Here is a 72,089-nt window from a genome sequence, read left to right as displayed (position 1 = left end):
ATCAATGAAGTAGTTAAAAGGTCTGGGGTTGATTCCAGGTGTGTGGTTTTGCATTTGGAAGCTGTTGCTGTGACCAGACAACATGCGGTCAAAGGAACTCTCAATTGAGGTGAAGCAGAACATCCTGAGACTGAAAAAAAAGAAAGAATCCATCAGAGAGACAGCAGACATGCTTGGAGTAGCAAAATCAACAGTCAGGTACATTCTGAGAAAAAAGGAATTGACTGGTGAGCTTGGGAACTCAAAAAGGCCTGGGCGTCCACGGATGACAACAGTGGTGGATGATCGCCGCATACTTTCTTTGGTGAAGAAGAACCCGTTCACAACATCAACTGAAGTCCAGAACACTCAGGGAAGTAGGTGTATCTGTCTCTAAGTCAACAGTAAAGAGAAGACTCCATGAAAGTAAATACAAAGGGTTCACATCTAGATGCAAACCATTCATCAATTCCAAAAATAGACAGGCCAGAGTTAAATTTGCCGAAAAACACCTCAAGAAGCCAGCTCAGTTCTGGAAAAGTATTCTATGGACAGATGAGACAAAGATCAACCTGTACCAGAATGATGGGAAGAAAAAAGTTTGGAGAAGAAAGGGAACGGCACATGATCCAAGGCACACCACATCCTCTGTAAAACATGGTGGAGGCAACGTGATGGCATGGGCATGCATGGCTTTCAATGGCACTGGGTCACTTGTGTTTATTGATGACATAACAGCAGACAAGAGTAGCCGGATGAATTCTGAAGTGTACCGGGATATACTTTCAGCCCAGATTCAGCCAAATGCTGCAAAGTTGATCGGACGGCGCTTCATAGTACAGATGGACAATGACCCCAAGCATACAGCCAAAGCTACCCAGGAGTTCATGAGTGCAAAAAAGTGGAACATTCTGCAATGGCCAAGTCAATCACCAGATCTTAACCCAATTGAGCATGCATTTCACTTGCTCAAATCCAGACTTAAGACGGAAAGACCCACAAACAAGCAAGACCTGAAGGCTGCAGCTGTAAAGGCCTGGCAAAGCATTGGAGGAAACCCAGCGTTTGGTGATGTCCATGGGTTCCAGACTTAAGGCAGTGATTGCCTCCAAAGGATTCGCAACAAAATATTGAAAATAAAAATCTTTTGTTTGGGTTATGTTTATTTGTCCAACTACTTTTGAGCTCCTAAAATGTGGAGTGTTTGTAAAGAAATGTGTACAACTCCTACATTTTCTATCAGATATTTTTGTTCAACCCTTCAAATTAAACGTTACAATCTGCATTTCATTTCAAATCCAATGTGGTGGCATGGCAATCGCAACACGCATGCGCACATTTTCTCACGCAAGCTCGGTACGGATCGGGCAGAGTGTACGGATCAGGGACCACAGGGTTGTGGCGTTGTCCAATCAACAACTTCCCAGGCTTTCCCACTGGGACCTACCTTTTCCGGTTTGTTAATGTCGTGTTTTTGTTAATGTTGTGTTTTTGTAATTTGTAACTGGGCTTAGTTAATGTCGCTGTGTTTTTGTACTTTGTAATTGTGCTTAGTTAATGTTGTGATTTTGTTAATGTCGTTGGGTTTTTGTAATTTGTAATTGTGTTTAGTTAATATCGTTGTGTTTTTGTTAATGACATTGTGTTTTTGTCATTTGTAATTGTGCTTAGTAAGTATCGTTGTGGTTGGCACTTCACGGCCACCGTAGTGTACAGACCGGTACACACCGTAAGAAAATGAAGGGAGAATTGAACCCAAATGCCGTTAGAAGCCAATAAGGATGAATGCTTATCACTGGGACTGTGTGTATGAAATAAAACACACGCGAACAAACAGAAAGCACAGCATAAAACCACTATGCATACACACAGTGGCAAAACGCAACTCAAAAGGATGCGGAAAACTCAACGCGTAAAAATAAAGCACAACCGTAGAATGGAAAACAACATGAAATACTCAACATGTGAAAAGGCAAAACTAAACCGTATAGACACGGGAGGAAAATAACAAAGGCAACTGAAAGAACGCGGAAGAAACTCAACGCGTAAAACGAAACCAAGGACGCCAGGGGAAGTGACCGGCAACAGGCGAACGCCGCAACAAAACAAAACCCTTCCCAAAATAAAAGAGTAACTGACAGGAAGAGATAAGACTGGAGGAAAACTTGAGATGGGCCAGAAGTGGCGCAGGAGGTAGATACTCGAATAAGTAAAAGTAAAAGGTAGAGAGAGAGAACAAGAGAAAGAGAGTAAGGTGGAGAGAAACATTCACACGGGAATGCACTAGGACTGACTCAGTGCCTCTTATGGAGGTAGAAGGTGTGGCATCCAAGCCAGCCCTGACACAGCCAGCAAGGCATCATTAGGGCAGCTAGTGTGTTTGGTACACCTTTACTGCCTCCATCTGCTGCCCTCAAAACTGAATCTATGGAATAGGGGGGAAAAATCAATTTAGAACTCAGAATAAATAGAGGAACAGTACAGATAGAACAATCCTAAATTGCATTTTTGATTAATAAAGTAGTACATATAAGCATATACCACTTAGAGCATTCAATTGTTATATAGTACACTATGCCTGACCCAGATTTTTCTGGTCCATAAGCAACAACTTGATAAGCTCATCCAATATTACATTGCACCTTGCTTATTACTCAATATCAGTGGCCCAGACTATGTAATTTGGTGGCTGTCCTCTAGTCTCATGCCCAGTTCCATTTACTAACCTGACTTAGTTCTGAAGGCCTTCTGAAAACCACTGATGTGCCAGAACATCCTCGAGCACAGGACGTTTTTCAGGGTCCTTTTGCAGACACCATGTTAGCAGATGGCGGCAGTCTGTGTGTGTAGCAACGGGATTAGTTGAGAAAGAAAATCAGTTACCATCTGAAACCTCTGATCTGACTGTTCTAATGGCTTATTCAAAGTTTTTAAATGACAGAACTGTACAGAAACCTCCATCACTAACAAAAACTAAAAAGACTGAAGAAGTCTTTTTTTATAATTTTAAGACGGTTACAAAATGTTGTATTGCCAATTCTCCATTCTTCATTAGTACATTTTATCAATCTGTGGTTGTGTATTACATTACCAGATGAAATAATTACATAAATGATCATTTTGCAATTTAGAATTTCTAGTTATCTTGAAGATGCTTCTGCCTTTTCACCTCTGGATGGGTTTCCCTTGAAGCAGAGGTGTGCCTCAACAATGTCCTCCTCCTTCTCAAAGGGCACATCTCCACAGATAATGCTGTAGAGGAGCACACCCAGACTCCAGATGGTGGCTTGACGGCCCTCATACGTCCTGTCAATCAGCCATTCAGGTGGGCGGTATACCTTGGTGCCTAAGACAACGAGAGAGAATCATCAGTAACAAAATAACAAGTTTATAATAGTCTCTAATTTGATCCCATTTTTTAACTTGAGGTGCACATTTCATTCCTATGGTGAATAACCTTCAAAGCGCCTGTAGGGTTCGGTCTTAAGCAGATCGCCACAACCAAAGTCGATCAACTTGACGTCAAGGGTGTCGGTGTTGACCAGAAGGTTTTCTTCCTTGACGTCTCTATGCAGAACTCCACGGTCACGGCAGTGAAGGACAGCCTGAACCACCTGACGCATGATCAATCGTGCCAGTGGCTCAGGTAGTTGGTATTGGTGCAAGTCCAAGAAATCAAACAGGTCCATGCAGGGGATGGGTCGCTCCAGAATCAAGATGAAGCAGTCGCAATCAAACCATTCTAGCAGCTCCACAATATGCTGACAACGAGGTGGCTTGCACACCATCTCCATTAAAGCCACCTCTAGGGGGAGACTGCGAGTTTCGCCGGGCTAAAATTAGGGAACACATGGTTAGTATGGGTTTGAAGTTTTATAGTGGAATTATGGTTAGCAGGTCAACATGAAAGGGATCTGGATTGGTACCAATCATTAGATGAAACCTGAATCTAAAAAGTGAACTGTTTTCCATTCGTGTTGGGAGGAGTCACTGAATGGGATATTAACAGCTTTGCGTTTATAGTCCCTTTGCAGTTTTACCCATCTAAAAATTCCAGACATTGTTCCAATATTACATAAGTAAAGATATTGAACTTACAACAGTGATGAACCGTTCTGTGTGATGCTTCGGCACAAATTTAATGGCGATCTGGTCACATAAAAAACACAGCAAGTGAAGTTGTTTACACAAAACAGTCAGTACATTTAACATATATCTAAGGGCTTGCAGATGGTAGCCACAGCTTCTCATGTAACTCATAAATCTGGAGTCTGATAAATACTCATCCACAGATTGTCAAGCTTATCACATTGTATAATCAGGATCTTTGTGTTCAAAAAGTGGAAAAAGGTCAAGGCACATTAGATTTGACCACTTGATTGCCATGTGAATAAGAAAGGCTCTCTAGGGAAAACTCATAGCTCCTTTCAAAGTTCTAATCACAATCTAAAACAGAAATTAAGTCCCACAATCATTCTTGTATTGTGTGCTTATGCTCACCTGTTTTCCATCAGCCTTGCGGACTCCTGCATACACTGAGCCATATCCTCCTGTGCCCAGGAGATCTCCCACAGTGTAGCGTGAATTGAAGCTCACTACATGAAACAAAAACAAGTTACATCATTGTACAACATAAGATTCAGTCAAAATAAATTTCAGCAGGTGTAAAATGCTGGTAGTGTTGAGGGTGCTATTCTAGACAGACCTTTGCACTCCTCCTCTCTCTTCTCTCTCTTCTTCTTCTTTGCCCGCGTCTCCATGGGGTGGGGTGTCAAGTCTTGAGGAGCATCCCCTTTCCTCTTCCTACTCCGCCTCAGAGGTTCCTCTTCTCACCCTCGCTTTGCAGACAACTTGCAGCTTCTGCTCACCTTGCGCTCAGCTAAAATGAAGAGAACACAATGTTTATGTAACCTTTAAGTAACATTAGAATTATTTTAACATTAGCCAATGGTTGACACAGCTGAATTATACAAGTAAAAAAAAAAAACATATTCCACATTTCAAACAGAATATAATCAAATACAAATAAATTTAATTGAAATAGAAATGCTAGTTGAAATATTAATCACTGCTGTTTCCCCATGTTTTTCTGCATCCTCTCTTTCTCATCCTCAATCATTTCTAAATCATTTCTTTGAAGAAAATGTAACTCGTGTGCTTGAAGAAAATGTATATGTACTATATGCACTGTAAATACAATTTTATCTTTCTTTGTTTAGACATTAGACTGCAGAAGCCTATGCCAATCTCGCCAGTAAACCACAGAGGGAGTAAATGTAGGCACTCCTTCAATGCTTGCTTTAAAACCATAGGATACATAGGCAACTTGCAGCTTCTGCTCCTCTTGCGCTCAGCTAAAATGAAGAGAACACAATGTTTATGTAACCTTTAAGTAACATAAGGATTATTTTAACATTAGCCAATGGTTGACACAGCTGAATTATACAAGTAAAAAAAAACATATTCCACATTTCAAACAGAATATAATCAAATACAAATAAATTTAGATATATAATAGAAATGCTAGTTGAAATATTAATCACTGCTGTTTCCCCATGCTTTTCTGCAATTATAATTTTAAATGTGAGCATCCTCTCTTTCTCATCCTCAATCATTTCTAAATCATTTCTTTGAAGAAAATGTAACTCGTGTGCTTGAAGAAAATGTATATGTACTATATGCACTGTAAATACAATTTCATCTTTCTTTTAGTTATTTTAGTTGTAATTTTAGAGACCATTTTGTGTTAATGCATCATTTATATTGGGGGTCTTTTATTTTGACATTTGGGGGGTTTGTGTTTTGTGGAGTGGCGAGATTACAGCTCGCGTTGTGTTCGGTGGATTGCTCCTACTTGTGAGGTGGATTAAAAAAAGTTAATAGTCCCATCCGTTGGCTCTAGTGTGGAATTTTGTTGAATAAGGCCTTTGTTCGGAAGCTAGAGTTTATTTTAAACTCCCACGCCTTTCATTACTAACACACCCGATAATTATATCTGAGAATTATATATATGAGCAAATATAGTGTGTGTATCGTTATTTGTAGTAGTAATTCCGATCGCAAGATACATGCAAGGTAGGATGTGTTAGCTCAGTGGAAGTGGAAATTACCCAACACAATTTAGTTTGTATAGGCCATACACGGGCAAACTACGGCCCCTTAGGCTTTTTAATCCGACCCGCCAAACCTGTCTAAATGATAGTAAGAACGTCATTTTCCCCTTTTCACGCTTTCATCTGCAATACCATCGTCTCCCCAATAGATGGCGCATTAATCCAGACACATTGACCTCCGTTGGAGTGTAACTTTCCTGCTGCCGTTTTGCCCTTCGGTAAAAATGAGAGGAGCAAAGAAAAGAAAAGAAAAGTGGACACGGAGTGCCGAGTGTCTAAAAAAGAGTGGAAAACAAAATATTTTTTCACGGAGGTCCGGCACAATCAACTGATTGCAATAAAACATTCAAGTCTAGTCTTGCTTGTAAGCTCACATTGTCCTTGCCCACAGAAGTGGGTACAAAGCACAAACTCCTTATATCACACAGACTGCTGCTGCATTGTTTAAAACTGGCCAAGTGATACCCAATACTTAAATAAGCCATGTTACATAGATTACAAAGATTAATAGATATATGCTTTGGCAGCAGTCCAGATGAGGTATCAGAAGCCAGCAAAGCAGCATGACAATGTTTTGTTTAGATTGTTTGGGGGTGTACTAAAATAGTGAAAAATGACATCTGTAATCCATATTATCAGTATTACCCGTATTATCAGTATTATACTATGCTGGTATAACAATGATTCGAAGCATTATCACCTTAGACTAAACACACCCACCTAGCAGATAACGAGTGTCACAGTACACCCACACTGTATGTGGGTCGTCAAGGTGCCCACTCTAAAGTGCTCTACTCTACACCAAACATATCACAACAAAGTAATGAATGGAAAATGAAATACATTCAAATTCATTTGTCTTCCTCTGGTCCATCTGGTTCGTTCATTTGTCTTCCCCTGTTTCTAATAAATACTGTCCACATGTTTCATAATACAAATATGTAGTCATGGTCACTTGGCAGTCATGGCTGAGTTGTTGTTATTCACATTTCCTTATAATACAGCTGACTGTCGAATGTTTAGGAGCAAGGAAATTTCATGACTGGATTTGTTGCACAGGTGGCATATTGTCACAGTTCCACGCTGGAAAGCACTGAGCTCCTGAGAGTGACCCATTCACAAATGTTTGTAAAAACAGTACGCGTGCCTAGTAAAAATATCTTATCAATGTCTATATGAAAGAAGAGGATCTGCCTCAGAACCTCGCCTTGAACATGGGGTTGAGCAAGGTGTCTCTGCCTCTCCATGTCAGGGCCTAAATGCAAAACACCAACCCAGGGCACAGAGGATGCATGAACGTGTACTGTTAAGATCATCAGGTCTATAAGAAGGGCTACAGTGCCATGTGAATTCATTACAATGTTGAAGACTATGTGATGTCTCATTTTCTGATAAAACTGATGTTTTACTGGTCAGGTCATGTGCAGAAAGCTGATGGTTCTGCACCTCTGCCAGACCTTACAAACAAATAAATGTTTTTTTTATACTTTATCATGCATGGTTGTTTGGTTTGTTGAATATGCATGTAATCTTCAGTGTTACACAGTACCAGTGTGGAGTGGACCTGTGGGCTGGTGGATGTCCCATATAGATGGTCCTTCTACAGGCATGCTAACATGGCTGACATTTGAGGGTCCGGCCGTACTTCCGCCGTGGATCACTGGCTCTTGGGGGTTGTAGGACACACCTGAAAATCCCACAGCAGGTAAAGTGAACCCCAGCACGCCTCACAGTGAGGCTCAAATGCCTTGTAAGTGTTTCCCAATGAACAAGTAATTATAAGAAGGGCTATGGTGCCATGTGATGTCATTAGAATGTGGGGAGAATGCTTAAGAATTTGTGATGTTAGAAATCTGTTTCTTTTTAAAAATGTTTATTTTTATTTGCTTTATTCATGGCCACATGGACAATGTTAACACATGGTGGGATTTATGAAAATTGAGTCAAAGAAATCAAAGAAATAACCCATGCTCCATTAATTATATTATCCTGTACACATGAAATAAAGAGCTTGACAGTCATCAATAGAATAAATATACATGTTATTTTTCTGAACCTTAGAAACCTACTACATAAATGTGTATATTTAATTTTTTATTATTATGAATAAGCCTATGGAAATCCATACTCATAAGAACTAAATATACTGTCTTACATAGAAGTATAAAATTATGTACAGTATATGAAAATGTATTTTTCTCACCATGAGTGGTACAACCTGGTGTGTCTATGAAGTTGTTTTGTTCCTGCCCAGGCCTTGGCTGGTCAATTCTGCAGGGGTAAAAACTCATTCTCAAGGTGAAAAATAGAAAGGATAGAAAGATAGAAAGATCTACAAAAAATAGAAAGTAAATCAGATCTTATTTGTAAGATTTGTAAGATTTGTAAGGGTTGTAAGTCACAGAGCAAAATCTCATACAACCAATTCTGAGCTTTTCAGCATCAAAATTGAAATCAAAACATTCCACCTTCCCAACCAAACATTCTAAACCAAACATTCCAAAGTTGAGTAGCACATGTAATATCACAACTTCCAATTTTTTAACCAAAACACCAAATCAGCCAGGCTGCTACAATAACCTGATGCAGCCTGGCTTGTATACACCTTTCATACACCTTTTCCCTGGTCAAAGTCAGGCACTTTCAATGTCTATTTTCTTTCAATTTCTATTTTCAATATTTTCCAGTACCTTACAGCTTAGGTGTAATTACAAATCAGTGATTCTTGAGACAAGGGACAAAACGGGGTTACAAATATACACTGCTCAAAAAAATAAAGGGAACCCTTAAACAACACAATATAATTCCAAGTCAACCACACTTCTGTGAAACCAACCTGTTCAGTTAGGAAGCAACACTGATTGTGAATCAATTTAACCTGCTGTTGTGCAAATGGAATAGACAAAAGGTAGAAATGAGAGGCAATTAGCAAGACCCCCCCATAAAGGAGTGGTTCTGCAGGTGGGGACCACAGACCACTTCTCAGTACCTATGCTTTCTGGCTGATGTTTTGGTCACTTTTGAATGTTGGTGGTCCTTTCACACTCGTGGTAGCATGAGACGGACTCTACAACCCACACGAGTGGCTCAGGTAGTGCAGCTCATCCAGGATGCCACATCAATGCGAGCTGTGGCAAGAAGGTTTGCTATGTCTGTCAGCGCAGTGTCCAGAGGCTGGAGGCGCTACCAGGAGACAGGCCAGTACACCAGGAGACGTGGAGGAGGCCGTAGGAGGGCAACAACCCAGCAGCAGGACCGCTACCTCTGCCTTTGTGCAAGCAGGAACAGGAGGAGCACTGCCAGAGCCCTGCAAAATGACTTCCAGCAGGCCACAAATGTGCATGTGTCTGCACAAGCGGTTAGAAACCGACTCCATGAGGATGGTATGAGGGACCGACGTCCACAGATGGGGGGTTGTGCTCACAGCCCAACACCGTGCAGCACGCTTGGCATTTGCCAGAGAACACCAGGATTGGCAAATTCGCCACTGGCACCTTGTGCTCTTCACAGATGAAAACAGGTTCACACTGAGCACGTGACAGACATAACAGAGTCTGGAGACGCCGTGGAGAGCGATCTGCTGCCTGCAACATCCTTCAGCATGACCGGTTTGGCAGTGGGTCAGTAATGGTGTGGGGTGGCATTTCATTGGAGGGCCACACAGCCCTCCATGTGCTCACCAGAGGTAGCCTGACTGCCATTAGGTACCGAGATGAGATCCTCAGACCCCTTGTGAGACCATATGCTGGTGCGGTTGGCCCTGGGTTCCTCCTAATGCAGGACAATGTTAGACCTCATGTGGCTGGAGTGTGTCAGCAGTTCCTGCAATGTGAAGGCATTGAAGCTATGGACTGGCCCGCCCGTTCCCCAGACCTGATTGAGCACATCTGGGACATCATGTCTCACTCCATCCACCAACGTCACGTTGCACCACAGACTGTCCAGGAGTTGGCGGATGCTTTAGTCCAGGTCTGGGAGGTGATCCCTCAGGAGACCATCCGCCACTTCATCAGGAGCATGCCCAGGCGTTGTAGGGAGGTCATACAGGCATGTGGAGGCCACACACAATACTGAGCCTCATTTTGACTTGTTTTAAGGACATTACATCAAAGTTGGATCAGCCTGTAGTGTGTTTTTCCACTTTAATTTTGTGTGTGGCTCCAAATCCCGGCCTCCATTGGTTAATAAATGTGATTTCCATTGATGATTTTTGTGTGATTTTGTTGTCAGCACATTCAACTTTGTACAGAACAAAGTATTCAATGAGAATATTTCATTCATTCAGATCTAGGATGTGTTATTTGAGTGTTCCCTTTATTTTTTTGAGCAGTGTATAATAAGTATGAACTCCTAATAATTATATTATTTCTTTAAGTGATAGAATATTTAAAAGGTAATCACAGTAAATAGTATATGTCTTTTATATCCAGCAGTTTCAAAAACTTGAGGAAATAAGGGATGAGGATACAGAGAGAAGGGAAAGTGAGATTGAACAAAGAGAGAACATGGCTAGTGAGGAGAGACAGGGAGAGCTAATACAACCCAGTGAGCCAGCAGCCAGTCAGCATAACCATCAGCCAGAAGCCAGCCAATCAGAGCTATTGAAAAAATTAAAGAGACTAGAAAGAATCATGAGGAAAACAAAGGCAGCACTACAAAAAATAAGGAAGGAAAATGCCACTCTCAAGAGACACTGAAAGTTAGGGACACAAAACTTAAGAAAACGTTTTCAAAAGATCAAATGAAAGCATTAGGCAGACTAACCACAAAAGGGATGAAATGGAGCAATGAGACAATTAAGAAGGCGTTGAAAATTGGCTTTACTGCTGGTGGGACAGGTTACAAGACCCTGCAGGAACTGCAATTTCCCCTGCCAGGAATAAGAACCCTACAGAGAAGGATGCAATGCGTTAGATTTGAGCCTGGTGTGCTGACAGAGGTGTTTGATTTCCTTAAACTGAAGGTAGATGGGTTGACAGAGATTGAACGGGAATGTCTGTTGACCTTGGATGAAATGGCAATCACACCAAGTGTGGAGTTGTATATGCTTACCGGCAAACTCTACGGTGATGTGACTTTGCCAGGTCACACAGGAGTAGCAACACATGCTTGTGTCTTTATGCTGGCTGGAAGCACAAACATGGTGGAAGCAAGTAGTGGCATATCAAGTAGTGGCATATCATTTCACTGGCAATACTACCAACAGAGCACAGTACAGGCCAATAATTATTGAATTAATACAAAGGGCAGCATCCATAGGGCTACATGTGTTCAACGTCACCACTGACATGGGCAGCCCTAAGCAGGCCATGTGGAGATCCTTTGGGGTCAACCTCAATAAAACATCTGGGCCACATCCATCAACACCAGACAGACAACTTTATTTCATGCCTGATGTCCAGAGCCGGCCCTGACCAATGTGGTGCCCTAGGCGAGATTTTGGTTGGTGCCCCCTGCATCATCAATCATTGTGTTGATTGTGTCACTATTAAAGAAACAAATAAAAAGCGAATGACTTAAATATTACCATATAACAAGCAATAAATATAAAGGTGTTGCACAAAAAATATTTTAAAACTATTTTACATAACGTAGTGCAGAGAACAACTTTTAAATATTAATAATAAATTTAAAATAAAAATAAAAAAAACTACCACCAGTGCAAATCAGGGCAATTTGCCTACTGCAACATTATTATTTCAAAAGTGCATTCGCAATGAACAGAGGGTTAGTATGTATTTATTTTAAGCTAAGCTAATCATAGCACCTCCTAGGATTGGGCAGTATGATGACTCTTTTCACTAAGATCATACAGAGGGGAAAAAGCCACAATGACGATTGAGTGTTGTGAGTCAAGCAAGCTGGTTTCAAAGAAAAACACAACAGCTACAGATTGGCAACATTTTGGATTTGTTTCAAATAAAAAGGAGACCATTGGAGCACGCCCCCACGATTTTAATTCGATAATATGATTGGTTGATAAAACTGCCAATCTATAATAAAAGCTCTCAATGTAAAAGGGCCTTTCTCTCTTTTACCTAGAAACAACGGTGTGAAATATTCTGATTGGTAGATTTTTTATTTCACTGCTGAGGTTTTTTTCCAGCACAAGTACGAAAAGTGGATTTGAAAGCCGATTTATAGGAAAAATACAAATTATTGATGAAGTGTTATTAACATATATTACATATAATAGATAAAGCATCCTTTTTAAGATCAATTAACCTTCAGAGAAGGCGTTGAAGTCCCTGACGATTCGCCAATGGTATAGTGTTAATTCACCACATATTACCATTATATTACCTGTTTTTCTGCCTTTTTGAGGTCTTTACAGGGAGATGTCACTCATTCTGTGGTGTATAGAGAAACAGTAACGAGGTGCGCAGAGCGCGCGGGGGAGGGCGGGTTGGCGTGCGGGTGATAGGTGTCGTGTGTTGTTATTATAAGAATTATTAATTTGACTAATATTATTAAACAATGAAATTATGATTATGTGGACTTTGCTTGTTTTCACATTTATTAATTGTTCATTTGTTAAAAATAAAAATAAAAACCACATGCACGTGAGCGTCTCCCTGGACAGCCGGCGCCCCTAGCATTTGCCTATGTCGCCTAATGGAAGGGCCGGCCCTGCTGATGTCCCACATCTGGTAAAGAGCTTGAAAAGTGCCCTTGTCCGTGGACATGTGTTCAAAATTCCTGAGGACATTGTAAACAAAGAGAACCTCCTCTCTAATGAGGTTTCAGTGGTCCCTATTAAAGACCTAGTGGCCTTTCAGGAAGGGATGGCATTAAAAATAGCTCCACATCCGTCAGCTGCAGCCATCGAGCCAAGTCACTTTGACAAGATGAAGGTTGGTCCTGCTCTAAATGTATTCAGTAAGGCAACAAGTGCTGGGCTGAAACACATGGTGCAGCAAGAAAAACGCCCTCTGTCCTACACAACTACAGCGTGGCTCCTGGAGCAAGTTGATCATTGGTTCAATCTAATGTCATCTCGTCATCCAATTAGGGCCTTGAGCAGACTGAAGATGGAGGAGTAGCAAAAGGCCATCACCTTCCTCCAGGACATTGTCCATCTGTTCCGTGGGATGAAGATTGGTCAGAAGGGACACTGGAAGCCTGTTCAGACTGGGGTGATAATGGCAACAACATCAATTTTAGCCATACGAGAAGAGATGCTGACTAGAGGACACAGGTTTGTGTTAACATCAAGATTCACACAAGACTGCCTTGAAAATACCTTCAGCTGTGTGAGGTCTAAAAATCCTGTCCCAACTCCAGTGGAATTCCATCGTGCACTGAGGATCATATCTGTGGGACAGTTCCTCACAGCCATCAGGTTTGGGAGCTACCTGGAAGACAACAGTAGCTTTTTGGCAGACTTCTTGGACACAGTGGAGCAAAATGTCATACCATCAGTCAGAGTGGAACAGCTAATGGCGGTCAACAGAGCTGCACCTGACCTCACAAAGAGCGGGAAATGCATTCTCTTCCATCTTGCTGGCTACATCGTCCACAAGGTCATTAGGTTTGCCAGCATCTGTGAAAAATGCAAAATTGCAGCACAGCACAGTGATGACAGTCCTGCTGGAGAAAACAGCATCTTATTGAACTTAAAAGAGCAAGGCAGGTGCTCTTTGTCATCCTTCCCAAGACGCATATGATTTCATTCACCAAATTGAGGAACTATTTAGGACCAAGACTGGTTCCTGCCTCATGGAACTCCCTGATGCAGTGAGGGGTCTTGGAGAAACAAGCTCAGGCACTTTATAATAATAATAATAATAATAATAATCTTTATTTATATAGCACCTTTCATACATACATGCAACTCAAAGTGCTTTACAGTATAAATAAAATAAACATAAAAAGAAGACAAAAAGAAAATGTTAAAGAAATTAAAGTAAAATAACATAAAATGTAAAAAAGTAAAGTAAACAATATAATAAAAAAGTAAAGTAAATAAAACTAATTAAGATAAGTAAATATAAGAAGATAAAAATAAAATATTAAAATTAAAGATAAAAAGAAATAATTAAATAAAGTGACAAATTATAAAATAATAGACTAGAATTTCTTAACTAAAAGCAGATCTAAACAGGAAAGTTTTGAGACTGTTCTTGAAACTATTCAGGGATGAAATGCATCTGAGCTCTTCAGGAAGAGAATTCCAGAGCTTTGGGCCATAGTGGCTAAAAGCACCCTCGCCAATCTTTAATCGGCATCTAGGAATCACCAGTAGATTTACTGTTTGAAGACCTCAGAGACCTGACTGGAACATATCTAACCATCATTTCACTGAGGTAAAGAGGGGCAAGACCATGAAGACATTTAAAAACCATGACTAGAACCTTAAAATCTATCCTAAAGCTGACAGGTAACCAGTGCAGTGAGTGGAGTGCAGGTGTAATATGATCTCTCTTTCTCCTGCGGGTCAGAACCCTTGCAGCCGCGTTCTGAACTCGCTGTAGGTGCGAAATAGAGCTCTTTGGAAGAGCAGATAGAACAGCGTTACAATAATCTAGCCTTGATGTGATAAATGCATGGACAAGTTTTTCACTGTCAGCAGGAGTGAGCATATCCCGGATCTTAGCAATGTTTCGAAGGTGAAAATAAGCTGTCTTGCATGTAGTCATGATGTGTGATTTGAAGCTGAGCTCATTATCAAAGGTGACGCCCAGGTTCCTAACACATTGTCTGGCTTTCAGATTCATTTTATTTAAATAGGTCTGGACATCATTCCTTTGTGAATCACTGCCAAGAACAAGAACCTCTGTCTTCTGTTTATTTAATTGCAGAAAATTGTCAGACATCGATGTCTGTATATCATCTATGCAGTCAAACAGTGAGCAAATTGATTTTAGGGCCTTAGGTTCTAGAGAAATGTAAAGTTGAGTGTCATCTGCATATTGATGATAACTAATACCATGTTTATTAATGATATATGGTAGCGGAAGCATATATAGGTTGAATAGTAACGGCCCAAGAATTGATCCTTGGGGGACGCCACAAGTTATTTTTTGACGTGTGGAGGAAGAGGTACCTAATGCTACATAGTAATCACGCCCAGTTAGGTACGATCTAAACCAGTCTAAGACTAAGCCACTAAGGCCTACCCAACTCTGTAGTCGATCAAGAAGAATTTCATGATCAACCGTGTCAAAAGCGGCGCTTAAATCCAGCAGAAAAAGGACTGAGAGTTTGCCTGCATCCTTATTCAAGGGCTGTTTCAGTGCTGTGGAGAGCTCTGAAACCAGATTGAAAAGTGACATGGTTTCAAGCATTTCTTCAAAATCTTCAAGAAAGTCTGCATGTAGTCTGGGAGGATGATAGATAACAATCAAAAGAACTGAATAAGTACTGTTGAGTTGTACTGCCAGATATTCAAACGTAGGATGTTCCCCTAATGAGATCTGCTTACAGCGGAATGCTTTATGGTAAAAACATGCAACACCACCACCTCTCTTATTTACTCTAGAGACATTAAAATAGTTAAAGTCAGGAGGCGAAGCTTCATTTAGCACTATTGCTCCATTGCTATCAAGCCAAGTCTCTGTTAGAAAAAGAAAGTCCAGACAATAATCTTCAATTAATTTAGCTATTATAAAAGTCTTGTTTGTGAGTGAGAGGTCGTTTAGTAAGGAGACTTTGAAGACTTGATGTGTTTGATCGGCATCACTTACATCACTTGTGGATTTCACTGGGATCAAATTTTGTTTGTTACAATGTTTTGTGCCCTTGTGTTTTCTTCTGATTACATTTTTATTTCGATTCTGAGAGCCATGCCACCGGCTATTTAAAATAACTGGAATGTAGCACTTACTAGGAGCATGGGTTCTAGTGTGTCAGACCTGAGTCACTGAGTGTGCAGGAGAAGTAAGTGAGTTCCTACAAGACTGCAGACTGTAGTGTTGCGACAATGCAGAGAAACGTCTCTTTCTTTGCCAGTTACAGGGACGGTTTTATCAGCAGCTTGTGTGGCAAGAATCGAGTCCAGATATTCCTCATCCTCCCTTATAGAATGTAAGGTATGGATTCTTTCCTGAAGTTCCGCCACCCTCTGAGACAGTTTGATACACTCAGAGCAAATAGATGATGTGGAAGCATGAGCCATAATCGAGGCAATATCAAGAGAACTGGGCACACAAGGCTCAAATATCCAAGTTAAAAATCAAGTGCAAAATTAACACCCAAGAAGTTCTGGCAGGTATTTCACAGCTGGGAAAGTATCAGTTACTGATAGAACGGTGCACTAAAACCACTAACTCACAAGGTTGAGGCACAAAAACAGTTCACTCGCAGTGTCGGACTGTCGGAGTATCAAAAATGCTAAATTATCCTTTACAGATAAATGTAAAAAAGCTTACCAAGTGAAGTAATGAGTAATGGATCCTTTTAACTTGTAAAAATAACTTAACTTGTAGTTATAACTCCAATAAATGAAAAAACAGTAAAGGACAGGCAGAGCTGGCAGAAAAGCGTCTGTACAGGAGGAAAGCAGGAAGTAGGAGGAAAGCAGGAAGCTCACTTTACAGTAAGCTTCCAGCTTGCTGTGGAGTACAAGACAAAATCATGAAAAGATTCATACGGCTAAGGTTGAGAATTGAGGCGGCAACAATACCAAATGACAGAAAGAAGAAACAGTTAAAAGATGGTCATTTTGGAAGCAAGAGCCAATCCAGAAAGTTGAAAAACAACTCCAAGAGCCAAGCTTCAAAATCCGGCAACCCCTAAACAGCTCCAAATGTGCCATCAAGCCCATTAGTCACTCCAACAGAAACATTTGGACTAATCATTGCTCCTACAAGTGCTCCAGCCCCCCCAGCCAACATCACTACTCCTACACTCCTACAGCCAACATACGGCAGTGTAATAAACATTGATTTCTTATTGCTATTTGAAACTTACCTTGTTGTGTTTTCAATCTCATCATGGTCAGCACCCAATTATCCCACAGCAGGCAACTAATATACACCAACAAGATAAATTAAATACAACATAAATAATACAATAATAGAATACAAGTCTAGTATGGTTACATATGATTACATATATCATACTGTACTATAACATTTTAGTATGTTGTATTCCTCTTTAGTCTTGTAAGATTCATTGATCAAAAGTGCCACCCTAGTTTCAACTTACCTTGTGTTTTCAATCTCTCTTGATGACCTTCCCTCTCCCTTTGCCATCAATCCAAAGTCTGCTGAGCATAATACAGATAATAGTCAACAGAATAACAAAATCTAAACACTTGATCTATAAATTACACTGTTGTGTACTATTTAGAAGTCTTAAATATGCATTCTAATCAATATCAGCAGTGATGTATCACAAGAATGGCTCTCCTACTTATTGTGCGTTAGCTTACCGTTAGCTGGTACTCCAAAATGGATATCCTCATTTCAGCTCCTCGACCCAACACACTCTACAATCACACTCAAATGTTATATTTAACCAATACTTAGCTGCCCCGCAAAAACATCGCGTTTAGGTGAAATGGCATTAAGAGTGGAATTTACAATTAATAGGCTGTCAGTGGTTAATGTGAAATCTCGCTAACCGTATTCACGTTGCCTTAGCATACATTTAGTTCCCTAAATCTGCTTATTAAGAGGTGGATAATTCACTAAAATATTTTAATGCACATGTTAATTTGATTCTGATGTCCTTATAATACACAATCTGATTTTTTAGGCGTACTAACCTGCAAAAGTGTTAAAAAACGGTAAATGACTGGCAGCAGCGGCTGCCAAACAAAAACTTTAATTTTAAAGTAAAAAACCCTGATTTAAATTAAGTGGAAAAACAATAAATTTACAGAAAAATTCATTAAACATTCTGCAGATTTTTCCTGGATTATTATGATTTAGCACTTTTAGATTTAGCAAAGTGACAGCAGTAATATTTTTGCAGAGAAATATCGTTATTTTACAACTTTTCCCTGATTTATTACAATTAAGCACTTTCAATAAAGTGACAGTACTAAAAGTTTTGCAGAGAAATACCTTTATTTTACAACTTTTCCCTAAATTATTACAATTAAGCACTTTCAATAAAGTGACAGCACTAATAGTTTTGCAGAGAAATACCTTTATTTTACAACTTTTCCCTGAATTAGTACAATTAAGCACTTTCAATAAAGTGACAGCACAAAAAGTTCTGCTGAGAAGTACCGTAATTTTACAGATTTTTCCTGTCCATATTCATCGTGACTTCCAGGACAAACTCAAATGTGGAATGCAAACTGCAAAGTTATTTTATACAAATGAAAAAGTATATTATACCAATGTTGAGCACCTCAATGTCCTCTATCATCACTTTTAATCATTTAAATCCCCAGGACTGTACTCAGTGTCTTTCTCCATCACCAATATCAGTAGCCTGAACACAACTACAAACACATAACACTGATGTGACATGAAAGATACACTCCTTCTCATTTACATGTAGGGCATTTAGCAGACACTCTTATCCAGAGCGCCTTACGAAGTGCTTTGCCATCTGTTCACAGAATTAATTCTAAATAGTACATTGATAGGTCAGAATTCAAGATACCCTCGAACCAGAATACTACTAAACTACAGAAATCAATGCAAATACCTAGAAGTACACAAAAACATAGGCTGAATATTGCTAAACTACAGAAATTAAAATGGATACCTACAAGAAATGCAAACTCACATAGGTACTATATCATACAACGGAAACAACTATGACAAGTGCTAGAGATTTAGTCTGTTCTACAGATGAGTCTTCAGTCATTTGAAGACTGCTAAGGACTCTGCAGTCTGGACAGTCAATGGAAGCTCATTCCACTATCTTGGAGCCAGGACAGGTCTTGAAGTTTGTTTTCCGTGAGACTTTAAGCATGGCGTTTTAAGCCAAGCCGTACTTGAGGTTCAAAGTACTCAAGGTTTGGATGGGGCTTTGACCATGGCCATCATGTAGGGAGGGGTTGGTCCATTTTTGGCTTTGCAAGCAAGCATCGAGGTTTTAGATCTGATGTATGCAGCTACTGGAAGGCAGTAAAGAGAATGCAGCACTGGAGTGATATGTGAACTTGGGGAGATTGAAGACCAGTCATGCTGCTGCATTCTGGATCAGTTTGTAGAGGTCTGATGACCCATAGAGAAAGATCCGTAAGTAAGCAGTTGCAGTAGTCCAGCTTTGAGATGATGAGAGACTGTAAAAGCACCTGGGTAGCTCCCTGTGAAAGAAAGGGTTGTATTCTCCGTATGTTGCAGAGAAGAAATCTGCAGGATCTGGTCATTGGCCTCTCAGAAGTGAAAAGCTGAAGTCTGCCTGTTAAAAAGTTGCAGACAAAATCCAAAGTTAGCTGCTGTTAATTTTGTGCCAATAACATTACAAATATTATAGTACAAATATATAGCAAAGCCATTTCAAAAAGGGATCACACTTCTGTGTTATGTTGAATCATGACAATGATAGCACTTAATCTTGGAAAACACATAAACAGTGAAGAGGGATTCAGGAGGTGGCAGATCCTGAAGATCCAGTGTAGTGGTGCAGCAGGGAGAGTCACTCACCTCAACATAATGGCCAGATTGATTTGTAGGCTACTGTGAGCTAGGCTGTGATGCTCCTGCTCTGGGCTGTGATGCTCCTGCTCTGGGCTGTGTTGCGCTCCTTCTCTGGGCTGTGTTGCGCTCCTGCTCTGGGCTGTGTGGTGCTCCTGCACTGGGCTGTGTTGCGCTCCTGCTCTGGGCTGTGTTGCGCTCCTGCTCTGGGCTGTGTTGCGCTCCTGCTCTGGGCTGTGTTGCGCTCTAGCTCTGTACAGTAAACAAAATGTAGGCCAAACTTGGTGCATATAATTTTTTTGCTTTACATATTTAACATATGAGAAAAGCATATTTATTCCCTAAGGGTTAAAATGTAATGGACAAAATCTTCACAATGATCACAATAATGGTGTTTTAATTTTTTACACAAACCATACCTGGTCTCCTTCACCCTTTCTTTCTTCAGTGCATAATGGCCGGATTGATTTGTACTGTGAGCTAGGCTGTGATGCTCCTGCTCTGAGTTGTGTTATGCTCCTGCTCTGGGCTGTGTTGCGCTCCTGCTCTGGGCTGTGTTGCGCTCCTGCTCTGGGCTGTGTTGCGATCTTTATCAAATGAAACATTCACGTGAAATGTGTTTTTAAACTGGGCTAACTAGCTAGTTAACTAGCTAACGTTGGCTTACATAAAGTAAGGACGTTTTCTTACCTGATGTCACCAATAATGCTTCACTTAAATTTTCTTCCTCTGTGCCCCGTTTCCATCTTATTTTGTTGAATCATCCAACGATAATCCGCTCAAAATAATAATTTGGCAGGTAGATGTAAAATAATCCAGGTAGCTAGCTAGCCACCACAGCTCGTAGGCTGACCGTCAGCACACTCACTGAAATGTTCAAACATGACCTGAGAGGCGCGAACAGTTGTCATTGGCCAGTTTCCTGAATGACAGTCAGATTAACCAATTATGGTTAAAAGCAATACGTTGAGCTCAAATCACGTTTATGCCCCTAGCCTAGAGATAACATTTATATTTAAGTGGTTGTTCAACTTGTGTTTTTATTCCAGTGTGTAACTATAGGCACACACATTTTTAAGTTTAAAAGCCTGTTCCATTACAATGTACGTCTACCAGTATATCAGTTCATCTGTCTCTCAGTGTGTTACAGGTTATTTCCTTGGTTATGTTCAAGTATAGACCCAGTGTTTAGAAATGTTTCTTTTAAAAGTCCAGCGCCCAAACAAACTGCCATTTTCTATTGCCATTGACTGCACAAGAACTAAAATGAGAACAGACATCAATAGAGATGGAACAATCAACAGAAATCTCCTACAGCCATTACTACAGTTACATACTTTAGATATGCCAATGTAAAAATCTAATGTCTGAACTGACATTAGGAAGTCACTCTTCATTCTGTAGGCATCATAAAAATGAGCATTTTCAACTGCAGAAATTATTTTCAATTACCATCACGTTCTGTGGCAAATTAATATGTCCGAACCTATATATTTTGTTCATTTTTCTCCTGAACATCAATGGATCCTCTGAATTACGAGGACGCCTAACAATCAAAATACGAGTATTGATACATGTAAGCCACATTCATTTCTGACATTGAAAATCATGTTTAAACCAGCAGTGCCAAAAGACATAAGATTTTGATTAAAATGACAGAGAAAAAAACTTTTTAGTTCTTACAGACATAAACCTTTATATAATCAACCGAATGTTTAATTGCAGATAATTGCTGTAATTATACATGAATCTGTATATAATTTAAGAAAGCAGAAAAATACCGTATAAATAATACTGTATTATTTCCGTAAAAAAACGAGAAAAGCATGTAACTTGTAATTATTGTCATAATACTTAAAATAAAAGACATTTTGTCAAATTACAAATGTCTGTAATTTTACAAAGTTTTGCATACAATTGGAAAAAATGTTAAAATACATTAAATATTTACAGTTATTTTCCATAAAATTAGGATTTTTTTTACAGTGTACTCAAGCTCAATAATTTCTAATTGTTTTAAACCTCGCAAAAACATGGACGGATTGTCCTGAGAGACAGACTGCATTAAATATCCTGCCAGCAGCAGAAACTAGAAAGGGCTCTTTAAATTGAGAGCGATGTACGGTGAGTTAATGAAGCTACTGTACCCCTGCTGTGCGTAAATGCGCACATTGCTCCTCCAAACTTTCCATATGCTTTTTTTCATAACACAGTAGAGAAACTGCCAACCTCTGAGCAGTAGCCGTTCGTCCTTCTGTTGACTGCTTGCTAGCATGGTCTGCATGCATCGTAGCAAAGTGACGGCTGATTTCGTACTCTTTGAAAACTGCAACCGTTTCTTGGCATATCACGCATACAGCCGTTGATCAAAGCTCAGTGAGAAAAATATTTTGTTGTCCACTCAACACACTTTTTAAGCACTCGGCACTCAGTTCCCACTTTCTTTTCTTTAGTCCACTCATTTTTACCTTTAAAAAGGCCTTATGGTACGTGTACGTTCCGTCCAAAGCATTTTTGTTTTTTAAATCAAGTATTTGGAGAGCGCGAGCTGACTGGATTTTATTGTTTTTTTTTCCTTCACTTTGCCGTGTGTTATATTTGCAAAACGACACATTATATTTCCAGAATTATTTTCTGTATGAAAAATAAAATAATAAAATAAAGCCTTAATAGAGAATTTAAAAACGAACTGATAGTGAAAATGATTCCCAAAAGTTTTTACATAAACCGGATGTAAAAAAGGGACATCTTATTTTTAATAGTTGCATACTTTTTGTTGCAAAGCTAAAATATAAACGAAAATCCAGTAGGCCCTACTCCAAAATCGCGACTAAGGCTTTTAAATACTTTTTAAGGGCCTTCATTTTTCCAATATTGATTTATCAACTTATAGTACTTTTTAAGACCCGGCGGACACCCTGTACAACCACAAAATAAAAACTACAATGGTGATGACACTTACATCAATTTTAGACACTTTTACTTTCTGTGATTTAAAGATTTGATTTTAAAGATTTGACCAACTTTATTTGGTTTAGAAGTGGTTTGTATGTCAAATTATTTTACGTTAATTCTATTTTAGTTTATTATAAATCTTGGTTGCCTAATTGTCACACTGATATAACAAAGTTGGGGATTCACCTCACCTTAGTGATGCTAGTGAAATGCCAAATTATCCCCTTAAAAATTATAACCCTTGCAAATATAAATATATCTAGCTTTGGGATTATTAATAAGGCTAAATCGAGGTTAATGGTTATTGTAACTCTGTTAGTCCTAGACGACGTCTTGATGCTGATTCTAAATCAATATAACTATATAAAACACAAATATGGAATGGCGCTTTTAATTAATAGCGGTCCTTAAACTGTGGTGGTATAACGTTATATGCCATATCATATGATATAGGTAAATGACGGACGTAGTATGTTCGAGGTTATGAAAACTGCCCAGTCGCCTACTGAAAGAACGCACTGCTTTAAGATTTGAGCAGAACGTAATGCATTGAAATCTAATGCCTACTGCACGGCATTTCGGACGGAGCCACGGATCCTCCAACGTTAGAGCCTTAATATGAGGTTATCCGAATTGAGCATTTGGAACAGGTGAAGTGCACAGGTTTCTCCATGTAATCTGTCTGCGCAGTCCAAATACGATGTTAACGCAGTCTAGAACCGATATAGACCATAAAATCTACAGTATTAATGCTGGAAGCATGTTTGGACTAACATATGTTTGAACTTTACTGACCTTTTATTTGAAACTTGGAGGGACTTCTGAGATTTTGCCTCTGTGATTTGTTGAAGCTCTTTGGGTATGTCCCCTTTATCAGAAACAGGTATCGTGTCCCACTTCTCCTCAATTGCACGTTTAACTGAGTATCGCAGAAATGACTGCGATGAGTGCAAGCGTCATTACCATTTCATGGTTATTTACTTGTATTTAATAAAATTGATTCAAAATGTAAAATAGCCCAACTGAACGAACGTCGAAGTGCTATTTTCAAGGTCAGTCAACTAAAACCATTTAGGATGGAATGATAAAAGAGAGCACAGTTATTTACTGGCAAGGATAAAACAAACTGATTAGCAGACATTTGGAACCTCCACGTATTAGAAACAAAGCAGTAGTGATATTTCTCAGGTCTTTCCGAGGATATTCACAAAAATATTTAATAATTGTTGACAAAAAAGTAAATTGGCAAAATAAATGGACAGTCCTCATTGTGAATTCAAGAGAAAAAAATGCTGACAACGAAAAATTATAGGTGTACGTTGTACACTGACATGAAAATACCTAAGTAGGACATTCGATGGGTAGCACAGATTTTTATAACACCGGAGTGGATCTGATACACGTCCAGGGCCAGAGTGGGTGTGATAAATGTCCCAGCCCAAACTACTGAGATTAACATGGGCCAGCTCAATGTGATTTGCACTTGAAGACTCGGCCAATTAGTAGCTTTAGTTATTATCTAACTGTCACTATGACAACAAGGCCAATTAGTAGTTTTAGTTATTATCTAACTGCGTCCCTACGACAACACGGCATATGAAGTCACAATGCAGGAGACCTATAAAAGTCGCCACAGACAGTGTTTAATTTAACCACAGATGGTTTGATCGTCACCGAGGTTGAAGTAGCTAGTAGAGCGGTTCAGCGATATCTTGTGCGAGTAAAGGAGTGAAGATTCCAAGTGATCATGTTTAAACAAATGATGAGGGTAAGTTCATGTTCCTTTGAGCTTTTTCCATAATCTCACTTTAGTCCGAGTAAGTTCGAGAGAGCCGCTTCTCAGTCTATTTATTGAAAATGACATTCCTCGTCGAGACAGTTCTCTAAAGTTGCTTTGTAGCAACAGTGATTGTAGAATATTGCACAAAAATAGAACTAAATTGCTTTCGACCACAAATGGCGACTCAGATTAACATTAATTATCCGGTTACATCCCAGTTACTTCATTTTACGGCCTCTTATCACATTTAAGATGTGTAACCAATTAATATTGGTTATTAACCATCTGAGGTCATTAAGATAGATCAATATTCTCTCCTTGAGAGTCCAGCGGTGTTGAGAAAAAAAATAAAATTATGAAATGTTCGTATTCCCCCTATCCTGTCTGCGCGTATGTCCGCAGCCTGTATTTTCACAGAAAAGGGTAGCATTCTACAACGTGTTTAATGCATAATGTAGCCTACTTTATAATTATTTCACTCGCCACTGGCGACAGCCGATACGACAGCATTATTTTTTTATGGGTAAGGATTTTTTGTAATTGGAAAAATATCCATCATTTTCTTTTGAGTTTGTATTTTAAAAGTTAAACGATAGACTCCAGCTCCCGCTCACGTGTTCGTCTCTGCCCATCAACAAATGCAGGAATCCGATCACCAGCATGACTCGCAAAACGGAGCTAAAACTAAGCGTTGAAAATGGCCAAGCGAAAAATATCGCATTTTTCCCCACACAGTCTACATCTCTGTCGGACACAAAGAGGACACACTTCTTTATAACTGTACATAATTAAGTTAATTTTAATGGGATCAAGTCACTCGTATGCATACTAGGAAACTTCAGTAAAGTTTGTTTCACGTTCGAGTATTCGGAATTTTCTTCAATAACTAAGACAGTATTGGCAAAAGTGCTATAATAAAATTCTTGTTTCTGGCAACCAAGACAAACATCTACAACTTTGTTTACGTCAGGAATAGACGTATTTTAAATGTGCAACTTTCACCACTGCAACGTCTAAGGCACCGTCTACAAATGACCTTAACACAGACGCAAGTGGCGGTCGTGAAGGCCCCAGAGCACTACACACTGTTTTTTGTAATAATTTCAATAGCTTATAAACGGTCCTTCATAAGACCACCAAACAAGTTGTATTACATAAAGTGCATGGTGTACGGCAACCGACAACGTTTTTTAAAGTGGGTCGCGACTTAATGACAATGAGAGAAAGTGGGTCCCGGGCTGAGACCAGTTGAGAACCCCTGCGATAGTCATCATGAAACTCATATTTTCTTCATTTTCTCTACTACAGTCTAAGAAAGCTGGGCCAGCAGAGGAGCTTCCTGAGGGCTGTGATGTGTCTGCCCCCAGCGTGAAAAACAAGCAGGCAAAGAAAGACCATAGCAGATGGTTTTCAGGTGAGATTTAGCGTGATTACATGTTACCAAAACATGATGCATTATGAGGTTATTTATTCATAACTATAATTTTCCACAATTTATGTTTTTAGTGACAATTGCTTATGTGCATCATTAGTCTCTGCCTCATAGATGCTTAAAGTAAATGTTTCTTTCACCACAGCTATTTGCTGTACTAGAGTGGAGGAGGCAGTGATTGAGGATCTCAACACTCCTCCATGTGGGAAAAGTGGTGGAGTCAAATCCACCTCTGGGATTAATCCAGCTGTTCTAACTGAAGAGCTGAGGAATACACTGCCAAGCAATGTGAGTACGAATCTCTGTATCTCTGTCTTCCTATCTGCCTGTGTGTCTGAGTTACCATAGCAACATGAGCCTTTGGCCATGTCTGGTCAGACCTTCACAACAGTAGATGTTCTTTACATTAGCATTTTACTTCTTAAAGAAATAATCAGCTTAAGGTTAAAAGTAATTAAAAATCATTAAGCTTTTGGATACTGATGAACTTTTTACACTTTCCTTTAACCTAACTAGATGAAAATGGAGGATTTGATTGAAGTGCTGGAAAAAATCTCAGCATGGGTCAAAGTGGCAGTGAAGGAGGTGGTTGCTCAGGACCTCATCCCTATAGTGAGGAACCTGATGCTGGAAAGGATTGCGGCTCTGGACCGAGTAAAGGCACAAATGAGCTGCAGGGGGACTCAGTCAGTGCTGTCTGACCTTTCTGAGGAGGCACTCCAGTCGGGCATCGTGAGGAGATTTGTGAAGACTGCTTCAGAAACTTTTCTCCAAGAACGCCTTGGGTTGACATCCTGGACCAAGCCTGACACTGATCACTACGGTTCTAGAAGCACATCTGTGACAGAGGCTGACGTGGAAGTGAAGCTGTCACTACAGAGATGCTGCTCAGAGCTGTCAGCTCTGATTGCCCTCACTCTGTTCGGTGATGTCGCTGGCATCACCATCTCTCGGACAGAACAGGACCATACAGGCTCCGCTCCTCTGCAGAGTGCAGCACAGACAGTGGACGTGGGGCTGGAGAAGAAATCTTGGTGGTTCAGGTTTCCAAGATTTCTGAAGCGGAGATTCAAGGTATCTGTTTTTAAAATGTATTTATTCCCAGTCACACCATTAGCTTTAGACTCTGCTCTTCTGAATGATTTTCAACCATACATTTATGCTACCATCAATCATATTTTGAATGATTTTTTAATATCAAATTGTCTGCTCTTTTTAAAGAAACGGACAAACTAAGTGCATGTCCAGGACCAGGTGGAGGACCAGGTGGTGGACAAACATATTCCAGATGGTACGCATTTTAGTATTTCTTCATGAAGTTTAATTCATGACAGTAATATGTATAAAGAACTGAGTCTTCCATGGTTTAGTAGTCTTCCATGGTTTAGTAGTCTTCCATGGTTTAGTAGTCTTTCCTGCTGCACAACTAATAGGGCATGAACAACAATAATGACAACAGCATGGAAGACTACACACAGCATCCCTCTCACGACCGTCTATTTGCTTTGACTTTGCAGGTTTCCAGTCTACCAGTGCTGAAGCACCATCCACCTCTGACAAGACCATCCCTAAGCTCAGAAGAAAGTCGATGCTGTCACGGTGAGGCGGCCCCCTACCGGCCGTCTCTGTCCACAGCGGCTGTTGTTGTTATTGTCTGTTGACGTCATGTACGTCCCTCAGGTGGGCGGAGCCCGTGATCCGTCTCACCTGAGGGTCTTTGTTTGCCTATATATGTCTTGTCTTTGTACCAGTTGACCGCTGGTCATTATATCCTTAATTTGGAGATAGTGCACGGGTTTTAGGTTTGCACACTTTATATTAAACCACCCTTTTTTCCCTGAGACTTGGCGTGATCGCTTCCTTTTTGTTGCTCACACCTGCCCGTCACAGATGCGTTCCAGATTGGCAACGGCTTTCTCCAAGATCTGCAGAAAATGAGGGGAAAACACCTACTTGGGTGACATTGCTGGAAGTAGAAAATGTGTTATACAATTAAAATGAAGAAAAAAAAGAGAACCAGACTGCTTCATTGTGATACCTGCATGACAGAAGGCAATATGCATTGTGTCCTGGTCCACAAATTGCATTACTCCTCTTCTCCTGGAAATCTGGGTGAAGATCAGGTTGCACAGCTGTCTGTGGTCTCTACTCCAGGAAGAAGCACTGGAGACCTACATGATGGAGAGGAAGAAAGAGACAGAAAAGCAAAATAAAGACTTTGATGGGGTCAGAGACCTGACCCATCACCTGGACTGTGTATGTGTATATATAAGAGGAATAACTCACTAGAGGTCCTTCGTCCTCAGGGGAGGAGGGCCGTCTTCCAGGGCTTCCCTGGTGCTGGCCGGTAGAGCCCACGGTCATCGGCAGAAGGGGGGGAGGCAGGTCCTACTGAACCTGTAGGAGGAGGACAGGAAAAGTTGTAATGCTGAATGTGATGTATAGCATACAGTTATGTTTGTGTATGTTGTACATGTTTCAATGGCGACGTATGTAGTCCTGCACCAGCGTAGGTGGTAGAGTCTAACAAAGTTGGGGCAGGGGCTACTCATTTAAATGCCGAGCATAGGATCTTTCAAGGGAGAACTTCACAGGGGGCAGCGAGTGTGGCCAGACATGCCGCTAAGCTTTTACTGCACAGTTTTACCAATGTTTTATCCGGTTTAAGGGACTATGTTCATGTGTGTGCTGCACAAATTAAAAAAACAATGGGTGAAGTCTATTGTTGGAGTTAAGCCTGATGTTTTCGGGGAAAACCCTGGCCTTTTCAGTGTATACATTGTTGTGAAGCCACATCCACCCCCCCCCCCCCCCCCCCCCCCCCCCCCAAGGCATCTCCACAAAGACTAAACATAGTTCAAAACATTTTGTTTTTATGTGGAAAAGTAAAAAGCATGATATATAGTGAGATTAGAACTTTGTATAAGAATCTATTAAAATGCTGTGTAGGTGATTAAAAGCCTGGAGGTGGGCGTGGAGGGGGTCCCTCTTGGTGGGTCTGGACTGGTGGAGAAAACAGCAGGGTCCGGTGTCTCCAGGGTCTGGGTGTGATTAGACTCATGTGACCTGAAAAGGCCATCTGAATCGATGGAGACACCCTTATACGTCACAGAAAATTCTGATTGCTGAAAACCACAAATAAGAATAAAAATAAGTGAAGATGCCTTTAGGAATCATTTTCTAAATTCCCCATAAGTAAGTCTAAATGTATTCAGGTATGAGCAGTGTTGGGAACGTTACTTTAAAAAAGTAATTATAGTTACTCACTACTTGTTCAAAAAAGTAACTGAGTTAGTAACTGAATAACTCTATAATAAAAGTAACTCGTTACCAGGGAAAGTAACTATTTGCATTACAGTAAAAAAAAAATTGTATGCCAATGAATAAGGATTTTTTTGAAAAAGCAGTTTTCAGTCAGTTGAAATGAGTAGATCATAAAGGTGTTTAAATTTTGACATTTATTGCACATCACCATACCAGTGCAGGATAAAATCCTTTATAATCCCAAATCTTTGAAAAAAAAAGAAACAAAAGTAAACAGTTACACTATATAAAGTGCATTTACATCTATCAAATTAAATTAAATTCTCTCAACCTGAGACAACTGGTTTGTTCACAACAGAAGTAAACTTAACAATTAAACCTCTATTCTTAATTAAATAAATCAAATACCCAGTCTGGTAGACATTCAGAAACTTCAAGTATTTTCTTAAATAATGTTTATATCGCCAACTTGAATATGCAAAGTTTTCTTCGGCTTGCTTCTGACTCGCCATTTCTGTCTCTTCTCCGTTTGTGTCGTGTCACTGGAGTGCTTCGGCACGCGTGTAAAAACACTGGCTCCGATTGGCTACCATAACGCTGCCTTAGCCAATCGCTTACTGACTTGTTAAGTTAAACAGGTGTTACACCGAGAACTGTGACCTATCGAGATCTGTTACTCCTCACTAGCCTGGGGAGCGGTCCGCTCGCATTACTGTTAGTATATCAATATATAGTAACGCACCGCTTTTAATGACCAGTAACGTCAACGGCGTTGTAACGACAGGAAAAGTAATTAATTATATTATCCCATTACTGACAAAATGACGCCGTTACCTAACGCCGTTAAAAATAACGCATTATTATTATTGTAATAATAATTATATTATAAATAATTATTGTTATTCGCAACACTGTATATGAATAACTGATGATTGATTGATTGATTGATTATTATTAGTTCCATGTAATTTTTTGTAATGAGTTTACTGGTCTGGCCCCCTTGAGGTCCGATTAAGTTGTATTTGGCCCCCAGACCAAAATGAGTTTTTTGCTACTTTGACGATGCAAAACCCATAAAATGCAGGTGGTGGAGGTGAAGCTTCAGCACAAGTCCATCTACAGTGGGTGGCAGAGTGAGCACTGGTGGGTGCTCAACAATTCTACTGGATAGATGCAGAGGTGAGTCATGGGAACAGGTTCACAATTTCAGTAAGAATGGACATGCTACTGTCAACGTCCCTTCAACCTAATCTTTTCTTTGTATTTGTAGCTTACCCTTCACCACTTTGCCAGCGCTAGTGCCGTGGCCTGCATCAAGGTAACGAAGAGTCTTGACTATAAGCATCTTTAACTAGCTTGTCCCATTCTGAATTACACTCATCTGCATGTCCTCTGTTAATTCAGCGGAGGGGAGCCAGCATCACGGAGGCAAACATTTACCTGCGCACCTGTTCAAAATCGACATCGGCGCAGAATATTTTTCTGGTCAGTGCTTCTTCCTTTCTGATTGCATTTAGACTTATTTGTGGTGAGGTTTTTAGAAAATGATATCTAAAGGCATTTTTACTGTGTGTGTGTTGTAGCAAACACAGGTGTCCACTTGGTTTAAGGGTGTCTCCATCGGCTCAGATGACATTTTCAGATCATCCGAATCTAGTCACACCCAGACCCTGGAGACACCAAACCCAGCTGTTTTTTCCTCCAGTCCATACCCACCAAGAGCACCCCATCAACGTCCACCTCCAGGCTTTTAAACACCCACACATCATGATTTGACTGTGTGGCATGCGTTTTATTGTTCCACGTAATTTAATATTTTTGTTTGCATGTGTGTTTTTCAGATGCTGAAGGTATTCCCATAATCACATGAGGACTAGATGTTGTTCTTTTGGGACACAGAAGCAGAACATCACATGGACTGATAATTTTACATCCGCCCATTCTTCTCTTTCCCCTCACACTCTGTTTTGAGGTTCTTTTGAGGTTTGTGTAAACCTAACACATCTTCCAGATTTCTCATGAAAACATAAAGCTGTGTGTAGTCTTTATTCTTCTTTTCTGTCTCTTTCGTACTGTCCATCATGTAGGTCTCCTGTGCTTCTTATTGGATTAAAGACTACCGACAGCTGTGCAACCTGAATTTCACGCAGGCTCCCAGGACAAGAGGACTACTGCAGTTTGTGGACCAGGACAGAATAATAAGCCTTGATGAGATGTGCATCAAGATAATGAGAGACTTTATGGTCCACGCCAGAGAACAGAGACAAGACCAAAGGACTTAACAGCATCAAGAACTGATCGTCGGGATTATTAGAACAATCACCATCGTCAGTGTGCAAGGAACTGTGAGGAAAGCCAGAAAGAATCACCATCCGTGGACTATTCATCATCACCGTGGACAACCATCAGGATTTCAGATTCGACCGTTATGGGATTTTTGGTTATCAGCAGCTGATTATCAGTGCTCCTGTCACCCTCATCAGACCTCTACAACTAACTCAGAATGCTGCAGCACGACTGGTCTTCAATCTCCCCAAGTTCTCACATGTGACTCCTCTGCTACGCTCTCTTTACTGGCTTCCAGTAGCGGCACGCATCAGATATAAAACATTGATGCTTGCTTACAAAGCCAAAAATGGACCAACCCCTCCCTACATGATGTCCATGGTCAAAAGCCGATCCGTACAGCGAATACTCAGAAACTCAAGATGGCTCGACTCGAAACTCCATGCTTAAAGTCTCATGGAAGACAAAGCTCCAGACTATTCTCCTTCCTGGCTCCAAGATGGTGGAACGATATTCCATTAGCTGCTAGGACTGCAGAGTCTATTGCTATCTTCAAGCGTAGACTGAAGACCCACCTGTTTGTTGAGTTCTTACCAGAGCACTAACTCAGCTGATACCACTTGAGGTTGTTCTTTAAATGGTATGTCTGTCGATGGTTATTTGTGCTTCTTGGCAAATGTCTAACTTACAAAAACACTAGATAATGACATGGACTCCTGTAGTTTAGTAGTAGTCTGACTCAATGGTATCTTGAATCCTGCAGTGTCCACTGCAGGGGTCACCAACATTTTTGAAACTGGGAGCTACTTCTTGGATACCAATTATAGCGGAGGGCTACCAGATTGATACACATCAATGGAACGAAAGTTGTTGGGGGGGGGGGGGGGGGGGGGGGGGGGTCGATTGCTAAGCGGACATCCAGCTGCCAGATGCTCAGGTACCGGATCAGGAACAGAGGATTCACGTGTCTAAATGAACTGTTCAATTATGAGTGCTTAGGGAGGTGTTGTGATGCTGAGAGAAATAAACCACATTGGTCTCCCTGTTACCATGCGTAGATGTTTTGCAGATTTGCAGCAAGGCAGGCTCACTAGTTGTAGTTCTTCACAGAAGAAGAAGCTGCTGAGAGCCCTGAATGCCTGTATTTCAGTCAGATGCCCTGCGTTTGGAGAGGACTACCAACAGGTTCAGCTAAACAACCCTCTGAGCCATTCAGAACACATCAGAACCACATGCAGTAGCCTGCAGGAACTGCACACAACCTTCTTTATTTTCTCACTCTGTTGCTGCTGAAGTCCAGGAGCAATTCTCTTCTGATGTACTGTCTTCCACAGGATGCCCATGAGTTCCTGATGATGTGTTTGCTTCAGCTGAAAAAGGAGGGAGAGACACTCAGGGTTTCCTCCTTCTCTTACATCTGCCCTGTTGCAAATTTTTCAGTGGTGAGCAGTCTGACATTATCCACAAACATGCAGTAGAAACTAAAGTGACTAATGACATCTCTCTACCCTGACAAGGCACTACATCAGTGACGTAGCTGAGGAGAAAGGAGAAAGCTGGTTAACATTCAATGATTCAAAGGTTTCAAAAATGAATGAGCCAGCAATCCTTAAGCGCAGGGCAAGAACAGCCTACCTGCTCTTCTACATGCAAAGGTAGGAGCTCACCTTCTCACTGAGGTACAGTAGGGGCAGTATCCCCCTATACCCAACTCCATGCCAGGTCCAAGTGAGGATACACATGTAAGTACCTACATCCACACTTAACAAAACAGGCTACACATCTGCTCAGTTCAGTTCAGGTCTACTCCTGTCTGTTTCTGTCGTCCAATCGTAGGAGATGATTCATTAAGAATCATCTTTCTCCACACCCCCATCCATTGGCAATAGTTGGAACAGCATTTCAGATGCCCACAGATTCAAATCAGAATTGATTTTATACCTGAAATCAGCATATTTATTTCAGATGATATAATCCTTAATTTTTATCCGTCATCACCAGTAGAGATTTACAGCTCCCTATTCTCTGTCCTCAACACTGCAAACACTGAAAGAATTGGTTCTTGTCCAAGCAGCAGGAGGGAGGGCTTAAACCCTCCTATTTACATGGATGTCACTTCTACATGCCATCACCACATAGGAGAACACTGCCAAGGTTCTTCACTCACACAGGAAGAGCTTCAGTCCATTTTGAGAAATAACCGACATGTATTCTTATTTGCATATTTCAGGAGTGATCCTGAAGCTCTCACATGATGATGATGTAGGAACAGATGCAACATATTCTTCACCATTCTTTAACATCACCAAAACTTTAAAGACCTGTTAAGATTCCCCTGTTACTTCAGTTTTATAGAGGAGCATCCTCCTACATGCAACATGTCACACTTATTCAAAATCACACAAAGAAACTACTAATACCCTCTTTGTCAGCAGACTACTTCTGGACACTGAGGGATGTTATTGAGACCAATAAAAGGCAACCATACAGTGTACTCTGTAATGGACATTTCTGGATTGATCCATCTTTAATAAAATTTATTTTACTTTGATATCTTTGCTTCTGACTATTCTTGCTCATCACTAAGGTTCAAAACGTCAACGACACAGCAAAGGGGGGTGTCCGTGATGTTTAAGGGAGACTCCATCGGTTCACATCTCCCTAACACATCTCCCAGATTTCACAAGAATACATTGAACTGTGTTTAGTCTTTGTTCTGCTTTTCTGTCTCTCGATCTGTCCATCATGTAGGTCTCCTGTGCTTCATCCTGGAGTAGAGACCACGGGCAGCTATGCAACGAACTTCAACCAGGCTCCCAGCACAAGAGGACTACTGCAGTTTGTGCATCAGGACAGATGATGATGATCGCCATCAATAACCAATCATCTGGATTATTAGTACCATCACCAGCGTGCAAGGAACTATGGAGGAAAGGCAGAAAAAATCTCCAATCATGGACTATTCATCATCGCCGAAAAAAAAGTTTTTATTACTGACTGACTCCAAAGAACAAGAAAAGTTGACTGCAGTATGCCAAAAGTCACGAGGACAAGCCACAAAAGTTTTGGGACAGTGTACTGTGGTCAGATGAAACTAAATTAGAACTGTGTGGGCCAATGAACCAGCGCTATGTTTGAAGGAGGAAGAACCAGGCTTATGAACAAAAGAACACCTTGCCTACTGTGAAGCACGGCAGGGGGTCAATTATGCCTTGGGGCTGTTTTGCTTCTAATGGTACAGGAAAGCTTCAACGTGTGCAGGGTACCATGAATTCCCTTCAGTACCAGGAGATCTTGGAGGAAAATGTGATGGAGTCTGTCCTGGTCCTATGGAGGCCAGTAGGGGGCGTGTGCTGTGTTTTGGAGAAAGGGTTGGGTTCCTGTACACCATCTCTACTACTGCATCTCAGTCTTCTGCCCGAACAGAGCTCACCTTGGTTGGCTGTATGGGTTTTTGTTTTGATGCTTAACTCCTCAACCCTGCTTACCTACAACTAAAGATGGAAATAGGTGCAGATGAAGGACTAATGTGCATAATATGTAATAGTTTTGGTTAAGGTTTAAATAAAGGTTAAGGGAACTCACTTATCCAATAGCTCACTGTAGGTTACGGGATATAACTAACCAACTTCACAAAGTTCCTTGCTATAAACAGTAGCCTGCTTTGTCAGAGGTTTACTATACAGCTACAGTTACTAAGGGGTTGGCATATAAAACGTATGCAACAGATTAAGTATTTTATAGGGAATAGGTGTTATTATACATTTACCTTTATCTGATACTTATTAGGAGTTAATCTGGCCTGCTATGGATATAACTAAGAAAAGTTGGTTAAGCAATTAACTAGATTTATCTATTAACAACTAGATTAATTTATTATCAAACAGTACTATTCTAAATCAATGTATGAAAAGGTAGTTATTCTCATGGAAACAGTTATACAGACCAGTGCAGGGTGTCTCAATGTGCAAGAAAGCAGAGGGGAAGAGAGGAAAACAGAAGAGACCCTACACCAAACTCCTCTTCCTTTAACACCCGGCGCATATCAAAGGAACCGCAGTTATCAAAAACAGGTTAATCTGTGGGATTCTGTTTGATGATATAACCAACATAGTACATTTACACACAGGAGCCCCACCTCTGTGTCTCTACCTTCTTTCTGAACTGAAGACGTAGTCTTTCTCACTACACAGTTTTAGCCCATTTCAATGGGGACTCCTTGAGTCACACTTCCCCCACTATGCCTATGTATGACCTCCAGGGAAAGACCACCCTCTGTTACCACTCATGGTTTAACACAGGAACATCAAATCCTGCATCCCGCACAGAAACATAACATTCTGACACTTCTGCATGGCCTTGATCTGTTCGCCCTGTGAGTGACCGGCAGACAAGGCACAGGGTCTGGTTCAGGTAGGGTGTCAAGAAGTAGCATGTGTTTATTTAATCCCCATGTAGAGGCAAGAAAACTATTTACAGAAACAAACCAATACATTAAAAACCCAAAATGTGATAGTTCACAAGTTCCTCACATCAATTATCACACTGCACAGTTCAAGCATCAAGATCATTTCTTACTTTCAGCATTACATACTCTCCCACCAAAAACCTGCTCAAACAATTCTCATCAGGCCTTTTATAGTGCTACACAGGAAGTGGTGTGATGTCACTTCCTGGATTTTTGGTGGTAAAACCCAACCCATAAAAGCACTCTACACATAGTTGCCAGGTTCGCAGTTTTCACGCCAAATTGGGCTGGTTTGAAAATCCAGCCGCAGGTAAAAATTCTGCGGTTGCTGGGTGCAGTTTTTTGGGCAGGAGTTACAAATCAAAACTAAGAATCGATCCCGATATAATAGTCAATTTTAGTTTAGGCCCTTCAGAAGCCTAAACTAGCCCAAACCCTAAAGTTATTGACTGAAGGGCAGGTTTTACACTGAATTTGTGCGGGATATTTTTGTAGGACCTGGCAACCCTGACTCTACAGAACCCAATCTGTTTTCTCAACAAAACAACATGGCTGCCTTTCTCTGCATACCAGTCACCGGTATTGCTCAAATAAAATGAACATTTTTCATTACATACATTATATAACCTTTCCTTTTTTCTGTGCAGGTTCTCCCTTGGTAAGCTGATTAATATTACTCAATAAAAAGTAAATTGCATCCTATGTGTCTTCATTTAGTTATTAACTTACATAATGAAATCAATGTCAATACTTATGTTGTGTACATTGTGGTGAAGGGTAGCTCCATCACACGCCCCATTTGGGTGCCAGCAGGTTTTGTGCTTATGAGATTGTAGGTCAATGTCTAGGAAATGACCTGCAGAAGCTTCTTTTGTCAGGTTCTCAACAGCTTACTGGTCACCTGGAGAGGTGCAGCTACGGTGGTCTTATTTTATCCATGATTCTTTGGGTTTACAGTATGTCCTCTGAAAGAATGTTTTGAACACATCCAGCATTTGGCAAGGAACATTGTAGGAGTCCTCCACCTAGAAATAATGAAATCAGAGCTGGCTGAAATTATGCTGGCTGCTCCTGACTAGTTAGTTGATGTTTTGTTTTTTGTGTTTATAGGTGACGTATTCCTTGAAACTTCTTACCTCAAGTCTGAAACGGCATGTTTTAGAAGTGGATGCTAGTTTTGCCTGCAATTTCCTCTTCTTTTCTACTGTACACAGTGTGGCATGTACTCATGTATTTAACCATTTAAATACATTTCTGCCCATATCAGAGTTGGCCTCAGTGGGAATATGCAGATATGTGGCCAGTTGGTCTTTTGCTGGTGAACCTACATCAGCATGTTCTATCTAGAGCCTTTCTCTGGCATATCTCTGCAAGGCATCATGGGTATATGAGGCCAGAGAAGCTTCTAGAGTTCTTTGTCATTGTAATCATGATCAAAGTTCCACAGCAAGCAAAAATGATCATTTGAGTAACCTGATTTTTAAATTTACAAATTGATTGTCTTATGCACATAGTTGATTAGGGAAATTAAAGAGAGGGTCACAAACTATAGTGGATGATTTCTGATAAATTGATGTCCTAATTCAGCCTATTTGACATGAGTGCTTTAATTCGCCTAAATGCATTATGAACCTAAAATAGATTTATGAGGAAATGGTACAGTGCAATCTGTGCAAACTTACTGTGATGATAGTTAAGGGTTCATACTCTCATGCAGCAGTCTTTTGGAATTATGGGAGATTTCTGAGAAACTGATAACCAATTTCTGATAAATTTATCTCCAAGCCCTAAGAACATTAAGATTTCAATGTGGATTTTTGAAAAATGGTACAGCAGAATCTGTCTATATTTGCACCGGGGGATAAACAAAGACTACCCACTCTTGGGTGGTAGTAGAATTTTTTTGGCATCATGGGAAAATTCAGACAAATAGGAAACCACAGTCTCATTATATATATATAATATATATATATATATATATATATATATATATATATATATATATATATATATATATATATATATATATATATATATGTGTGTGTGTGTGTGCGCGTGTGTGTGTGCGTGTATAATATATATATATATATATTTTTATTATTATTATGTATATACAGGGCAGTCATGGCCTGGTGGTAGGGAACTGGTCTTGTGACCGGAGGGTCGTGGGTTCGATTCACAGACCTGAGGCCATGACTGAGGTGCCCTTGAGCAAGGCACCTAACCCCAACTGCTCCCCGGACTAGGGCTGCTCACTGCTCTGGGCACATGTTATCCACAGCCCCCTAGTAATAACTAGTGTGTGTGTGTGTTCTAACTGCACAGATGGGTAAAATGCAGAGGACAAATTTCGATTGCAGTGAAAAATCACAATTGACAAAATATGGCACAATTACATTTTTATTTACATTTTATATATAATGTATGTATATGTACATACAACAAATATGTGATGACTATGACGGACTTGTATACAAAATGGGTTGTTGCTGAGACACTGCAATCTAAGATCGCAAGTGAAGTGTCAGCTGCAATCATTAAGAAGCTGTACTGGTTCGGCATGGTCAAGAAAATTATTACTGACCAGGGAAGAGAGTTTGTTAATGAGGTTAATATTCAGTATAACTTAACTTTTATATTATCATATTTACCATATCACATTTTACATTTACATTTTTACTTTGATATTTACACAGCTGAACGAGAACATATTTGCAGCTCGCAATGTTAAACATGCAGTTTCAAGTGCAGGTGATGAGGTGTTGATATTCCAAAACCCTAATAAAACACACAGAAAAGACTCCCTTGCAGACCGGCATCAAGGGCCTTTTTCTGTAGATACCATCACTGCTAAAGGTGTGACAACTGTGGTGAAAGACTAAGGGACTCGTTGCTGCATTAATGTCTCACATCTTAGGCCTTTCTACCAATTGAAAAGTTTTGTCGTCATTGGTGTTCAAGATTATTGTATATTGGGAAATTTCTACTCTTAATAATATTCCTAAATATTTCTCTTGTCAGACTATGGACCAACCAGTTTCATGTCACATCAGGACCATGAATACTGGACACCTAAAAATTCTGAGCATTTATATGCTTTCTCTGTGGAGAAATGGGAAAAATACTTGGGTCCTATTGAAGAAAAAGAGTTTCATCTAAACTCGTCATGTGAACTTCGCTTCCTCACATTATTTAACTCTCACTCTTACACTGTCAAGCACTGTCTCTCACACTCTAAATTAAGTAACTGATTAAAATTATTATTAATTTCAGCTGAAATACATTTTGGACACTAGCCGTCCAGAAACAGAGCTTATCATTAAAGATGGTGATGTCTGTCTAACACGTGAGGACTTCTGGAGTCTCGGATTAAACCGATGCATGGAATCTACTGTATATATTATATATGTTGCAGAATGTTTACTCTAAGAAAAATCTAACTAAATTGATTTTGTTTGCATTTTACTCCGTTTTGTTTTTATAGATTGGGAATGCATGTTTTAAGCTCATCACTGCTGCTCGAAGACATGTAATCAAGAGTCAAATTATTGTTTTGTGGGTTTAATGTCCTTTTTTTGTATGGGTATTTTTATAGAGTTCCTAATTATTCTTAAATAGGGCAAAGATGTTCACATTGTGGACATGTATGTCATTCCCACGTGGAAGACATCAGATGTGGACCCACTGTCAAGCTTACCGGTAATATTGTTATAAGGCACTTATATAAGTCACACTCATAAATGCCCATAATTTTGTACAAAAACGAAGTAATCTTTTTATATGTATTTCTCTACAATAACAGGACAGTCAGTGCTCCAAGGATGCTATTTTGTTTCCTGCATGGAATAGGCAAAAGGATCAGGCATATCACTTTTTGCTATGCGTTGAGTTACAACTATTAAGATAGATATTCAGAGATTTTTTTCTGATTCTGATAGAACAAAATAATAAGTTGCCTATCTGGTCATTTTTAAATATGCCCAATGCAGGTTTTACTGGTAGCAGAGAAAGAGATCATTTTTCTAGACTCTTTACTGCCTGATGGTTTTGGAGATGAGGCCTACAGAACTAACTATATTTAGGTTAAGATAAAATAATATTTACTGAAGTAAAACTTAATTTACTTTATTGCCTCTATGGCTCCAGGTTTAAGTAAGAGCCTTGTTCTACGGCTCATGTCATGTCTTTCTCAAAACCTGCTGTGAACAGAAAGGTTAGCCATGAGCACAGACAATATCTTGAGAAGTGGGAGATAGACTACTTTTTCGTAGAGCTCAGGGGCATCCCGACATGTATTATATGCTCAGATAAAGTTGCTGTGCACAAGGAGTACAATATCAGACGTCATTACACAACTAAACATGCTGAGGAATATGCAAAATATCAGGGAGAAGACAGAAAGTGCTGTGCCGCCAAGCTTAAAACATGTCTACTGCGGTAACAAGATTTTTTCAAGAAGGCAAGCAAAGAAAGTGATGCTGCTGTCGAAGTTAGCTGCGTGATGAGTGAGGTGATTGCTAAGGCTGGAAAGCCATTCAAAGATGGCGAGTTCATCAAAAAGTGCATGTTAAATGCTGCAAGTAGTCTGTCCAGAAAAGAAGGGGTCAGTTTAGTAACATCAGCCTTTCAGCCAACACAGTGGCAGAGCGCATTTCTGACCTGTCAGGTAACATTTACGATCAACTGCGTGAGAAAGCTAAACATTTCCATGCATACTCTGTTGCTCTTGATGAGAGCACAGACGTCACTGACACTGCGCAGCTCGCAATTTATGTCCGTGATGTTGACGGTTGTTTTGAAGTAATGGAGGAGTTGCTCACAGTGATTCCTATGCATGGCCAGACCACTGCTCAGGAGATATTTTGGAAGCTGTGTGATGCCATTGTGGATGCTGGCTTGCTATGGAAGAGTTTTGCTGGAATAACAACCGACAGAGCACCATCAACGACAGGGAGGAAGAATGGACTTGTGGGACTTGTTCAAAGAAAACTGGAGGAAGAAGGTGTGGAAGAGGCTATTGCTCTCCATTGCATTATCCATCAGCAGGCCCTTTGCAGCAAATGCCTGACGTTTGACAGTGTGATGTTTGATGTTGTGAAATGCATCAACCATATCAGAACCAGGGGCTTGAAGCACCGTCAGTTCCGTTTTGGGGGAAATAGACTCATCATATGAGGATGTGCTCTACTTCACAGAGATACGTTGGCTTAGCAGGGGAAACGTCTTGGAGAGGTTTTTTGAGTTGAGAGCAGAAGTGAAAGCCTTCATGGAGAAGGATGGGATGGCTGTTCCTGTACTTAGTGATCCCAAGTTGATCATGGACTTAGCTTTTCTGGTTGACATCACACCGGAGCTGAATGTACTGAACAAGAAGTTACAAGGCCAGGGGCAGCTTGTGAGTGCTGCCTATGACAACATCAGAGCATTCTCCACAAAACTTGGGTTGTGAAAAGCCCAGCTTTCTCAGACAAACCTCTGCCATTTCCCAGCATGCAAGGCACTCATGGATTCAGGCACACCATTCAGTGGTGAGAAGTATGCTGATGCCATTGTAAAGCTGCAGGAAGAATTTCATCACAGGTTTGCAGACTTCAAAAGATTTTTGCTGATCCCTTCTCCTTCGGTGTGAAAGATGCTCCTCCTGAGCTTCAAATGGAGCTAATTGACCTGCAGTGCAATTCTGAACTCAAAGCCAAGTTCAGGGAGGTGAGTGGAAAAGCAGAGAACCTTGGACAATTTTTGAGAGAATTGCCCCCCACCTTCCCTGAGCTTTCCAAGATGTTCAAGCGGACCATGTGCCTTTTTGGAAGTACCTATCTCTGTGAAAAGCTCTTCTCCACCATGAACTTTAATAAGTCAAAGTTCCGGTCCAAACTTACTGATGAGCATCTTCAAGCCATACTGAGGGTCTCAGTTGCTTCTTCCCTCAAGCCAGATGTGGCTCAGCTGTGTAAGATGAAGTGCTGCCAGGTCTCTGGTAGCAAGGAGTAGGAGGAAGAAAGAGGAGCCAATGTTCTGAAGAACTGTTCATGTTCTGAATTGTTATTAATGTTAATTAAGTTAGAGAAGATTGGATTGTTCTTTTATTGTGGAATATTTGATGCGGCCCAGCCTCACCCAGACTCTACCTCCAGCGGCCCCCAGGTACGAGGATTTTGAGACCCCTACTATATATATAAAATGTATGTGTATGTACAGTTAGGGCCAGAAATATTTGGACAGTGACACAAGTTTTGTTATTTTAGATGTTTACAAAAACATGTTCAGAAATACAATTATATATATAATATGGGCTGAAAGTGCACACTCCCAGCTGCAATATGAGAGTTTCCACATCCAAATCGGAGAAAGGGTTTAGGAATCATAGCTCTGTAATGCATAGCCTCCTCTTTTTCAAGGGACCAAAAGTAATTGGACAATGGACTCTAAGGGCTGCAATTAACTCCGAAGGCGTCTCCCTCGTTAACCTGTAATCAATGAAGTAGTTAAAAGGTCTGGGGTTGATTCCAGGTGTGTGGTTTTGCATTTGGAAGCTGTTGCTGTGACCAGACAACATGCGGTCAAAGGAACTCTCAATTGAGGTGAAGCAGAACATCCTGAGACTGAAAAAAAAAGAAAGAATCCATCAGAGAGACAGCAGACATGCTTGGAGTAGCAAAATCAACAGTCAGGTACATTCTGAGAAAAAAGGAATTGACTGGTGAGCTTGGGAACTCAAAAAGGCCTGGGCGTCCACGGATGACAACAGTGGTGGATGATCGCCGCATACTTTCTTTGGTGAAGAAGAACCCGTTCACAACATCAACTGAAGTCCAGAACACTCAGGGAAGTAGGTGTATCTGTCTCTAAGTCAACAGTAAAGAGAAGACTCCATGAAAGTAAATACAAAGGGTTCACATCTAGATGCAAACCATTCATCAATTCCAAAAATAGACAGGCCAGAGTTAAATTTGCCGAAAAACACCTCAAGAAGCCAGCTCAGTTCTGGAAAAGTATTCTATGGACAGATGAGACAAAGATCAACCTGTACCAGAATGATGGGAAGAAAAAAGTTTGGAGAAGAAAGGGAACGGCACATGATCCAAGGCACACCACATCCTCTGTAAAACATGGTGGAGGCAACGTGATGGCATGGGCATGCATGGCTTTCAATGGCACTGGGTCACTTGTGTTTATTGATGACATAACAGCAGACAAGAGTAGCCGGATGAATTCTGAAGTGTACCGGGATATACTTTCAGCCCAGATTCAGCCAAATGCTGCAAAGTTGATCGGACGGCGCTTCATAGTACAGATGGACAATGACCCCAAGCATACAGCCAAAGCTACCCAGGAGTTCATGAGTGCAAAAAAGTGGAACATTCTGCAATGGCCAAGTCAATCACCAGATCTTAACCCAATTGAGCATGCATTTCACTTGCTCAAATCCAGACTTAAGACGGAAAGACCCACAAACAAGCAAGACCTGAAGGCTGCAGCTGTAAAGGCCTGGCAAAGCATTGGAGGAAACCCAGCGTTTGGTGATGTCCATGGGTTCCAGACTTAAGGCAGTGATTGCCTCCAAAGGATTCGCAACAAAATATTGAAAATAAAAATCTTTTGTTTGGGTTATGTTTATTTGTCCAACTACTTTTGAGCTCCTAAAATGTGGAGTGTTTGTAAAGAAATGTGTACAACTCCTACATTTTCTATCAGATATTTTTGTTCAACCCTTCAAATTAAACGTTACAATCTGCATTTCATTTCAAATCCAATGTGGTGGCATGGCAATCGCAACACGCATGCGCACATTTTCTCACGCAAGCTCGGTACGGATCGGGCAGAGTGTACGGATCAGGGACCACAGGGTTGTGGCGTTGTCCAATCAACAACTTCCCAGGCTTTCCCACTGGGACCTACCTTTTCCGGTTTGTTAATGTCGTGTTTTTGTTAATGTTGTGTTTTTGTAATTTGTAACTGGGCTTAGTTAATGTCGCTGTGTTTTTGTACTTTGTAATTGTGCTTAGTTAATGTTGTGATTTTGTTAATGTCGTTGGGTTTTTGTAATTTGTAATTGTGTTTAGTTAATATCATTGTGTTTTTGTTAATGACATTGTGTTTTTGTCATTTGTAATTGTGCTTAGTAAGTATCGTTGTGGTTGGCACTTCACGGCCACCGTAGTGTACAGACCGGTACACACCGTAAGAAAATGAAGGGAGAATTGAACCCAAATGCCGTTAGAAGCCAATAAGGATGAATGCTTATCACTGGGACTGTGTGTATGAAATAAAACACACGCGAACAAACAGAAAGCACAGCATAAAACCACTATGCATACACACAGTGGCAAAACGCAACTCAAAAGGATGCGGAAAACTCAACGCGTAAAAATAAAGCACAACCGTAGAATGGAAAACAACATGAAATACTCAACATGTGAAAAGGCAAAACTAAACCGTATAGACACGGGAGGAAAATAACAAAGGCAACTGAAAGAACGCGGAAGAAACTCAACGCGTAAAACGAAACCAAGGACGCCAGGGGAAGTGACCGGCAACAGGCGAACGCCGCAACAAAACAAAACCCTTCCCAAAATAAAAGAGTAACTGACAGGAAGAGATAAGACTGGAGGAAAACTTGAGATGGGCCAGAAGTGGCGCAGGAGGTAGATACTCGAATAAGTAAAAGTAAAAGGTAGAGAGAGAGAACAAGAGAAAGAGAGTAAGGTGGAGAGAAACATTCACACGGGAATGCACTAGGACTGACTCAGTGCCTCTTATGGAGGTAGAAGGTGTGGCATCCAAGCCAGCCCTGACACAGCCAGCAAGGCATCATTAGGGCAGCTAGTGTGTTTGGTACACCTTTACTGCCTCCATCTGCTGCCCTCAAAACTGAATCTATGGAATAGGGGGGAAAAATCAATTTAGAACTCAGAATAAATAGAGGAACAGTACAGATAGAACAATCCTAAATTGCATTTTTGATTAATAAAGTAGTACATATAAGCATATACCACTTAGAGCATTCAATTGTTATATAGTACACTATGCCTGACCCAGATTTTTCTGGTCCATAAGCAACAACTTGATAAGCTCATCCAATATTACATTGCACCTTGCTTATTACTCAATATCAGTGGCCCAGACTATGTAATTTGGTGGCTGTCCTCTAGTCTCATGCCCAGTTCCATTTACTAACCTGACTTAGTTCTGAAGGCCTTCTGAAAACCACTGATGTGCCAGAACATCCTCGAGCACAGGACGTTTTTCAGGGTCCTTTTGCAGACACCATGTTAGCAGATGGCGGCAGTCTGTGTGTGTAGCAACGGGATTAGTTGAGAAAGAAAATCAGTTACCATCTGAAACCTCTGATCTGACTGTTCTAATGGCTTATTCAAAGTTTTTAAATGACAGAACTGTACAGAAACCTCCATCACTAACAAAAACTAAAAAGACTGAAGAAGTCTTTTTTTATAATTTTAAGACGGTTACAAAATGTTGTATTGCCAATTCTCCATTCTTCATTAGTACATTTTATCAATCTGTGGTTGTGTATTACATTACCAGATGAAATAATTACATAAATGATCATTTTGCAATTTAGAATTTCTAGTTATCTTGAAGATGCTTCTGCCTTTTCACCTCTGGATGGGTTTCCCTTGAAGCAGAGGTGTGCCTCAACAATGTCCTCCTCCTTCTCAAAGGGCACATCTCCACAGATAATGCTGTAGAGGAGCACACCCAGACTCCAGATGGTGGCTTGACGGCCCTCATACGTCCTGTCAATCAGCCATTCAGGTGGGCGGTATACCTTGGTGCCTAAGACAACGAGAGAGAATCATCAGTAACAAAATAACAAGTTTATAATAGTCTCTAATTTGATCCCATTTTTTAACTTGAGGTGCACATTTCATTCCTATGGTGAATAACCTTCAAAGCGCCTGTAGGGTTCGGTCTTAAGCAGATCGCCACAACCAAAGTCGATCAACTTGACGTCAAGGGTGTCGGTGTTGACCAGAAGGTTTTCTTCCTTGACGTCTCTATGCAGAACTCCACGGTCACGGCAGTGAAGGACAGCCTGAACCACCTGACGCATGATCAATCGTGCCAGTGGCTCAGGTAGTTGGTATTGGTGCAAGTCCAAGAAATCAAACAGGTCCATGCAGGGGATGGGTCGCTCCAGAATCAAGATGAAGCAGTCGCAATCAAACCATTCTAGCAGCTCCACAATATGCTGACAACGAGGTGGCTTGCACACCATCTCCATTAAAGCCACCTCTAGGGGGAGACTGCGAGTTTCGCCGGGCTAAAATTAGGGAACACATGGTTAGTATGGGTTTGAAGTTTTATAGTGGAATTATGGTTAGCAGGTCAACATGAAAGGGATCTGGATTGGTACCAATCATTAGATGAAACCTGAATCTAAAAAGTGAACTGTTTTCCATTCGTGTTGGGAGGAGTCACTGAATGGAATATTAACAGCTTTGCGTTTATAGTCCCTTTGCAGTTTTACCCATCTAAAAATTCCAGACATTGTTCCAATATTACATAAGTAAAGATATTGAACTTACAACAGTGATGAACCGTTCTGTGTGATGCTTCGGCACAAATTTAATGGCGATCTGGTCACATAAAAAACACAGCAAGTGAAGTTGTTTACACAAAACAGTCAGTACATTTAACATATATCTAAGGGCTTGCAGATGGTAGCCACAGCTTCTCATGTAACTCATAAATCTGGAGTCTGATAAATACTCATCCACAGATTGTCAAGCTTATCACATTGTATAATCAGGATCTTTGTGTTCAAAAAGTGGAAAAAGGTCAAGGCACATTAGATTTGACCACTTGATTGCCATGTGAATAAGAAAGGCTCTCTAGGGAAAACTCATAGCTCCTTTCAAAGTTCTAATCACAATCTAAAACAGAAATTAAGTCCCACAATCATTCTTGTATTGTGTGCTTATGCTCACCTGTTTTCCATCAGCCTTGCGGACTCCTGCATACACTGAGCCATATCCTCCTGTGCCCAGGAGATCTCCCACAGTGTAGCGTGAATTGAAGCTCACTACATGAAACAAAAACAAGTTACATCATTGTACAACATAAGATTCAGTCAAAATAAATTTCAGCAGGTGTAAAATGCTGGTAGTGTTGAGGGTGCTATTCTAGACAGACCTTTGCACTCCTCCTCTCTCTTCTCTCTCTTCTTCTTCTTTGCCCGCGTCTCCATGGGGTGGGGTGTCAAGTCTTGAGGAGCATCCCCTTTCCTCTTCCTACTCCGCCTCAGAGGTTCCTCTTCTCGCCCTCGCTTTGCAGACAACTTGCAGCTTCTGCTCACCTTGCGCTCAGCTAAAATGAAGAGAACACAATGTTTATGTAACCTTTAAGTAACATTAGAATTATTTTAACATTAGCCAATGGTTGACACAGCTGAATTATACAAGTAAAAAAAAAAAACATATTCCACATTTCAAACAGAATATAATCAAATACAAATAAATTTAATTGAAATAGAAATGCTAGTTGAAATATTAATCACTGCTGTTTCCCCATGTTTTTCTGCATCCTCTCTTTCTCATCCTCAATCATTTCTAAATCATTTCTTTGAAGAAAATGTAACTCGTGTGCTTGAAGAAAATGTATATGTACTATATGCACTGTAAATACAATTTTATCTTTCTTTGTTTAGACATTAGACTGCAGAAGCCTATGCCAATCTCGCCAGTAAACCACAGAGGGAATAAATGTAGGCACTCCTTCAATGCTTGCTTTAAAACCATAGGATACATAGGCAACTTGCAGCTTCTGCTCACCTTGCGCTCAGCTAAAATGAAGAGAACACAATGTTTATGTAACCTTTAAGTAACATAAGGATTATTTTAACATTAGCCAATGGTTGACACAGCTGAATTATACAAGTAAAAAAAAACATATTCCACATTTCAAACAGAATATAATCAAATACAAATAAATTTAGATATATAATAGAAATGCTAGTTGAAATATTAATCACTGCTGTTTCCCCATGCTTTTCTGCAATTATAATTTTAAATGTGAGCATCCTCTCTTTCTCATCCTCAATCATTTCTAAATCATTTCTTTGAAGAAAATGTAACTCGTGTGCTTGAAGAAAATGTATATGTACTATATGCACTGTAAATACAATTTCATCTTTCTTTTAGTTATTTTAGTTGTAATTTTAGAGACCATTTTGTGTTAATGCATCATTTATATTGGGGGTCTTTTATTTTGACATTTGGGGGGTTTGTGTTTTGTGGAGTGGCGAGATTACAGCTCGCGTTGTGTTCGGTGGATTGCTCCTACTTGTGAGGTGGATTAAAAAAAGTTAATAGTCCCATCCGTTGGCTCTAGTGTGGAATTTTGTTGAATAAGGCCTTTGTTCGGAAGCTAGAGTTTATTTTAAACTCCCACGCCTTTCATTACTAACACACCCGATAATTATATCTGAGAATTATATATATGAGCAAATATAGTGTGTGTATCGTTATTTGTAGTAGTAATTCCGATCGCAAGATACATGCAAGGTAGGATGTGTTAGCTCAGTGGAAGTGGAAATTACCCAACACAATTTAGTTTGTATAGGCCATACACGGGCAAACTACGGCCCCTTAGGCTTTTTAATCCGACCCGCCAAACCTGTCTAAATGATAGTAAGAACGTCATTTTCCCCTTTTCACGCTTTCATCTGCAATACCATCGTCTCCCCAATAGATGGCGCATTAATCCAGACACATTGACCTCCGTTGGAGTGTAACTTTCCTGCTGCCGTTTTGCCCTTTGGTAAAAATGAGAGGAGCAAAGAAAAGAAAAGAAAAGTGGACACGGAGTGCCGAGTGTCTAAAAAAGAGTGGAAAACAAAATATTTTTTCACGGAGGTCCGGCACAATCAACTGACTGCAATAAAACATTCAAGTCTAGTCTTGCTTGTAAGCTCACATTGTCCTTGCCCACAGAAGTGGGTACAAAGCACAAACTCCTTATATCACACAGACTGCTGCTGCATTGTTTAAAACTGGCCAAGTGATACCCAATACTTAAATAAGCCATGTTACATAGATTACAAAGATTAATAGATATATGCTTTGGCAGCAGTCCAGATGAGGTATCAGAAGCCAGCAAAGCAGCATGACAATGTTTTGTTTAGATTGTTTGGGGGTGTACTAAAATAGTGAAAAATGACATCTGTAATCCATATTATCAGTATTACCCGTATTATCAGTATTATACTATGCTGGTATAACAATGATTCGAAGCATTATCACCTTAGACTAAACACACCCACCTAGCAGATAACGAGTGTCACAGTACACCCACACTGTATGTGGGTCGTCAAGGTGCCCACTCTAAAGTGCTCTACTCTACACCAAACATATCACAACAAAGTAATGAATGGAAAATGAAATACATTCAAATTCATTTGTCTTCCTCTGGTCCATCTGGTTCGTTCATTTGTCTTCCCCTGTTTCTAATAAATACTGTCCACATGTTTCATAATACAAATATGTAGTCATGGTCACTTGGCAGTCATGGCTGAGTTGTTGTTATTCACATTTCCTTATAATACAGCTGACTGTCGAATGTTTAGAAGCAAGGAAATTTCATGACTGGATTTGTTGCACAGGTGGCATATTGTCACAGTTCCACGCTGGAAAGCACTGAGCTCCTGAGAGTGACCCATTCACAAATGTTTGTAAAAACAGTACGCGTGCCTAGTAAAAATATCTTATCAATGTCTATATGAAAGAAGAGGATCTGCCTCAGAACCTCGCCTTGAACATGGGGTTGAGCAAGGTGTCTCTGCCTCTCCATGTCAGGGCCTAAATGCAAAACACCAACCCAGGGCACAGAGGATGCATGAGCGTGTACTGTTAAGATCATCAGGTCTATAAGAAGGGCTACAGTGCCATGTGAATTCATTACAATGTTGAAGACTATGTGATGTCTCATTTTCTGATAAAACTGATGTTTTACTGGTCAGGTCATGTGCAGAAAGCTGATGGTTCTGCACCTCTGCCAGACCTTACAAACAAATAAATGTTTTTTTTATACTTTATCATGCATGGTTGTTTGGTTTGTTGAATATGCATGTAATCTTCAGTGTTACACAGTACCAGTGTGGAGTGGACCTGTGGGCTGGTGGATGTCCCATATAGATGGTCCTTCTACAGGCATGCTAACATGGCTGACATTTGAGGGTCCGGCCGTACTTCCGCCGTGGATCACTGGCTCTTGGGGGTTGTAGGACACACCTGAAAATCCCACAGCAGGTAAAGTGAACCCCAGCACGCCTCACAGTGAGGCTCAAATGCCTTATAAGTGTTTCCCAATGAACAAGTAATTATAAGAAGGGCTATGGTGCCATGTGATGTCATTAGAATGTGGGGAGAATGCTTAAGAATTTGTGATGTTAGAAATCTGTTTCTTTTTAAAAATGTTTATTTTTATTTGCTTTATTCATGGCCACATGGACAATGTTAACACATGGTGGGATTTATGAAAATTGAGTCAAAGAAATCAAAGAAATAACCCATGCTCCATTAATTATATTATCCTGTACACATGAAATAAAGAGCTTGACAGTCATCAATAGAATAAATATACATGTTATTTTTCTGAACCTTAGAAACCTACTACATAAATGTGTATATTTAATTTTTTATTATTATGAATAAGCCTATGGAAATCCATACTCATAAGAACTAAATATACTGTCTTACATAGAAGTATAAAATTATGTACAGTATATGAAAATGTATTTTTCTCACCATGAGTGGTACAACCTGGTGTGTCTATGAAGTTGTTTTGTTCCTGCCCAGGCCTTGGCTGGTCAATTCTGCAGGGGTAAAAACTCATTCTCAAGGTGAAAAATAGAAAGGATAGAAAGATAGAAAGATCTACAAAAAATAGAAAGTAAATCAGATCTTATTTGTAAGATTTGTAAGATTTGTAAGGGTTGTAAGTCACAGAGCAAAATCTCATACAACCAATTCTGAGCTTTTCAGCATCAAAATTGAAATCAAAACATTCCACCTTCCCAACCAAACATTCTAAACCAAACATTCCAAAGTTGAGTAGCACATGTAATATCACAACTTCCAATTTTTTAACCAAAACACCAAATCAGCCAGGCTGCTACAATAACCTGATGCAGCCTGGCTTGTATACACCTTTCATACACCTTTTCCCTGGTCAAAGTCAGGCACTTTCAATGTCTATTTTCTTTCAATTTCTATTTTCAATATTTTCCAGTACCTTACAGCTTAGGTGTAATTACAAATCAGTGATTCTTGAGACAAGGGACAAAACGGGGTTACAAATATACACTGCTCAAAAAAATAAAGGGAACCCTTAAACAACACAATATAATTCCAAGTCAACCACACTTCTGTGAAACCAACCTGTTCAGTTAGGAAGCAACACTGATTGTGAATCAATTTAACCTGCTGTTGTGCAAATGGAATAGACAACAGGTAGAAATGAGAGGCAATTAGCAAGACCCCCCCATAAAGGAGTGGTTCTGCAGGTGGGGACCACAGACCACTTCTCAGTACCTATGCTTTCTGGCTGATGTTTTGGTCACTTTTGAATGTTGGTGGTCCTTTCACACTCGTGGTAGCATGAGACGGACTCTACAACCCACACGAGTGGCTCAGGTAGTGCAGCTCATCCAGGATGCCACATCAATGCGAGCTGTGGCAAGAAGGTTTGCTATGTCTGTCAGCGCAGTGTCCAGAGGCTGGAGGCGCTACCAGGAGACAGGCCAGTACACCAGGAGACGTGGAGGAGGCCGTAGGAGGGCAACAACCCAGCAGCAGGACCGCTACCTCTGCCTTTGTGCAAGCAGGAACAGGAGGAGCACTGCCAGAGCCCTGCAAAATGACCTCCAGCAGGCCACAAATGTGCATGTGTCTGCACAAGCGGTTAGAAACCGACTCCATGAGGATGGTATGAGGGACTGACGTCCACAGATGGGGGGTTGTGCTCACAGCCCAACACCGTGCAGCACGCTTGGCATTTGCCAGAGAACACCAGGATTGGCAAATTCGCCACTGGCACCTTGTGCTCTTCACAGATGAAAACAGGTTCACACTGAGCACGTGACAGACATAACAGAGTCTGGAGACGCCGTGGAGAGCGATCTGCTGCCTGCAACATCCTTCAGCATGACCGGTTTGGCAGTGGGTCAGTAATGGTGTGGGGTGGCATTTCATTGGAGGGCCACACAGCCCTCCATGTGCTCACCAGAGGTAGCCTGACTGCCATTAGGTACCGAGATGAGATCCTCAGACCCCTTGTGAGACCATATGCTGGTGCGGTTGGCCCTGGGTTCCTCCTAATGCAGGACAATGTTAGACCTCATGTGGCTGGAGTGTGTCAGCAGTTCCTGCAATGTGAAGGCATTGAAGCTATGGACTGGCCCGCCCGTTCCCCAGACCTGATTGAGCACATCTGGGACATCATGTCTCACTCCATCCACCAACGTCACGTTGCACCACAGACTGTCCAGGAGTTGGCGGATGCTTTAGTCCAGGTCTGGGAGGTGATCCCTCAGGAGACCATCCGCCACTTCATCAGGAGCATGCCCAGGCGTTGTAGGGAGGTCATACAAGCATGTGGAGGCCACACACAATACTGAGCCTCATTTTGACTTGTTTTAAGGACATTACATCAAAGTTGGATCAGCCTGTAGTGTGTTTTTCCACTTTAATTTTGTGTGTGGCTCCAAATCCCGGCCTCCATTGGTTAATAAATGTGATTTCCATTGATGATTTTTGTGTGATTTTGTTGTCAGCACATTCAACTTTGTACAGAACAAAGTATTCAATGAGAATATTTCATTCATTCAGATCTAGGATGTGTTATTTGAGTGTTCCCTTTATTTTTTTGAGCAGTGTATAATAAGTATGAACTCCTAATAATTATATTATTTCTTTAAGTGATAGAATATTTAAAAGGTAATCACAGTAAATAGTATATGTCTTTTATATCCAGCAGTTTCAAAAACTGAGGAAATAAGGGATGAGGATACAGAGAGAAGGGAAAGTGAGATTGAACAAAGAGAGAACATGGCTAGTGAGGAGAGACAGGGAGAGCTAATACAACCCAGTGAGCCAGCAGCCAGTCAGCATAACCATCAGCCAGAAGCCAGCCAATCAGAGCTATTGAAAAAATTAAAGAGACTAGAAAGAATCATGAGGAAAACAAAGGCAGCACTACAAAAAATAAGGAAGGAAAATGCCACTCTCAAGAGACACTGAAAGTTAGGGACACAAAACTTAAGAAAACGTTTTCAAAAGATCAAATGAAAGCATTAGGCAGACTAACCACAAAAGGGATGAAATGGAGCAATGAGACAATTAAGAAGGCGTTGAAAATTGGCTTTACTGCTGGTGGGACAGGTTACAAGACCCTGCAGGAACTGCAATTTCCCCTGCCAGGAATAAGAACCCTACAGAGAAGGATGCAATGCGTTAGATTTGAGCCTGGTGTGCTGACAGAGGTGTTTGATTTCCTTAAACTGAAGGTAGATGGGTTGACAGAGATTGAACGGGAATGTCTGTTGACCTTGGATGAAATGGCAATCACACCAAGTGTGGAGTTGCATATGCTTACCGGCAAACTCTACGGTGATGTGACTTTGCCAGGTCACACAGGAGTAGCAACACATGCTTGTGTCTTTATGCTGGCTGGAAGCACAAACATGGTGGAAGCAAGTAGTGGCATATCAAGTAGTGGCATATCATTTCACTGGCAATACTACCAACAGAGCACAGTACAGGCCAATAATTATTGAATTAATACAAAGGGCAGCATCCATAGGGCTACATGTGTTCAACGTCACCACTGACATGGGCAGCCCTAAGCAGGCCATGTGGAGATCCTTTGGGGTCAACCTCAATAAAACATCTGGGCCACATCCATCAACACCAGACAGACAACTTTATTTCATGCCTGATGTCCAGAGCCGGCCCTGACCAATGTGGTGCCCTAGGCGAGATTTTGGTTGGTGCCCCCTGCATCATCAATCATTGTGTTGATTGTGTCACTATTAAAGAAACAAATAAAAAGCGAATGACTTAAATATTACCATATAACAAGCAATAAATATAAAGGTGTTGCACAAAAAATATTTTAAAACTATTTTACATAACGTAGTGCAGAGAACAACTTTTAAATATTAATAATAAATTTAAAATAAAAATAAAAAAACTACCACCAGTGCAAATCAGGGCAATTTGCCTACTGCAACATTATTATTTCAAAAGTGCATTCGCAATGAACAGAGGGTTAGTATGTATTTATTTTAAGCTAAGCTAATCATAGCACCTCCTAGGATTGGGCAGTATGATGACTCTTTTCACTAAGATCATACAGAGGGGAAAAAGCCACAATGACGATTGAGTGTTGTGAGTCAAGCAAGCTGGTTTCAAAGAAAAACACAACAGCTACAGATTGGCAACATTTTGGATTTGTTTCAAATAAAAAGGAGACCATTGGAGCACGCCCCCACGATTTTAATTCGATAATATGATTGGTTGATAAAACTGCCAATCTATAATAAAAGCTCTCAATGTAAAAGGGCCTTTCTCTCTTTTACCTAGAAACAACGGTGTGAAATATTCTGATTGGTAGATTTTTTATTTCACTGCTGAGGTTTTTTTCCAGCACAAGTACGAAAAGTGGATTTGAAAGCCGATTTATAGGAAAAATACAAATTATTGATGAAGTGTTATTAACATATATTACATATAATAGATAAAGCATCCTTTTTAAGATCAATTAACCTTCAGAGAAGGCGTTGAAGTCCCTGACGATTCGCCAATGGTATAGTGTTAATTCACCACATATTACCATTATATTACCTGTTTTTCTGCCTTTTTGAGGTCTTTACAGGGAGATGTCACTCATTCTGTGGTGTATAGAGAAACAGTAACGAGGTGCGCAGAGCGCGCGGGGGAGGGCGGGTTGGCGTGCGGGTGATAGGTGTCGTGTGTTGTTATTATAAGAATTATTAATTTGACTAATATTATTAAACAATGAAATTATGATTATGTGGACTTTGCTTGTTTTCACATTTATTAATTGTTCATTTGTTAAAAATAAAAATAAAAACCACATGCACGTGAGCGTCTCCCTGGACAGCCGGCGCCCCTAGCATTTGCCTATGTCGCCTAATGGAAGGGCCGGCCCTGCTGATGTCCCACATCTGGTAAAGAGCTTGAAAAGTGCCCTTGTCCGTGGACATGTGTTCAAAATTCCTGAGGACATTGTAAACAAAGAGAACCTCCTCTCTAATGAGGTTTCAGTGGTCCCTATTAAAGACCTAGTGGCCTTTCAGGAAGGGATGGCATTAAAAATAGCTCCACATCCGTCAGCTGCAGCCATCGAGCCAAGTCACTTTGACAAGATGAAGGTTGGTCCTGCTCTAAATGTATTCAGTAAGGCAACAAGTGCTGGGCTGAAACACATGGTGCAGCAAGAAAAACGCCCTCTGTCCTACACAACTACAGCGTGGCTCCTGGAGCAAGTTGATCATTGGTTCAATCTAATGTCATCTCGTCATCCAATTAGGGCCTTGAGCAGACTGAAGATGGAGGAGTAGCAAAAGGCCATCACCTTCCTCCAGGACATTGTCCATCTGTTCCGTGGGATGAAGATTGGTCAGAAGGGACACTGGAAGCCTGTTCAGACTGGGGTGATAATGGCAACAACATCAATTTTAGCCATACGAGAAGAGATGCTGACTAGAGGACACAGGTTTGTGTTAACATCAAGATTCACACAAGACTGCCTTGAAAATACCTTCAGCTGTGTGAGGTCTAAAAATCCTGTCCCAACTCCAGTGGAATTCCATCGTGCACTGAGGATCATATCTGTGGGACAGTTCCTCACAGCCATCAGGTTTGGGAGCTACCTGGAAGACAACAGTAGCTTTTTGGCAGACTTCTTGGACACAGTGGAGCAAAATGTCATACCATCAGTCAGAGTGGAACAGCTAATGGCGGTCAACAGAGCTGCACCTGACCTCACAAAGAGCGGGAAATGCATTCTCTTCCATCTTGCTGGCTACATCGTCCACAAGGTCATTAGGTTTGCCAGCATCTGTGAAAAATGCAAAATTGCAGCACAGCACAGTGATGACAGTCCTGCTGGAGAAAACAGCATCTTATTGAACTTAAAAGAGCAAGGCAGGTGCTCTTTGTCATCCTTCCCAAGACGCATATGATTTCATTCACCAAATTGAGGAACTATTTAGGACCAAGACTGGTTCCTGCCTCATGGAACTCCCTGATGCAGTGAGGGGTCTTGGAGAAACAAGCTCAGGCACTTTATAATAATAATAATAATAATAATAATCTTTATTTATATAGCACCTTTCATACATACATGCAACTCAAAGTGCTTTACAGTATAAATAAAATAAACATAAAAAGAAGACAAAAAGAAAATGTTAAAGAAATTAAAGTAAAATAACATAAAATGTAAAAAAGTAAAGTAAACAATATAATAAAAAAGTAAAGTAAATAAAACTAATTAAGATAAGTAAATATAAGAAGATAAAAATAAAATATTAAAATTAAAGATAAAAAGAAATAATTAAATAAAGTGACAAATTATAAAATAATAGACTAGAATTTCTTAACTAAAAGCAGATCTAAACAGGAAAGTTTTGAGACTGTTCTTGAAACTATTCAGGGATGAAATGCATCTGAGCTCTTCAGGAAGAGAATTCCAGAGCTTTGGGCCATAGTGGCTAAAAGCACCCTCGCCAATCTTTAATCGGCATCTAGGAATCACCAGTAGATTTACTGTTTGAAGACCTCAGAGACCTGACTGGAACATATCTAACCATCATTTCACTGAGGTAAAGAGGGGCAAGACCATGAAGACATTTAAAAACCATGACTAGAACCTTAAAATCTATCCTAAAGCTGACAGGTAACCAGTGCAGTGAGTGGAGTGCAGGTGTAATATGATCTCTCTTTCTCCTGCGGGTCAGAACCCTTGCAGCCGCGTTCTGAACTCGCTGTAGGTGCGAAATAGAGCTCTTTGGAAGAGCAGATAGAACAGCGTTACAATAATCTAGCCTTGATGTGATAAATGCATGGACAAGTTTTTCACTGTCAGCAGGAGTGAGCATATCCCGGATCTTAGCAATGTTTCGAAGGTGAAAATAAGCTGTCTTGCATGTAGTCATGATGTGTGATTTGAAGCTGAGCTCATTATCAAAGGTGACGCCCAGGTTCTTAACACATTGTCTGGCATTCAGATTCATTTTATTTAAATAGGTCTGGACATCATTCCTTTGTGAATCACTGCCAAGAACAAGAACCTCTGTCTTCTGTTTATTTAATTGCAGAAAATTGTCAGACATCGATGTCTGTATATCATCTATGCAGTCAAACAGTGAGCAAATTGATTTTAGGGCCTTAGGTTCTAGAGAAATGTAAAGTTGAGTGTCATCTGCATATTGATGATAACTAATACCATGTTTATTAATGATATATGGTAGCGGAAGCATATATAGGTTGAATAGTAACGGCCCAAGAATTGATCCTTGGGGGACGCCACAAGTTATTTTTTGACGTGTGGAGGAAGAGGTACCTAATGCTACATAGTAATCACGCCCAGTTAGGTACGATCTAAACCAGTCTAAGACTAAGCCACTAAGGCCTACCCAACTCTGTAGTCGATCAAGAAGAATTTCATGATCAACCGTGTCAAAAGCGGCGCTTAAATCCAGCAGAAAAAGGACTGAGAGTTTGCCTGCATCCTTATTCAAGGGCTGTTTCAGTGCTGTGGAGAGCTCTGAAACCAGATTGAAAAGTGACATGGTTTCAAGCATTTCTTCAAAATCTTCAAGAAAGTCTGCATGTAGTCTGGGAGGATGATAGATAACAATCAAAAGAACTGAATAAGTACTGTTGAGTTGTACTGCCAGATATTCAAACGTAGGATGTTCCCCTAATGAGATCTGCTTACAGCGGAATGCTTTATGGTAAAAACATGCAACACCACCACCTCTCTTATTTACTCTAGAGACATTAAAATAGTTAAAGTCAGGAGGCGAAGCTTCATTTAGCACTATTGCTCCATTGCTATCAAGCCAAGTCTCTGTTAGAAAAAGAAAGTCCAGACAATAATCTTCAATTAATTTAGCTATTATAAAAGTCTTGTTTGTGAGTGAGAGGTCGTTTAGTAAGGAGACTTTGAAGACTTGATGTGTTTGATCGGCATCACTTACATCACTTGTGGATTTCACTGGGATCAAATTTTGTTTGTTACAATGTTTTGTGCCCTTGTGTTTTCTTCTGATTACATTTTTATTTCGATTCTGAGAGCCATGCCACCGGCTATTTAAAATAACTGGAATGTAGCACTTACTAGGAGCATGGGTTCTAGTGTGTCAGACCTGAGTCACTGAGTGTGCAGGAGAAGTAAGTGAGTTCCTACAAGACTGCAGACTGTAGTGTTGCGACAATGCAGAGAAACGTCTCTTTCTTTGCCAGTTACAGGGACGGTTTTATCAGCAGCTTGTGTGGCAAGAATCGAGTCCAGATATTCCTCATCCTCCCTTATAGAATGTAAGGTATGGATTCTTTCCTGAAGTTCCGCCACCCTCTGAGACAGTTTGATACACTCAGAGCAAATAGATGATGTGGAAGCATGAGCCATAATCGAGGCAATATCAAGAGAACTGGGCACACAAGGCTCAAATATCCAAGTTAAAAATCAAGTGCAAAATTAACACCCAAGAAGTTCTGGCAGGTATTTCACAGCTGGGAAAGTATCAGTTACTGATAGAACGGTGCACTAAAACCACTAACTCACAAGGTTGAGGCACAAAAACAGTTCACTCGCAGTGTCGGACTGTCGGAGTATCAAAAATGCTAAATTATCCTTTACAGATAAATGTAAAAAAGCTTACCAAGTGAAGTAATGAGTAATGGATCCTTTTAACTTGTAAAAATAACTTAACTTGTAGTTATAACTCCAATAAATGAAAAAACAGTAAAGGACAGGCAGAGCTGGCAGAAAAGCGTCTGTACAGGAGGAAAGCAGGAAGTAGGAGGAAAGCAGGAAGCTCACTTTACAGTAAGCTTCCAGCTTGCTGTGGAGTACAAGACAAAATCATGAAAAGATTCATACGGCTAAGGTTGAGAATTGAGGCGGCAACAATACCAAATGACAGAAAGAAGAAACAGTTAAAAGATGGTCATTTTGGAAGCAAGAGCCAATCCAGAAAGTTGAAAAACAACTCCAAGAGCCAAGCTTCAAAATCCGGCAACCCCTAAACAGCTCCAAATGTGCCATCAAGCCCATTAGTCACTCCAACAGAAACATTTGGACTAATCATTGCTCCTACAAGTGCTCCAGCCCCCCCAGCCAACATCACTACTCCTACACTCCTACAGCCAACATACGGCAGTGTAATAAACATTGATTTCTTATTGCTATTTGAAACTTACCTTGTTGTGTTTTCAATCTCATCATGGTCAGCACCCAATTATCCCACAGCAGGCAACTAATATACACCAACAAGATAAATTAAATACAACATAAATAATACAATAATAGAATACAAGTCTAGTATGGTTACATATGATTACATATATCATACTGTACTATAACATTTTAGTATGTTGTATTCCTCTTTAGTCTTGTAAGATTCATTGATCAAAAGTGCCACCCTAGTTTCAACTTACCTTGTGTTTTCAATCTCTCTTGATGACCTTCCCTCTCCCTTTGCCATCAATCCAAAGTCTGCTGAGCATAATACAGATAATAGTCAACAGAATAACAAAATCTACACACTTGATCTATAAATTACACTGTTGTGTACTATTTAGAAGTCTTAAATATGCATTCTAATCAATATCAGCAGTGATGTATCACAAGAATGGCTCTCCTACTTATTGTGCGTTAGCTTACCGTTAGCTGGTACTCCAAAATGGATATCCTCATTTCAGCTCCTCGACCCAACACACTCTACAATCACACTCAAATGTTATATTTAACCAATACTTAGCTGCCCCGCAAAAACATCGCGTTTAGGTGAAATGGCATTAAGAGTGGAATTTACAATTAATAGGCTGTCAGTGGTTAATGTGAAATCTCGCTAACCGTATTCACGTTGCCTTAGCATACATTTAGTTCCCTAAATCTGCTTATTAAGAGGTGGATAATTCACTAAAATATTTTAATGCACATGTTAATTTGATTCTGATGTCCTTATAATACACAATCTGATTTTTTAGGCGTACTAACCTGCAAAAGTGTTAAAAAACGGTAAATGACTGGCAGCAGCGGCTGCCAAACAAAAACTTTAATTTTAAAGTAAAAAACCCTGATTTAAATTAAGTGGAAAAACAATAAATTTACAGAAAAATTCATTAAACATTCTGCAGATTTTTCCTGGATTATTATGATTTAGCACTTTTAGATTTAGCAAAGTGACAGCAGTAATATTTTTGCAGAGAAATATCGTTATTTTACAACTTTTCCCTGATTTATTACAATTAAGCACTTTCAATAAAGTGACAGTACTAAAAGTTTTGCAGAGAAATACCTTTATTTTACAACTTTTCCCTAAATTATTACAATTAAGCACTTTCAATAAAGTGACAGCACTAATAGTTTTGCAGAGAAATACCTTTATTTTACAACTTTTCCCTGAATTAGTACAATTAAGCACTTTCAATAAAGTGACAGCACAAAAAGTTCTGCTGAGAAGTACCGTAATTTTACAGATTTTTCCTGTCCATATTCATCGTGACTTCCAGGACAAACTCAAATGTGGAATGCAAACTGCAAAGTTATTTTATACAAATGAAAAAGTATATTATACCAATGTTGAGCACCTCAATGTCCTCTATCATCACTTTTAATCATTTAAATCCCCAGGACTGTACTCAGTGTCTTTCTCCATCACCAATATCAGTAGCCTGAACACAACTACAAACACATAACACTGATGTGACATGAAAGATACACTCCTTCTCATTTACATGTAGGGCATTTAGCAGACACTCTTATCCAGAGCGCCTTACGAAGTGCTTTGCCATCTGTTCACAGAATTAATTCTAAATAGTACATAGATAGGTCAGAATTCAAGATACCCTCGAACCAGAATACTACTAAACTACAGAAATCAATGCAAATACCTAGAAGTACACAAAAACATAGGCTGAATATTGCTAAACTACAGAAATTAAAATGGATACCTACAAGAAATGCAAACTCACTAGGTACTATATCATACAACGGAAACAACTATGACAAGTGCTAGAGATTTAGTCTGTTCTACAGATGAGTCTTCAGTCATTTGAAGACTGCTAAGGACTCTGCAGTCTGGACAGTCAATGGAAGCTCATTCCACTATCTCGGAGCCAGGACAGGTCTTGAAGTTTGTTTTCCGTGAGACTTTAAGCATGGCGTTTTAAGCCAAGCCGTACTTGAGGTTCAAAGTACTCAAGGTTTGGATGGGGCTTTGACCATGGCCATCATGTAGGGAGGGGTTGGTCCATTTTTGGCTTTGCAAGCAAGCATCGAGGTTTTAGATCTGATGTATGCAGCTACTGGAAGGCAGTAAAGAGAATGCAGCACTGGAGTGATATGTGAACTTGGGGAGATTGAAGACCAGTCATGCTGCTGCATTCTGGATCAGTTTGTAGAGGTCTGATGACCCATAGAGAAAGATCCGTAAGTAAGCAGTTGCAGTAGTCCAGCTTTGAGATGATGAGAGACTGTAAAAGCACCTGGGTAGCTCCCTGTGAAAGAAAGGGTTGTATTCTCCGTATGTTGCAGAGAAGAAATCTGCAGGATCTGGTCATTGGCCTCTCAGAAGTGAAAAGCTGAAGTCTGCCTGTTAAAAAGTTGCAGACAAAATCCAAAGTTAGCTGCTGTTAATTTTGTGCCAATAACATTACAAATATTATAGTACAAATATATAGCAAAGCCATTTCAAAAAGGGATCACACTTCTGTGTTATGTTGAATCATGACAATGATAGCACTTAATCTTGGAAAACACATAAACAGGGAAGAGGGATTCAGGAGGTGGCAGATCCTGAAGATCCAGTGTAGTGGTGCAGCAGGGAGAGTCACTCACCTCAACATAATGGCCAGATTGATTTGTAGGCTACTGTGAGCTAGGCTGTGATGCTCCTGCTCTGGGCTGTGATGCTCCTGCTCTGGGCTGTGTTGCGCTCCTTCTCTGGGCTGTGTTGCACTCCTGCTCTGGGCTGTGTGGTGCTCCTGCACTGGGCTGTGTTGCGCTCCTGCTCTGGGCTGTGTTGCGCTCCTGCTCTGGGCTGTGTTGCGCTCCTGCTCTGGGCTGTGTTGCGCTCCTGCTCTGGGCTGTGTTGCGCTCTAGCTCTGTACAGTAAACAAAATGTAGGCCAAACTTGGTGCATATAATTTTTTTGCTTTACATATTTAACATATGAGAAAAGCATATTTATTCCCTAAGGGTTAAAATGTAATGGACAAAATCTTCACAATGATCACAATAATGGTGTTTTAATTTTTTACACAAACCATACCTGGTCTCCTTCACCCTTTCTTTCTTCAGTGCATAATGGCCGGATTGATTTGTACTGTGAGCTAGGCTGTGATGCTCCTGCTCTGAGTTGTGTTATGCTCCTGCTCTGGGCTGTGTTGCGCTCCTGCTCTGGGCTGTGTTGCGCTCCTGCTCTGGGCTGTGTTGCGCTCCTGCTCTGGGCTGTGTTGCGATCTTTATCAAATGAAACATTCACGTGAAATGTGTTTTTAAACTGGGCTAACTAGCTAGTTAACTAGCTAACGTTGGCTTACATAAAGTAAGGACGTTTTCTTACCTGATGTCACCAATAATGCTTCACTTAAATTTTCTTCCTCTGTGCCCCGTTTCCATCTTATTTTGTTGAATCATCCAACGATAATCCGCTCAAAATAATAATTTGGCAGGTAGATGTAAAATAATCCAGGTAGCTAGCTAGCCACCACAGCTCGTAGGCTGACCGTCAGCACACTCACTGAAATGTTCAAACATGACCTGAGAGGCGCGAACAGTTGTCATTGGCCAGTTTCCTGAATGACAGTCAGATTAACCAATTATGGTTAAAAGCAATACGTTGAGCTCAAATCACGTTTATGCCCCTAGCCTAGAGATAACATTTATATTTAAGTGGTTGTTCAACTTGTGTTTTTATTCCAGTGTGTAACTATAGGCACACACATTTTTAAGTTTAAAAGCCTGTTCCATTACAATGTACGTCTACCAGTATATCAGTTCATCTGTCTCTCAGTGTGTTACAGGTTATTTCCTTGGTTATGTTCAAGTATAGACCCAGTGTTTAGAAATGTTTCTTTTAAAAGTCCAGCGCCCAAACAAACTGCCATTTTCTATTGCCATTGACTGCACAAGAACTAAAATGAGAACAGACATCAATAGAGATGGAACAATCAACAGAAATCTCCTACAGCCATTACTACAGTTACATACTTTAGATATGCCAATGTAAAAATCTAATGTCTGAACTGACATTAGGAAGTCACTCTTCATTCTGTAGGCATCATAAAAATGAGCATTTTCAACTGCAGAAATTATTTTCAATTACCATCACGTTCTGTGGCAAATTAATATGTCCGAACCTATATATTTTGTTCATTTTTCTCCTGAACATCAATGGATCCTCTGAATTACGAGGACGCCTAACAATCAAAATACGAGTATTGATACATGTAAGCCACATTCATTTCTGACATTGAAAATCATGTTTAAACCAGCAGTGCCAAAAGACATAAGATTTTGATTAAAATGACAGAGAAAAAAACTTTTTAGTTCTTACAGACATAAACCTTTATATAATCAACCGAATGTTTAATTGCAGATAATTGCTGTAATTATACATGAATCTGTATATAATTTAAGAAAGCAGAAAAATACCGTATAAATAATACTGTATTATTTCCGTAAAAAAACGAGAAAAGCATGTAACTTGTAATTATTGTCATAATACTTAAAATAAAAGACATTTTGTCAAATTACAAATGTCTGTAATTTTACAAAGTTTTGCATACAATTGGAAAAAATGTTAAAATACATTAAATATTTACAGTTATTTTCCATAAAATTAGGATTTTTTTTACAGTGTACTCAAGCTCAATAATTTCTAATTGTTTTAAACCTCGCAAAAACATGGACGGATTGTCCTGAGAGACAGACTGCATTAAATATCCTGCCAGCAGCAGAAACTAGAAAGGGCTCTTTAAATTGAGAGCGATGTACGGTGAGTTAATGAAGCTACTGTACCCCTGCTGTGCGTAAATGCGCACATTGCTCCTCCAAACTTTCCATATGCTTTTTTTCATAACACAGTAGAGAAACTGCCAACCTCTGAGCAGTAGCCGTTCGTCCTTCTGTTGACTGCTTGCTAGCATGGTCTGCATGCATCGTAGCAAAGTGACGGCTGATTTCGTACTCTTTGAAAACTGCAACCGTTTCTTGGCATATCACACATACAGCCGTTGATCAAAGCTCAGTGAGAAAAATATTTTGTTGTCCACTCAACACACTTTTTAAGCACTCGGCACTCAGTTCCCACTTTCTTTTCTTTAGTCCACTCATTTTTACCTTTAAAAAGCCTAACGGGCCTTATGGTACGTGTACGTTCCGTCCAAAGCATTTTTGTTTTTTAAATCAAGTATTTGGAGAGCGCGAGCTGACTGGATTTTATTGCTTTTTTTTCCTTCACTTTGCCGTGTGTTATATTTGCAAAACGACACATTATATTTCCAGAATTATTTTCTGTATGAAAAATAAAATAATAAAATAAAGCCTTAATAGAGAATTTAAAAACGAACTGATAGTGAAAATGATTCCCAAAAGTTTTTACATAAACCGGATGTAAAAAAGGGACATCTTATTTTTAATAGTTGCATACTTTTTGTTGCAAAGCTAAAATATCAACGAAAATCCAGTAGGCCCTACTCCAAAATCGCGACTAAGGCTTTTAAATACTTTTTAAGGGCCTTCATTTTTCCAATATTGATTTATCAACTTATAGTACTTTTTAAGACCCGGCGGACACCCTGTACAACCACAAAATAAAAACTACAATGGTGATGACACTTACATCAATTTTAGACACTTTTACTTTCTGTGATTAAAAGATTTGATTTTAAAGATTTGACCAACTTTATTTGGTTTAGAAGTGGTTTGTATGTCAAATTATTTTACGTTAATTCTATTTTAGTTTATTATAAATCTTGGTTGCCTAATTGTCACATATAACAAAGTTGGGGATTCACCTCACCTTAGTGATGCTAGTGAAATGCCAAATTATCCCCTTAAAAATTATAACCCTTGCAAATATAAATATATCTAGCTTTGGGATTATTAATAAGGCTAAATCGAGGTTAATGGTTATTGTAACTCTGTTAGTCCTAGACGACGTCTTGATGCTGATTCTAAATCAATATAACTATATAAAACACAAATATGGAATGGCGCTTTTAATTAATAGCGGTCCTTAAACTGTGGTGGTATAACGTTATATGCCATATCATATGATATAGGTAAATGACGGACGTAGTATGTTCGAGGTTATGAAAACTGCCCAGTCGCCTACTGAAAGAACGCACTGCTTTAAGATTTGAGCAGAACGTAATGCATTGAAATCTAATGCCTACTGCACGGCATTTCGGACGGAGCCACGGATCCTCCAACGTTAGAGCCTTAATATGAGGTTATCCGAATTGAGCATTTGGAACAGGTGAAGTGCACAGGTTTCTCCATGTAATCTGTCTGCGCAGTCCAAATACGATGTTAACGCAGTCTAGAACCGATATAGACCATAAAATCTACAGTATTAATGCTGGAAGCATGTTTGGACTAACATATGTTTGAACTTTACTGACCTTTTATTTGAAACTTGGAGGGACTTCTGAGATTTTGCCTCTGTGATTTGTTGAAGCTCTTTGGGTATGTCCCCTTTATCAGAAACAGGTATCGTGTCCCACTTCTCCTCAATTGCACGTTTAACTGAGTATCGCAGAAATGACTGCGATGAGTGCAAGCGTCATTACCATTTCATGGTTATTTACTTGTATTTAATAAAATTGATTCAAAATGTAAAATAGCCCAACTGAACGAACGTCGAAGTGCTATTTTCAAGGTCAGTCAACTAAAACCATTTAGGATGGAATGATAAAAGAGAGCACAGTTATTTACTGGCAAGGATAAAACAAACTGATTAGCAGACATTTGGAACCTCCACGTATTAGAAACAAAGCAGTAGTGATATTTCTCAGGTCTTTCCGAGGATATTCACAAAAATATTTAATAATTGTTGACAAAAAAGTAAATTGGCAAAATAAATGGACAGTCCTCATTGTGAATTCAAGAGAAAAAAATGCTGACAACGAAAAATTATAGGTGTACGTTGTACACTGACATGAAAATACCTAAGTAGGACATTCGATGGGTAGCACAGATTTTTATAACACCGGAGTGGATCTGATACACGTCCAGGGCCAGAGTGGGTGTGATAAATGTCCCAGCCCAAACTACTGAGATTAACATGGGCCAGCTCAATGTGATTTGCACTTGAAGACTCGGCCAATTAGTAGCTTTAGTTATTATCTAACTGTCACTATGACAACACGGCCAATTAGTAGTTTTAGTTATTATCTAACTGCGTCCCTACGACAACACGGCATATGAAGTCACAATGCAGGAGACCTATAAAAGTCGCCACAGACAGTGTTTAATTTAACCACAGATGGTTTGATCGTCACCGAGGTTGAAGTAGCTAGTAGAGCGGTTCAGCGATATCTTGTGCGAGTAAAGGAGTGAAGATTCCAAGTGATCATGTTTAAACAAATGATGAGGGTAAGTTCATGTTCCTTTGAGCTTTTTCCATAATCTCACTTTAGTCCGAGTAAGTTCGAGAGAGCCGCTTCTCAGTCTATTTATTGAAAATGACATTCCTCGTCGAGACAGTTCTCTAAAGTTGCTTTGTAGCAACAGTGATTGTAGAATATTGCACAAAAATAGAACTAAATTGCTTTCGACCACAAATGGCGACTCAGATTAACATTAATTATCCGGTTACATCCCAGTTACTTCATTTTACGGCCTCTTATCACATTTAAGATGTGTAACCAATTAATATTGGTTATTAACCATCTGAGGTCATTAAGATAGATCAATATTCTCTCCTTGAGAGTCCAGCGGTGTTGAGAAAAAAAATAAAATTATGAAATGTTCGTATTCCCCCTATCCTGTCTGCGCGTATGTCCGCAGCCTGTATTTTCACAGAAAAGGGTAGCATTCTACAACGTGTTTAATGCATAATGTAGCCTACTTTATAATTATTTCACTCACCACTGGCGACAGCCGATACGACAGCATTATTTTTTTATGGGTAAGGATTTTTTGTAATTGGAAAAATATCCATCATTTTCTTTTGAGTTTGTATTTTAAAAGTTAAACGATAGACTCCAGCTCCCGCTCACGTGTTCGTCTCTGCCCACCAACAAATGCAGGAATCCGATCACCAGCATGACTCGCAAAACGGAGCTAAAACTAAGCGTTGAAAATGGCCAAGCGAAAAATATCGCATTTTTCCCCACACAGTCTACATCTCTGTCGGACACAAAGAGGACACACTTCTTTATAACTGTACATAATTAAGTTAATTTTAATGGGATCAAGTCACTCGTATGCATACTAGGAAACTTCAGTAAAGTTTGTTTCACGTTCGAGTATTCGGAATTTTCTTCAATAACTAAGACAGTATTGGCAAAAGTGCTATAATAAAATTCTTGTTTCTGGCAACCAAGACAAACATCTACAACTTTGTTTACGTCAGGAATAGACGTATTTTAACTGTGCAACTTTCACCACTGCAACGTCTAAGGCACCGTCTACAAATGACCTTAACACAGACGCAAGTGGCGGTCGTGAAGGCCCCAGAGCACTACACACTGTTTTTTGTAATAATTTCAATAGCTTATAAACGGTCCTTCATAAGACCACCAAACAAGTTGTATTACATAAAGTGCATGGTGTACGGCAACCGACAACGTTTTTTAAAGTGGGTCGCGACTTAATGACAATGAGAGAAAGTGGGTCCCAGGCTGAGACCAGTTGAGAACCCCTGCGATAGTCATCATGAAACTCATATTTTCTTCATTTTCTCTACTACAGTCTAAGAAAGCTGGGCCAGCAGAGGAGCTTCCTGAGTTCTGTGATGTGTCGGCCCCCAGCGTGAAAAACAAGCAGGCAAAGAAAGACCATAGCAGATGGTTTTCAGGTGAGATTTAGCGTGATTACATGTTACCAAAACATGATGCATTATGAGGTTATTTATTCATAACTATAATTTTCCACAATTTATGTTTTTAGTGACAATTGCTTATGTGCATCATTAGTCTCTGCCTCATAGATGCTTAAAGTAAATGTTTCTTTCACCACAGCTATTTGCTGTACTAGAGTGGAGGAGGCAGTGATTGAGGATCTCAACACTCCTCCATGTGGGAAAAGTGGTGGAGTCAAATCCACCTCTGGGATTAATCCAGCTGTTCTAACTGAAGAGCTGAGGAATACACTGCCAAGCAATGTGAGTACGAATCTCTGTATCTCTGTCTTCCTATCTGCCTGTGTGTCTGAGTTACCATAGCAACATGAGCCTTTGGCCATGTCTGGTCAGACCTTCACAACAGTAGATGTTCTTTACATTAGCATTTTACTTCTTAAAGAAATAATCAGCTTAAGGTTAAAAGTAATTAAAAATCATTAAGCTTTTGGATACTGATGAACTTTTTACACTTTCCTTTAACCTAACTAGATGAAAATGGAGGATTTGATTGAAGTGCTGGAAAAAATCTCAGCATGGGTCAAAGTGGCAGTGAAGGAGGTGGTTGCTCAGGACCTCATCCCTATAGTGAGGAACCTGATGCTGGAAAGGATTGCGGCTCTGGACCGAGTAAAGGCACAAATGAGCTGCAGGGGGACTCAGTCAGTGCTGTCTGACCTTTCTGAGGAGGCACTCCAGTCGGGCATCGTGAGGAGATTTGTGAAGACTGCTTCAGAAACTTTTCTCCAAGAACGCCTTGGGTTGACATCCTGGACCAAGCCTGACACTGATCACTACGGTTCTAGAAGCACATCTGTGACAGAGGCTGACGTGGAAGTGAAGCTGTCACTACAGAGATGCTGCTCAGAGCTGTCAGCTCTGATTGCCCTCACTCTGTTCGGTGATGTCGCTGGCATCACCATCTCTCGGACAGAACAGGACCATACAGGCTCCGCTCTGCAGAGTGCAGCACAGACAGTGGACGTGGGGCTGGAGAAGAAATCTTGGTGGTTCAGGTTTCCAAGATTTCTGAAGCGGAGATTCAAGGTATCTGTTTTTAAAATGTATTTATTCCCAGTCACACCATTAGCTTTAGACTCTGCTCTTCTGAATGATTTTCAACCATACATTTATGCTACCATCAATCATATTTTGAATGATTTTTTAATATCAAATTGTCTGCTCTTTTTAAAGAAACGGACAAACTAAGTGCATGTCCAGGACCAGGTGGAGGACCAGGTGGTGGACAAACATATTCCAGATGGTACGCATTTTAGTATTTCTTTCATGAAGTTTAATTCATGACAGTATTATGTATAAAGAACTGAGTCTTCCATGGTTTAGTAGTCTTCCATGGTTTAGTAGTCTTCCATGGTTTAGTAGTCTTTCCTGCTGCACAACTAATAGGGCATGAACAACAATAATGACAACAGCATGGAAGACTACACACAGCATCCCTCTCACGCCGTCTATTTGCTTTGACTTTGCAGGTTTCCAGTCTACCAGTGCTGAAGCACCATCCACCTCTGACAAGACCATCCCTAAGCTCAGAAGAAAGTCGATGCTGTCACGGTGAGGCGGCCCCCTACCGGCCGTCTCTGTCCACAGCGGCTGTTGTTGTTATTGTCTGTTGACGTCATGTGCGTCCCTCAGGTGGGCGGAGCCCGTGATCCGTCTCACCTGAGGGTCATTTGTTTGCCTATATATGTCTTGTCTTTGTACCAGTTGACCGCTGGTCATTATATCCTTAATTTGGAGATAGTGCACGGGTTTTAGGTTTGCACACTTTATATTAAACCACCCTTTTTCCCTGAGACTTGGCGTGATCGCTTCCTTTTTGTTGCTCACACCTGCCCGTCACAGATGCGTTCCAGATTGGCAACGGCTTTCTCCAAGATCTGCAGAAAATGAGGGGAAAACACCTACTTGGGTGACATTGCTGGAAGTAGAAAATGTGTTATTCAATTAAAATGAAGAAAAAAAAGAGAACCAGACTGCTTCATTGTGATACCTGCATGACAGAAGGCAATATGCATTGTGTCCTGGTCCACAAATTGCATTACTCCTCTTCTCCTGGAAATCTGGGTGAAGATCAGGTTGCACAGCTGTCTGTGGTCTCTACTCCAGGAAGAAGCACTGGAGACCTACATGATGGAGAGGAAGAAAGAGACAGAAAAGCAAAATAAAGACTTTGATGGGGTCAGAGACCTGACCCATCACCTGGACTGTGTATGTGTATATATAAGAGGAATAACTCACTAGAGGTCCTTCGTCCTCAGGGGAGGAGGGTCGTCTTCCAGGGCTTCCCTGGTGCTGGCCGGTAGAGCCCACGGTCATCGGCAGAAGGGGGGGAGGCAGGTCCTACTGAACCTGTAGGAGGAGGACAGGAAAAGTTGTAATGCTGAATGTGATGTATAGCATACAGTTATGTTTGTGTATGTTGTACATGTTTCAATGGCGACGTATGTAGTCCTGCTCCAGCGTAGGTGGTAGAGTCTAACAAAGTTGGGGCAGGGGCTACTCATTTAAATGCCGAGCATAGGATCTTTCAAGGGAGAACTTCACGGGGGCAGCGAGTGTGGCCAGACATGCCGCTAAGCTTTTACTGCACAGTTTTACCAATGTTTTATCCGGTTTAAGGGACTATGTTCATGTGTGTGCTGCACAAATTAAAAAACAATGGGTGAAGTCTATTGTTGGAGTTAAGCCTGATGTTTTCGGGGAAAACCCTGGCCTTTTCAGTGTATACATTGTTGTGAAGCCACATCCACCACCCCCCCCCCCCCCCAAGGCATCTCCACAAAGACTAAACATAGTTCAAAACATTTTGTTTTTATGTGGAAAAGTAAAAAGCATGATATATAGTGAGATTAGAACTTTGTATAAGAATCTATTAAAATGCTGTGTAGGTGATTAAAAGCCTGGAGGTGGGCGTGGAGGGGGTCCTCTTGGTGGGTCTGGACTGGTGGAGAAAACAGCAGGGTCCGGTGTCTCCAGGGTCTGGGTGTGATTAGACTCATGTGACCTGAAAAGGCCATCTGAATCGATGGAGACACCCTTATACGTCACAGAAAATTCTGATTGCTGAAAACCACAAATAAGAATAAAAATAAGTGAAGATGCCTTTAGGAATCATTTTCTAAATTCCCCATAAGTAAGTCTAAATGTATTCAGGTATGAGCAGTGTTGGGAACGTTACTTTAAAAAAGTAATTATAGTTACTCACTACTTGTTCAAAAAAGTAACTGAGTTAGTAACTGAATAACTCTATAATAAAAGTAACTCGTTACCAGGGAAAGTAACTATTTGCATTACAGTAAAAAAAAAATTGTATGCCAATGAATAAGGATTTTTTGAAAAAGCAGTTTTCAGTCAGTTGAAATGAGTAGATCATAAAGGTGTTTAAATTTTGACATTTATTGCACATCACCATACCAGTGCAGGATAAAATCCTTTATAATCCCAAATCTTTGAAAAAAAAAGAAACAAAAGTAAACAGTTACACTATATAAAGTGCATTTACATCTATCAAATTAAATTAAATTCTCTCAACCTGAGACAACTGGTTTGTTCACAACAGAAGTAAACTTAACAATTAAACCTCTATTCTTAATTAAATAAATCAAATACCCAGTCTGGTAGACATTCAGAAACTTCAAGTATTTTCTTAAATAATGTTTATATCGCCAACTTGAATATGCAAATTTTTCTTCGGCTTGCTTCTGACTCGCCATTTCTGTCTCTTCTCCGTTTGTGTCGTGTCACTGGAGTGCTTCGGCACGCGTGTAAAAACACTGGCTCCGATTGGCTACCATAACGCTGCCTTAGCCAATCGCTTACTGACTTGTTAAGTTAAACAGGTGTTACACCGAGAACTGTGACCTATCGAGATCTGTTACTCCTCACTAGCCTGGGGAGCGG

At 40.3% G+C, this 72,089-nt stretch overlaps 2 protein-coding genes and 1 long non-coding RNA gene across 3 annotated transcripts; all 3 read right to left on the bottom strand.

Annotated features, from left to right (window-relative positions):
• Positions 1–3,119: 3,119 nt before the first annotated feature.
• Positions 3,120–3,806, bottom strand: LOC143483380 (serine/threonine-protein kinase pim-3-like). Its single transcript, XM_076982218.1, has 2 exons — positions 3,437–3,806; positions 3,120–3,325 (listed from the first exon to the last, which is right to left on the bottom strand). Exons 1-2 carry the CDS (start codon positions 3,771–3,773, stop codon positions 3,120–3,122), a joined length of 543 nt encoding a protein of 180 aa, XP_076838333.1. The 5' UTR covers positions 3,774–3,806.
• Positions 3,807–19,663: 15,857 nt separating this feature from the next.
• On the bottom strand, positions 19,664–21,463 carry LOC143483223 (uncharacterized). Its single transcript, XR_013122444.1, has 3 exons — positions 20,327–21,463; positions 20,056–20,223; positions 19,664–19,888 (listed from the first exon to the last, which is right to left on the bottom strand). It is a non-coding gene; the product is annotated as an uncharacterized LOC143483223 (long non-coding RNA).
• Positions 21,464–45,413: 23,950 nt separating this feature from the next.
• LOC143483378 (serine/threonine-protein kinase pim-2-like) lies at positions 45,414–51,711 on the bottom strand. The gene is made up of 7 exons (XM_076982217.1): positions 50,590–51,711; positions 49,936–50,073; positions 46,979–47,152; positions 46,774–46,868; positions 46,372–46,422; positions 45,731–46,106; positions 45,414–45,619 (listed from the first exon to the last, which is right to left on the bottom strand). Exons 1-7 carry the CDS (start codon positions 50,675–50,677, stop codon positions 45,414–45,416), a joined length of 1,128 nt encoding a protein of 375 aa, XP_076838332.1. The 5' UTR covers positions 50,678–51,711.
• Between the last annotated feature and the right edge of the window lie 20,378 nt (positions 51,712–72,089).

This window comes from Brachyhypopomus gauderio, chromosome 19 (assembly GCF_052324685.1).
Source record: "Brachyhypopomus gauderio isolate BG-103 chromosome 19, BGAUD_0.2, whole genome shotgun sequence".
NCBI classification, from domain to species: domain Eukaryota; kingdom Metazoa; phylum Chordata; class Actinopteri; order Gymnotiformes; family Hypopomidae; genus Brachyhypopomus; species Brachyhypopomus gauderio.
Note: the sequence above shows the minus strand (reverse complement) of the source record. Positions and strands in the feature narration are given on the sequence as shown.

Coding starts and splice junctions, on each gene's coding strand:
- LOC143483380 (XM_076982218.1), bottom strand. CDS start 3,773: ATGGAGATGGTGTGCAAGCCACCTCGTTGTCAGCATATTGTGGAGCTG. Junction 3,326..3,436: donor ACCCTACAGGCGCTTTGAAG/GTTATTCACCAT, acceptor TCGTTGTCTTAG/GCACCAAGGTATACCGCCCA.
- LOC143483378 (XM_076982217.1), bottom strand. CDS start 50,677: ATGAGTTTTTACCCCTGCAGAATTGACCAGCCAAGGCCTGGGCAGGAA. Junction 47,153..49,935: donor CACAGGTCCACTCCACACTG/GTACTGTGTAAC, acceptor TCTTCATTTTAG/CTGAGCGCAAGGTGAGCAGA. Junction 45,620..45,730: donor ACCCTACAGGCGCTTTGAAG/GTTATTCACCAT, acceptor TCGTTGTCTTAG/GCACCAAGGTATACCGCCCA.